Raw genomic sequence first — 72,089 nt, 5'->3', positions numbered from 1 at the left:
AGAGATCACTTGGATGTCACACTCTATCAGACAGCTATTGGTTGCCTCATTTATATATGCATTACGAGGCCGAACATTCAGTTTGCAGTCTCACAGGTAAGCAGGTTTATGCATAGCCCAGGGTCTCAGCATTGGAAGGCAGTTAAACGTATCTTTCGCTACTTGAGTGGCACCATACATCTTGGGTTGTTTTATCCCAAGGGGGGATCGTTGCCGTCAGATTTGCATGCTTTTTCGGACTTAGATTGGGCTGGTTGCTATGACACAAGAGTGTCCACAAGTGGTTTTTGTTTCATGCTCGGTACCTCATGCATATCTTGGTTGAGCAAGAAGCAACCTACTGTGGCCACTTCTACTTGTGCAGCTGAGTACAGGGCAGCATTCACAGCTATGGTTGAGTGTGTGTGGCTCAGACGGCTTATGGCTGACTTGGGTGTTGGACAGGAGTCTGCCACCTCTATCTACACTGACAGTCAGAGCGCATTGGCAGTTGCGAGAAACCCAGTTTTTCATGCTCGTACAAAGCACATTGAGGTGCATTATCACTATGTTAGGGAGAGACTCTCAGCAGGAGAGATTAGATTGGTCTATGTGCCAACACAGGAAAACCTCGCCGATCTTTTCACAAAGGCGCTTCCTCGTGAGAAGTTCGAAGTTTTCCGCAAAGCTTTGGGCTTGCTCCCCTTTGTGGACTGATCTACTTCAGACATGGCACTTCCCTATACATGAGTGTCAGCTCTCATTCACACCATCACTCCCAGGTGGGATTTGTTGCCATATATATAGGCAGTGATGTGTGTGAACACACTTAGGACTGTCGAGGCACTTATTCCCTCTTTAGGAGGTTTTTTCCCCCTGGCTTGTATATTACACCCATCATTCTAGGGCTAACTTATCTTTGTACATTGACACAATCTAATACACTTCGTGTTGTGTGCATTCCTTCTTCTTCTTCTCCAAGCTTTGTGTGCTTTCCTACAACCCTAATTCTAACATGGGCAACTATGCAGATCATCTTGTTCTCTCTCTATAGGGCAATTTCCCACGTAGTAGTGTTTCAGTGTTTTAACTGGGCACTACTCTTTAAGAAGAAAAGCGTCTAGGCAACTCTTTAGATCATCTTGTTCTCTCTCTAGAGGAGGGTGATTTCTTATTCAATGCAGCATTCAACATTCAACGTAGTAGCGTTTTAATGTTTCAACTAGGGACTACACTTTCTTATGAGTCCTCTATCGTAGAGCAACGTTTCAGCTAACGTTACCTTGAGCGGCATGAGTCGTAGACACTTCATCGTTTTTTAAAAGTAGCTTAGCCCCACTAGTTAGCGTAGTTAAAAAAAGAAAAAGATAACAAGCAACAACAACATACCATTGTAGTGTCCAGTGCAGAGTATCGATCAAAGGATCGATTTAGCAAGTTTGAAGTTGCTTGTGTAGATCATCATCTAAAAAAGTGATGGCTTCATCATTTACTATTAGCACAACAATTGTTTTCCTACAACATTTTTTCTTTCTTTTCTTGCATCTCATAAAGCACAATGCTTTCTTGGAGAACATGGTAGAACTCTTGCAGCTCTCATCAGTAGAGAAATAAAAAGGGAGGAATGTGCTTCATCACCTTGGCTCAGCCAAAGGCTTAGCATGAGTAGCCAGAAGAGAAATAATATTTTTTTACTCAAGCCATAAGGTGAGAGAGAAAAGCTTTTGAGATTTAATCTTTAGGGTTTTTCCCTTTGTCCTCTTCACACCTTTGGTCCAAACCACATTACTCCTTATCCACAACACATTTATTTGGACCTTAGGTATATTTCACACGTAGCCTACATCATTGGGATTTTGTTAGGTTTGTACAAACTCGAGCACACTTTTTGGGTTTTTTTTGTGAGTTTGTACACATGCCTTGGTCTTGTTCGCGTGCCTTGAGTGTGTTAGTTGGCGTTCACGTGCGACGTGCATGTCATGGGTTTTATTCACATGCCTTCAGCTTCCTTGGGTGATTTTTCACACATGCGAGTTGTGCCACATATGTTGATGCATTATTTAGTCTTGTTTACACGTGATGTGCATTTCACGCACTGTTACCCTTGATAAACGCACTTTTTTTTTTGCATTTCTCGTGTTTGCTCACACTGTTTATGCTTTGTTAGCTCTCATTCACGCGCGTTAGCACATTATGGGTTTGTGTCACATTTTTAGGATTTTGTGAGTTTGTTTACTCACCTTTGACTTTATTAGTGGTTCTTCACACACAAACATGGGCTGCTCCTATTACTTTTATCCTTCATTTGATTGCCATGGTGCAGATTCACATCATTTTAACAACATTTCTAATTGTGATGGTAATGGCTCTACGATTGCTATCGTGATCTGCCTTCTCATATCATGTGTTGGATATCTTTTACCACACTTGCACATGCCTTTGGCATTTTGAGGCTTAGACCTCTACATCTTCACTCATCGACATCTTGCTAATCAAGAGGCAATATATTCATACCAGTATTGGATGCTCGAGCTTCACAGTTTGATGCCTAGCCATTTTTTGGCATTTGTTTAATGAGGAGGAGATATGTGCCAAATGGTGTAGGTGGTCTAGGCACACACGATGGTTTCATCACTTCATCGCTTGGTTACATCGGCATAGATGGTTCAGTCTTGTTTACTGGGATGATTCTTCTTTTGGTGACTTGATTGAGTTTCCCACAGTCTCGCTTCATCGTCATTATTTTTTTGATAAGGACGTGGACTACACAGACACATATACTTCTGAGGATGATGATGATGTTCGTGATGTGGTTATAGATGATTATATGGGTGATGATGATCATGGTGATCATTCATGGAATATATTTTGTGAGTTATGGCATGACAAGATTGGATCCTTGGAGGAGAGGTATCGAGCATGCTTGCACTTTGGTCGTTATCATAGTGGTGTTCGCATGGGTCCATGACATCGACTAGCCACAATCATCTCATTGATTCTCATTTACTTACACCGACTCATTCGTTATATTATAATGGGGATGATGTTGTATTGTACACACACACACATAATAAAATTGATGTATCACACACACATGCACATGATCATAGTGATATACGCGCACATGATGCAATTGAGACATATGCACATGATGATGATGTATGTGATAGTGATGTGTGTGAGTGAGATCATGCGGGCATGATCTCGAGGGTAGAGATGGCAGCAAGCATACAGAGCATTGACACTTCTATGCCTACTATCTTTCCTACCAATCATGTGGACACTCTAGTTGATCGTGGTGGTGACACTAGACGATAGTGTGCATTTGATTAATGATGTATCTATTAGAACACTTGAGGTTCGTGATACTCTCTACGTATGGGTGACAAAGACACCTGTGAGCATAAACCTAAGTTCCTAGTGCTAGATGCATCCTGCAGGCTATTCTTCTAGGATATCTATTTGTGGAGATATCACTGATATAACCACTAATCTTAGTATTCATAGCATTCTTGGTAGCATTCGTGTGGATAGAGTTTTTGTATTTGAGTAGTCAGGATAGTGCATGAGAGTACTGATGATTTTTTCTTATGTTAGATCTCGTAGGAGAGGTAGGATTATGCATATGGATCTAGAGAGCTTTATATTTGATTTTGACATTTTCTTAGGTGTTGATGGAGATAGACCTTACCTACGAGGATGACCTTAGTGATATTGGAGATTTTGGGGATACTGATTTTATGGAGATTCTTTCATGTATAGATATTATGCCAATATTCAGTGATGATTATGCTTATGGTGATCTTGTTGATCGTCTTTGCTTTGGAGGACCACACATATGCATAAGTTTCACACATGAGGGCATGTTACATATTTTGGATCGTGCCTATACACACGTTCATGCAATCATCCTAGATGATTCGAGCTATGCTAGAGTGGATGATGTCATTGATTCATTTGAGTTCCTGCATGATGCCGAGTTTGAGACGTGTTTCTTTGGTGTCCATGATTGTCTATACGACCCTAGTTTCTTTGGAGCTAGGACATTCATCTTCGGGTGCATCATATGCCACTTAATAGTTGATTACATGGCATACCATTCTGATGCACTTGTGACATCTCTTGGCCTTGATCTACATGGGCCATTGGACATTCCAGTTAGGATTTTTGCTTCCATTTGGTAAATACCCTGGATGTCAATTCCATGTTTTAGTCACAAGGATGGGTTTATGAGCTATCCCTCACGCTTGAGCTTTCCTTTTGACCTAGGAGCTATTGTCACATTGGATTTGAGGGTTCATGATGTATACTTCATTTATCCATTTGACCCAAGAGGATTCATACCTAGCCTAGTTTCATCGACATTGACTTCTTGCATTACACTTTTGATGCTAGGATGTATTCAGCTACTTTAATCATTGATAATGGTCTCTCACACTTTCCCTTTGATCTACGTGGGATATTTCTTAGCTTCATCATCGATGGGAGGCCCTCATCTTTTCCATTTGACCCTGGGGGTCATACTCTTCATGTTATGGTATTTGGGACTTCCATGACAGTGCCTTATGATCATGATTTTTGTCTTTCATAGATAACATTTCGTATATGTTGATTTTTTCATGACCACCCTTTGATTTCGAGGACGAAATCTTTATAAGAGGGGATGGTTTGTAATGAAGCAACAACTTCAAATTAGATTTAGTACCTTGGTCATGGACTACTATTATACCTTTTGATATCTTTTAACATCTTTTGATATTGGTCATCTTGACTCTTGGCGTCTCTTGGCTTTCATACCTTGGTTTTCATCCTCTTGGTGGGAGGTTAACTCACTTAGGCATCATGTCCATGATATGAGATTATCCCTTAATTTTGTATTAATCCATGATGATTATTCCTAGTCTCAGCTTTATGATAACTCCATTTCAATTTGGTACCATAATAGGACATTAAAAAGACCTTTCTGCTGTTTAATATGATAAAAAGACTTTATCCAATGTGGATCAACATTTGGGATTCCTTCTACATAACTAAGGAACTATATAAAATAATAAAGTTTACAAAAAATAAAAATTTAAAGTCGTCCTCATACTACTTGTATACAAGAGGATGTCATCATATATCTTTTGTCCTTGTAATTATATTTATATATCTTATAGGAAAACATAAAATATATAGGGACACACATTAGTTTCTTATGAATCCTCAATAATGTACTAAACAATACTTCACATGTCAGATTCTTATGACTCCTCAATAATGTACTTAACATTATTTCACAATCTTTGAGTTGATGAAAGCTTTGATTAAATCAATGATAAACTAAAGAGGGTTCCATACAAAAAATATGAGCTTAGAGTCAGTAAAAGCTATAGAGTTGATAAAAGCTTTAGATGAATCGATGATGAATTAAAGAGGGATCCATATAATAAATCTCAGCTTAGAGTGAACAAAAGCTATAGAGTCCCATGAAAAACTTAACATTAGTATTGGTGGATGGATCAAATGTTTTGTACTATAATCTCTATTTTTTTAATGTCAACTATAAGTGTTAGATCTAGCAAGGACATAATATCAGTGTTGAGGTTAGAGGTTATGGAAAATTAGGACTTTGCTCTTCACATATTTCATCATCCTACATATGCGATTCGAGGTTGTTATAACTCTCTATTCACAACAATTAGGTAGTAAGAAGATTTGGAGATGGGTTGGTGGAAGGGCCAAAACACATCTTACATTTAGGATCACAAAGTAGGAGATGATTTTGGTGCAAGCATTTGTGGAATGTGCAAATCTCCCCACCCCCTAAGGTCCAAATACATTTTTTATCATTATTAAATATTGGTTTCATTTTGAAACATAGCCTTTGACATTCTAATAGTGGTTTCAATATTAGATCATAAGGAAAAGGTAAAAGAAAAATGAAAGTGTAAATTTAAAGGTAACAATTGTATAGATATATAAGTATACATATAATATAGTTTGTTGATTTTGGTAGAAATAGAGATTTGTTTTCTACCATATGATATTGTTTGTTGCTTAAAAGATGTCCTAGACCTTGTTACATTTTTTGAAGTTAAAAGCATCACCTTGAAAGTATAGTGCAAAGCTCAAAAGAACTTCTCTTTAGGAGGTTATTACATTGAATATTTAGTGGCTCCTTGTTTTCTTTTATATCTTGGTTTGTGAATCTCTTTAGTAGGTTAGAACATTGAATGTTTAGTGGTTCTTATTTCCTTTTATATCTTGGTATGTGAATCATTTGAAGCTTCTTTCTTTTTTCTTAGACATGTCATATCATGAACTACAAGAAAATGCTTTAGAAACCCAAAAAAAAATTCTAATTAACAAATGCTAATTGGTAAAAGCAGATGCCAACATACGACATAGATTATCGAGGATCGACAAAAATGACAAATGATCGTTCCATATTACAAAAGCATTAATGACAACTTGTCCAATGTAATTACATGGGAGATGGTAAATTTTCCATGATATAAAAGGGAGCCACATTACTTCTCACCCACACCCGTGTGTTTTTGTTTTGTATTATGAGACATATAACACAATTTCGACATACGACTTAAATGGGGAGGACATGATACATACATAATTTGTTGCTTAGATACATGAACAATGCACGTGTGATGCACATTCCTATGTTGCATAATTGTTTAATTTAAGAGAGAGGGCATAATATTTTAGAGAGAGAGAGAGAGACGTGTGTTTTCTTTACTATCCACACCTCTTCACATTCCCTTTATGTTTTTGTATAGTCTTTAAAAAAAAAAAAAAAAACCTTGGTGTTCAATTGAAGTGTTCTTTAGTCAAGGTAAAGTTGACTAGGCCTGTATTGCATGATGCTAATCTATCATCCACCTCAACACATACATGTAGATTAGTAAGAAGTACTCTAGTTTGAGTCAATGATATGTAGGCTTAGAGTACCTAGCTCAAATTGAAAGATCCCTCCCCCCTCCATGCAACGAAATCAGGGATGCTAGCAGCGGAAGTAGCACTTTCTTGTGCAGGGTAGAGCCTCTCACTCGAGGCCTCGCCCACCACATGGATATCTGGACAAGAGACTAATGTTAAAATTACAGCAATGTGATGAGCTATGGTGGATCAAATGCTAGAATCAACATCATTAATAAAGTGATTAGATGATAATTAAGACGTGATTAGTGAGTAATTAACTAATAACTTAATGTAGGCATGGATAATCAAAAACCAGTAAATTCTCATTAGGCCAATGCCTCAATTTATAGAGTTTACATCCAAGCATCTAATCCCACTGATTTCTCCTTGATTCACTCTACCTCTTTTGCTTAATTCTCTCCACCTCTCCCAGAATATCTCCACACCTCCTAAATCTTCTCATGCTACCCTTTATTCTCTCCCAGTAGATTCTTCTCACCTTTTCATAGGTTCTCTCACATTTACAAATTCTCTTTTACAGCCTCTTGCCAAGGGCTTGTTCCCGTACACACCCTATTCACTTGTATATTTCAACACCTCCCCTCAAGTGAATACTCCTAGCACACCTAGACCCTATACCAAGTTTCCCTCTTACTTGATAGTCTGTGACTAGTGCCTAGCACACCTCCCCTCAAGTGAACTTAGCACACCTGGACCCTATACCAAGTTTCTCTCTTACTTGGACGACCAGTGCCTCAAGTCCCTAAACTCATAGTCCTTAACACTCTCTCTCTCTCTATGTGTCCAAGGCTACTACAAGTGCCCGCGACCTTGACTAAAGTGCTCACACATACATCTACCATGTGGCCTACATCATTGGTGGCTCAGAGGTGGTTTTACTCTGTTGTTTGGGGTAGGTTACATTGGGTTGTGGGATCTCTCTCTCTCTCTCTGAGATTTTCACATGGCTCCTCACTTCTTGGAGCCTTACATCTTGTCTTGTCTTCAGTCTTCTTGTCATGGTAGCTTCTCTTCACGCGTTCATGTCTTCCTCTTCTTTCAGTCTTCTTGTTGTGGTAGCTTCTCTTCTCGTGTCAATGTCTTCCTTTAATGCTTCCTCTCTAGATCTTCTTCTCGGTGTGGATCCTCTTCTTCGAAAGAGATGTTCTTCTTCTTTCATGGCTAGGAACAAGCTCATGGTGGCTGGGGCCATGAGCTTGCCCGTCAGTTCTTGCTCCATATGAGCAACATGTTTAAACGTTTTGTTGACAGTTCTTTTGGGCTTTTGATGTTTATCTTGTGTCATTATGCAATGCAAACCCAAATCTATGTGGGAGGTCTTACCTCTTGCCTTATTCTGGACAAGGGCAGTGTCTGATCCCATTTTTACAGTGATGTAGTGTGCCCAATACATAATGCATATAGCATTCATTCTTATGCACATTCCCAAATGCAACTCTGGCTGTGAATAATCTTGAATTTGAGTGTGATTTGCAGGCATTAACCAAGGGTTAAATGCAAAATGATGATTACCACAAATTTATCAGCATAAAATCACCAGAAATTACATTAAATCAAGGGTAACCAATTTGTACGGAATGGTTGAAGTTTCAAACCATCTCCAAATTGCAATCTAAAGCTATAGGGATCTGTATCAGATACCTAATGGTTAATTTGAACCCTCAATTACACCAAAATACAGTGATTAGCACTGATTAATCATTGATTAGTAAATTAATCCTCTGTTTTGTGTGCAAAAAACAGAGTATACGAAGAGCCCAGATCTGAGGCCTTAGAGTTCAAATGAGCTCAAATTCTTTCAAGGCCATCAATAGCAATTAGTCTAGTAGAGGATTAAGCCAAGAAACACAAGATTTGACCAAACATTGAATGGTTAATCTCTGTTTTACCAAAGTCACCTGCAGATTTGATGAAGAGCTTGGATCTCACTGTAGACTTGATCAAATCAAATTCTGACTTCACCAGCTTGTAGAGCATGCTTAAAAACCCCCAGGGCAAAGAGGAATTAGACCCATTTGATATGTGGAAGAGAAGATCTCAGTTTTGCTCCCAGAAACAAGCGCTTGAGAAAATCGCGATTTCTCCTGAATGCGCTGACGGTTTGCTGCGCTGATTCGAAGGGCTGGAGCACCAGTGAAGTGGCTATGTTGGGCTAGAAGCAATGGGGCTAATTTGATGTGTGCAAGGAGATAGAGCTCCTCCACCAGCTAGGAGTATAGAAGGCTTCTTGAAAATAACTAAAAATTTGATTATTTTCTAATTATCTACTAATCCTAATTAACTAGATAATGGGCTCATAAACTTGATGGATTCTAGGCTTGGCTCTGATACCATGTTAAAATTACAGCAATGTGATGAGCTATGGTGGATCAAATGCTAGAATCAACATCATTAACAAAGTGATTAGATGATAATTAAGACGTGATTAGTGGGTAATTAACTAATAGCTTAATGTAGACATGGATAATCAAAAACCAACAAATTCTCATTAGGCCAATGCCTCAATTTATAGAGTCTACATCCAGGCATCTAATCCCACTGATTTCTCCTTGATTCACTCCACCTCTTTTGCTTGATTCTCTCCACCTCTCCCAGAATATCTCCACACCTCCTAAATCTTCTCATGCTACCCTTTATTCTCTCCCAGTAGATTCTTCTCACCTTTTCACAAGTTCTCTCACATTTACAGATTCTCTTTTACAGCCTCTTGCCAAGGGCGTGTTCCCGCACACACCCTATTCACTTGTATATTTCAACAACTAACCCCTCGGTTCTTCCAAAACCGAACCCGAAAAAACTTCCCTCGCCCAGCAAGCACAGGCGATTCCTCCAAGATAGTTTTATTCTAACGTAGTCAAGAGTCTTAACTAACCAAACTGATCTGACGGAACCCGTAAGTCACATGATTAGATCAAGGAAAAGACTTGCACTTAGATCATAGAGACCAACACTTTTTTCCTCATCGAGAGGCACAACCATTGATTCTTATCCATAGAACAAAGACTATCCAGGATTTACTTCATCTATCGTACCATAACAGAATTTAGTCTCATTTTAGGGATCCATCAGTCCAGCCTACCAGTCCCATGGGTTAGCCAACCACCCAACCACTATAGTGATAGGATCCATTTAGGAATTCGGTTATGTTTTGCCCTGGGTACTAGGGAAAAGAGTTCCCAGGCCCCTAGCCAGCGCTTCAAGCAAAGTTCAAGATAGTCACATCACTTACACACCCAATATGAAATTGCCTTTTTTCACAGATTCAGTTGTCTTTAAAACAATCTTTTAATGAAACCATAGTATCACTGATCATAATCCTCCAAAATATCCGGTTGAATTCTAATTTCCAATCATTTCTTCATCGGTGTACTTATGGCACCATTGGCAACCAGAACATTCACCACCTATCCACTCATGGGCCTTTTCAATAGTTCCTTGCTCATAGTACCCGAAAATATATTTACTTATAAAAATCCAGATGGACTCTCCATTGAAGATCAGCAAGATCAACCAATAAATCCATATAAAAGAGCCATGGACTCATCCATTGAAGACCACCAAGGCCATTCAACTAGATCCATGCCCAAGTTTAGAAAACAACTCTAACTTCTTGTTCCATTTTCTTTCTCGATGCACGTGTGGGTATCTTTGGCGACCGAGAGCCCGAGCACCGTATGGTCAGCACCCTCTAGGCTCCTTCGCACGTCACCTAGCGCTTCACCCATAGGCTGCTTCCTTAGTCCCTCATCCACTGTACCAGAAGCTCACCATTTAAATCGGAACCGAGGCTGATCAAGACCTCGGCTGACCTTGCTATGCAAGATGTCCTCCGTTGGCTCTCCGTCAGTTGTTGCAACTTTATCACTTAGGTTTCCAAGACCTCATTCACAAGATGGTTAAAACGCTTCCCTAGCATTCTTGACATAAAACAATCATTTAAAAACAGGTCATAAATATAGTTTTTAACGAACTCTCATCTTTCCACATTGTTCCATATCATTTCTCGTTATTCCACATTCTTCTACATCAATTCACATTGCTTAATCCACATCCAATCATATGTATTCTCATCGTCCTTCATCCATTCTCATCTAGTCACATCATATTACATCTCATCACATCTATCGTCATCACATCTCATCCATTCACATCTACCCATATCTATATCATATCACATCACATCCATTCACATTGCATCTCTTCCATTCACATCTATCTTGATTCACATCACATCCATTTCACATCACATCTCATCCATTCACATCTATCTCGATTCACATCACATCACATCTTATACATTTATATCTATCCTGATTCACATCACATCACATCTCATCCATTCACATTTATCCATATCCATATCACATCACATCACATCCATTCACATTGCATCTCATCCATTCACATCTATCCCGATTCACATCACATCACATCCATTCACATCGCATCTCATCCATTCACATCTATTTACATCACATCACACATCATCCGTTCACATTTCATCACATCCATTCACATCCATCTCATTCATTCACATCTATTTACATCACATCACATTCACATCCATTCACATCCATTCACATCTATTTACATCACATCACATGTCATCATTCACATCTCATCACATCCATTCACATCCATCTCATTCATTACATCCACATCACATCACATACATCCCATCCACATTACATCACGTCCACATCTCATTCTCATCCATTTACATCACATCACTTCCTTTCACATATCATCACATCTCAATCTCATCTTATCACATTCACATCCACATTCATTTACACACATCACATCCCATACACATCTTTTCACATCCACATCCACATCCATTTACATCACATCACATCCCATCCACATCTCTTCACATCCACATCCATTTACATCACATCACATCCCATCCACATCTCTTCACATCCACACCTATTTACATCACATTCACATCTTATCACATCCACTCACATCCTATCACATTGCATTCACATCTTATCACATCGTATTCTCATCTTATTCACATCTATTCATATTTAGTAACATTTTCTACTTTCGATACCAATGGGACTTTTTCTAAATTTTTGCCAATTGCTTGGCCTAGTTAAAGGTACTTTTTCTCAATGGATATTTTCATATTCTTTCTCAAATTTCTCAAGTGAAATATATTCAGTATTCTTCTTTTGAGTAAAAGATTCATGGGATTTACAAAAATCAATTCTACCCATATTTCCCAATAATGCTCAAAATTTCACTTTTGATAAGTACTCATAATTTGAATTATGCTAAAAATTTATCTTTTTTCATTTAATTTCTTGGATCTCAAATATCATGGGAATTTCTCTTTTTGCACTTAAATGATTGAATTCCAATTGTCATGGGAATTCCTCTTTTATCATTTAAATTTTCTCATACATAAAATAAATTTATCTAAAATTCTTCTTTAAATTCAAATAAAAATATCCATTAATTCAAATATGCCAAGAATTCCACTTTTACCATTTAAATGATTTAATTCCAAATGTCATGGGAATTCCTCTTTTTGCATAAAAGTAAAATTACCGAAAATTTCTCTTTTCTTTAATTAATTAATTATGCATAAATACTAAAAATTAGTTTTCCATGAATGTGATGAAAATCATTCTTTTAGCATAGGATGATTAATCCTAGAATATGGTAGGAAGTCCACTTTTCACATTATGCATAAAAATGAGTTATGTATTAATTTCTAAAATTTCTAAATTTTTTGCCATACGCTACTATTACTGATAATTTTTAATATTTCTAAAATGAATAAGACTTTGTAATACGCTGCTATTACTGATAATTTTTAATATTTCTAAAATGAATAAGACTTTGTAATACAATTATGATAAAATAACTATCCTTAGACTTAAATCCAATTAATAGAATTAAATCATAAGTTTACCATAATTTTATTAGCATAAAAGCATAAAAAGCCATTTTCTTAACCTCTAGCTTAACTAGCATAGAGTTTGATTTTTGAATTGAGAATTTATCAATGAGAAGCATCCATTTGATAAAGAATTAGTCATAGGAATGACTATTCTTTTGGGGAGAGAGAGATATACATAAAAAGCATCCTAATTAAGCATAAAAATTAATTTTTTATGATTAAACATTAGATGTCTTATAGAAAGCTTGATTTGCATTGAAAATAATTAATTTAAAACTTCTCAAGCTTGAGAGGGGTTGAGAAGTAAATCTTTTGAGAATATTAATGAAAACCATGAAATTACTTCTTACCTCTTGATTTGGCTTGCTTCTTTATCTTAGAAGAAAGCTCCCAACTAATCAATTGGTTTAGTATGTTGAGAAGAAAGCTCCAAGGATTGTTGAAGAGAGAGAGAGAAGCTCCAATCTCTCCAAAAGTAGAGGATTTTTAAGGGATAATAGAAAATATTATTATTTTAATGTAATACTAGCATGGTATAATTCACAGATGAGAATACAAAAGAATGAGGGTCTATTTATAGGGGAGGGAGACCACTAACTGAGTCCAACTAAGTTCTAGAATTTTCCAGCTTCAGTTTAGCTGAATTTGGACAAGATTTGGACCAGTTTAGCTCCCATTTTGATCCAGTCTGATCCAGGAGAGGGGAGAGATAAAAATATCACAATTTTTTTGAATTAAAAACTCATCCACGTGTGTGAATTAGTGCCTACCTCAAGAGTCTCCCCCTCCTTACCAAGGTGTTAAAAATTCATAATTTCTCCAAAATTATTGGAATTAGGGTTGCAGGAAAGCACACAAAGCTTGGAGAAGAAGAAGCAAGAATGCACACAACACAAAGTGTATTAGATTGTGTCAATGTACAAAGAATAAGTTAGCCCTAGAATGATGGGCGTATATACAAGCCGGGGGAAAAAACCTCCTAAAGAGGGAAAAAGTGCCCCGGCAGTCCTAAGTATGTTCACATAAATCACTGCCTATATATATGGCAACAAATCCCCCCTGGGAGTGATGGTGTGAACGAGAGCTGGCACTCATGTATAGGGAAGTGCCATGCCCGAAGTAGATCAATCCACAAAGGGGAGCAAGCCCAAAGCTTTGCAGAAAGCTTTGAACTTCTCACGAGGAAGCGCCTTTGTGAAAAGATCGGCGAGGTTGTCTTGTGTTGGCACATAGGCCAAGCTGATCTCTCCTACTGAGAGTCTCTCCCTAACATAGTGATAATGCACCTCAATGTGCTTTGTGCGAGCATGAAAAACTGGGTTTCTCGCAACTGCCAATGCGCTCTGACTATCAGTGAAGATAGAGGTGGCAGACTCCTGTCCAATACCCAAGTCAGCCACCATAAGCCGTTTGAGCCACACACACTCAATCGTAGCTGTGAAAGCTACCCTGTACTCAGCTTCACAACTCGAAGTGGCCACAGTAGGTTGCTTCTTACTCAACCAAGATATGCATGAGCTACCGAGCATGAAACAAAAACCACTTGTGGACACTCTTGTGTCATATAGCAACCAGCCCACTCTGAGTCCGAAAAAGCATGCAAATCTGGCGGCAACGATCCCCCCTTGGGATAAAACAACCCAAGATGTATGGTGCCACTCAAGTAGCGAAATATGCATTTAACTGCCTTCCAATGCTGAGACCTTGGGCTATGCATAAACCTGCTCACCTGTGAGACTGCAAATTGAATGTCCGGCCTCGTAACTGCCTTCCAATGCTGAGACCTTGGGCTATGCATAAACCTGCTCACCTGTGAGACTGCAAATTGAATGTCCGGCCTCGTAATGCATACATAAATGAGGCAACCAACAGCTGTCTGATAGAGTGTGATATCCAAGTGATCTCCAGCATCATGAAGACTCAACTTCAAACCTATCTCCATTGGAGTAGCAATAGGTTTGCAGTCTTCAAGGCCAAATCTTCGCAACAATGTCTCAATATACTTTGTTTGACACAAAGCAATACCTCCATCACACTGCTTAAACTGTATTCCCAAATAATGATGCAAATGCCCCAAATCTGACATCTCAAAAGAGGCATTCAAATCAGCCTTAAAATCAGCAATATGACTCTCATTTGGTCCTGTGAGGAGCATGTCATCGACATAGAGAGCAATGATTAGATGTACATCATCCACATGTTTAACATCCAAAGTGCCTTTTGTTGGACTATTCTGAAAACCATGTGCAGTCAAATATGCATGTATCTTTTCATACCAAGCTCGTGGAGCTTGCTTTAAACCATATAAAGCCTTTTTCAACCTGCACACTTTGTTTTCCTGCCCTCTTTGAACAAAACCAGGAGGCTGCGATACATACACCTCCTCATGCAAATCTCCATTCAAGAACGTAGTCTTTATGTCCAACTGATGTACATTCCAACCATTATGAGCTGCCAATGCACAAAGGCTACGAATGGTAGTCATACGACAAGTGGGAGCAAAGGTCTCATCAAAATTAATGCCTTTTTCTTGAGCATAACCCTTTGCAACAAGTCTAGCTTTATAGCGATCAACACTACCATCTGGCTTTCGTTTCAACTTAAAAACCCACTTACATCCAATGGCCTTTTTACCAATAGGCAAATCACACAAAGACCATGTACCATTCTTCATTATAGCATCATATTCACTTTGCATTGCAGCCAACCAATTTTCTGATTTTTGTGCCTCATCAAATGAAAGAGGTTCTTCCTCTTCACATATACTAGACACAGCCAAAGCATAACAATCTGATGCATAAGAGGCATGCTGAAAACCTGAACGAGTACGACTAGACACAGCTGCATCAATTTTACTATCACGCAAGGTTTGCACCAGCCATTTAGGCATACCTCTAGCCTGCTCATTTTCAGCCCTATCCTCATAGATTACATCCTGTAAATCTGCATCAGAAATAGGCTGATCTATGATGTCGTTTGAAATCTGCATAGGCTGAATATTTGCCTCATTAAGACTTACATTTGAATTCCCACCTGTAAACAGAGGCAACAGCGTATCAAATACATCCCGTGAGCTCACACCTGTCTCTTTGGTACATGATAACAAAGGATGTACAGCATCTTCCACAAAAACAACATCTCGACTAATCAAGATACGCTTTGATTGTGGATGATACAATCTGTAACCCTTGCTCTCAGCACTGTAACCAACAAAAATGCATTTGACAGCCTTATCATCCAATTTTTTGCATTGTTGCATAGGCAATAAGGCATAGACTAAGCAACCAAAGACACGCAAGTGACCAATAGAAGGCTTCCTGCCATGCCAAGCTTTGTATGGAGTAATAGACTACAAGGCCTTGGTAGAACACCTGTTGAGTACATATGCAGCACACATGACAGCCTCAAGCCAAAATGCATATGGCAAAGCTTGGCTCTTAACCATACATCGTGCCATCTCCATAAGTGACCTGTTTTTTCTCTCAGCAACACCATTTTGTTGAGGATTAAAGGCCTTGGCGAAATCCTTCGCCATCTGCACTGCTTCGGCCATGGAAACTGGCTTGGCATTCTTCACTAGCACATTCAAGGGTTCGTTTAGTCCCCGATGAACCTGAGGAGAAGAGCAAATGCTCGGTGATACATTTCAATAGCTCTGCTTCCCTAGGTTAACTCTAAGAATTTATTCATCTTGGTTTCCAAAAAGCCGGGAGGATAGCATCTCTTTCTTAGGTAAATCTTGAGATCACCCCATGTCTGGGTGTTCCGATCCAGACGGTTTGTCTCGCAGTGGTTTCTCCATGCCACTCTAGCTGTTTCTACTATCTTCAGTCTTGCAAGAACCATTTTACTCTTCTCATTGTACCCAGTGACATCGAAGTATTCTTCCATTGTTTTGATCCACTTCTCTACAACCTCGCCCAAGTTTTCCCCTTCACCCTTGAAAGGTCCAGGATGCGATCTATGAAGAGTTTTACGAACATTTGAGTCGAGCTCTTCCTCTCGAGTTGGGGGTTAACATTCCTACCACGACAACCTCGATCCATGATTCTATCAATACGAAAATTCTTGTTAAGTCCCTTAATTTAGATTTCAAATCCGACTTTAGATCATCGAACTAATTCTGGGGTTCTTTAGATGGGTCGGGCCCCTAGAGAATCATGAGATAAAGATCCCTTCTAACAGAAGAACATACATAACTCATTATTAGAGAATAATTTATTCATAATCTTAATACAGTAATGGTCCATCAGATCGAAAACTCTATCTGATCATTCCTCCACGAGAATTTTAGTTATGCAAGTTTTCAATTTATCATCCCTTAATTAGATCCACTGGGTCAAGGGTTAACAGCAACAATCTGTCAGCATAGTGATTTGCTGAAGTCATAATCATCATTCCAGTTACCAATATCATCACTGGGATTTGTCCCATTCATCCTCATCGTGGCTTTGTATCTTCCCTCGATGTTTGTACATTATTGTCTCCTAAGAGGTATCACTCTTATTATTTCTCTTGAAGTTAGATAGATCATAGAACTTAGAAGATTGAAGTATATGCTCATTGCTTACTTTTTGTTTTTCCACTTGCAACTTTGAACTCATGTACAGAGTTCAAGATATTAGGGAGATATGGAACCAATGCTGGGATTGGTTTTAGGCCAATCCACGCAGTTGCATACATTTTGCATCCTCTTTGGATAAGTGCGGAGCAGTACTTGAGTGAAGAGTTAGAGGGAGGATGGAGCTCTTACATTTCTAGGCTAGTTGGCGGTGATGTGCAACTTATGAGAAAGCTCGAGGATGAGCTTCTCATATATCGGAACAGTAGCCATATGTTTGGATGGCCAACAACACAACTGTAACTATTTGGCCCTGCTAGCTCTATTTCACATAATGAAATCCATGCTCGGACACCAGACAGGTAGAAGAAGACATGGGAAAAGGGACCATAAGGTTTGATTAAGAAAAAGCACCATTCTTGGTCAAAAAGCAAGAAAAAGCAAAAAGTCAAATAGGGTTAACCGCGAGCCAAGGGCACCATTGGAAAGAGGAGACTGAGCCATACTAAAAAGCTAAAAGGTGCTTTCTCAAAAAGCGACTCTAAAGCCAAAAAGCAAGCCCTTAAAAGCTAAAAAAGCAAAGCACCAAAAGTTGAGTAATATTTTATTAATAAAAGTAAAAAGAGAAAAGCAAAGCTTAAAAAGGCAAAGCAAAAGCATGAAGGCTGTCACTTTCAACCAAAATTCAAGAATCATCATCCTTCAATCGGAATCCAAATCAACTCATCATCAATTCTCAACCAGAATTCTAAAATCATATCAACCAGCATTCGAATTCATCCTCTGGATAGCATTTTTGCTTATAACTTCAAGGTCTTAGATTTACTCGTATATATTGTCACTAAAGAGCTGCAGATATACCCACGGTATATACGAGTAGTCAAATCACGGTCCTTGGAGTTATAAGGTAAATACTATCATATCTAGGCCTCAAGCAAGTCAAGGATTCCATACAATTATGGTACTTCCATCTGAAGACCTAATTACCAATTTATGAATTTTTATTTTGAATATCAATTTGTATGAATTCCATCACAATTACAATCTTTTACTGGTACTTCATAAATTCTTGACACTTCTTACTTTAGCCAATTTGCTTTGATACCAACTGAAAGATCCCTGTCCCCTCCACACAACGAAATCAGGGGGGCTAGCAGCGGAAGTAGCACTTCTTGCGCAGGGCAGAGCCTCTCACTTGGGGCCTCGCCCACCACCACGGATATCCGGACAAGAGACTAATCCCTCGGTTCTTCCAAAACCAAAACCAGAAAAACTTCCTTCGCCTAAAAAGCACGGGTGATTCCTCCAGGATAGTTTTATTCTAACGTAGTCAAGAGCATTAACAAACCAAACAGATCCGACCGAACCCGTAAGTCATATGATCAGATCAAGGAAAAGACTTGCACTTGGATCATAGAGACCAACGCTTTTTTCCTCATCGAGAGGCACAACCGTTGATTCTTTTCCATAGAACAAAGACTATCCGAGATTTACTTCATCTATCGTACCATAACAGAATTGAGTCTCATTTTAGGGATCCATCAATCTAGCCTAACCCCATCTAGTCCCATGGGTTAGCCAACTACCCAAAAATGGTAGTGATAGGATCCATTTAGGAATTTGGTTATGTTTTGTCCCAGGTACCAGGGAAAAGAGTTCTCATGCCCCCTAGCCGACACTTCAAGCAAAGTTCAAGATAGTCACACCACTTACACACCCAATATGAAATTGACTTTTTCACAGATTTAGCTATCTTTAAAATATTCTTTTAATGAAACCATAGTATCACTGATCATAATCCTCCAAAATATCCAGTTGAATTTTGATTTCCAATCATTTCTTCATCGATGTACCTATGGCACCATTAGCAACCAGAACGCTCACCACCTGTCCACTCTCAGGGGCCTTTTCAATAGTTCCTAGCTCATAGTACCTGGAAATATATTCACTTATAAAAATCCAAATGGACTCTCCGTTGAAGATTAGCAAGATCAACCAACATATCCATATAAAAGAGCCATGGACTCATCCGTTGAGGACTAGCAAGGCTAATCAACCAGATCCATGCTTGAGTTCAGAAAATTACTCTAACTTCTTGTTCCATTTTCTTCCTCGACACACGTGTGGGTATCTTTGATGACTCAAAGCCCAAGCACCGTGTGGTCAGCACCCTCTAGGCTCCTTTGCAGAGGTCACCTAGCGGTTCACTCATAGGCCGCTTCCTTGGTCCCTCATCCACCGTGCCGGAAGCTCACCATTTAAATTGAACTGAGGTTGGTCAAGACCTCGGTTGACCTTGCTACATGAGACGGCCTTCGTTGACTCTCCGTGAGCTGTTGTAACTTTATCTCTTTAGTCTCCACCACCACGACCTCATTCGCAAGATGGTCAAAATGCTTCCCCAGCATTCTTGACATAAAATAGTCATTTAAAAATAGGTCATAAATATAGTTTCTAACGAACTCTCATCTTTCCACATTGTTCTACATCATTTCTCGTTATTCCACATTCTTCTACATCAATTCACATTGTTCCACATCATTTCTCGTTATTCCACATTCTTCTACATCAATTCACATTGCTTAATCCATATCCAATCATATGTATTCGCATCGTTCTTCATCCATTCTCATCTAGTCACATCATATTACATCTCATCACATCTATCCTCATCACATCTCATCCATTCACATCTACCCATATCCATATCACATTACATCACATCCATTCACATTGCATCTCATCCATTCACATTGCATCTTATCCATTCACATCTATCCCGATTTATTATCTTCACACCTCAAGCAACATAGTGCATACTAACAAGCAATATGCTATAGATTTTATACAAGATGCAATATGTATAGACACCTCTCCCTTCACAAGCTTAATAAAACCCAAAACCCTGAACACACCTTCTATGGCAAACCAATAAACACCTACACACTACTTTTGACATAAAAAACAGTTACTAGAAAACTCCCAACATAGTTTGCCCACCCCAAGCTTGCTAGATCATTCATGATCAGCAATTGGAGTAAACAAAATCTATAAATCCAGTGTTGAGTCTTCCGCTTCTTAAAATGAAGTCACTACATTAGTACCATCATTCATAATCATCTCATCTTTAATTATTGTCATCAATCTAGCAAAATACATTTTCAGTCTCTATAGCCATTCACACGAGATTGATGTGGGGTACCATCAAGATCTACTAGTTGATATGTGCCATTAGGAAATTTGTGCATCACCAAGAAAGGGCCTTCCCACTTGCTTGAAATTTCTTCTAAAAGGTATGATCAAGTTTACTATTTTACCTTATAACCATCACTCTCTTTGATTCCCTTATCTTTGACTTTGGCATTTACTTTCTCTTGATTAACTTGCAATACTTGTCATAATGTTCCAAAGCTAGTGACTTGTCGAATTGCAATTGTTGTAAATACAAAAGTATTTCCCGAAGGCTATCAATTGGCTTTTCACTAAGCTTAGACATAAGCTTTAAGGTTGGAATTTCCACTTCAATAGAGGTAATAAAGCCTCTTTGCCAAAAACCAAATGGAAGGGAGAGAATTTAGTACCCGACTTCATTGTTGTCCTATATGCCCATAAAGCACAAGGTAGCTCCAAATCCCAAGTCTTCACATGAATTTGACACATCTTTGTAAGGATCTTGATTAATTTTCCATCAAATCTCTCGTTCATTCCATTACATTGAGGATAATAATGAGTAGTGTACCTGTGACATATTTTCAACTTCTTGCATAGATAGGCAACTATTTCTCCTCTGAAACCTGGACCCTTATCTGAAAGTAACTCCAATGGTGTGACATACTTACAACATATTTCCTTATAAACAAATTTACTTACATCCTTCCTTGCAATCTGTTTCATAGTTTTTGCCTCAGCCCACCTAGATAGGTAGTCAACTGCGGTAAGAATGTAACATTTTCTTCTTCTTGTCATAGAAGGTAATGGACCCATTGCATCAATACCCCATTTTTCAAACACATCATAAGCCAAGATAGTGTTGCAAAGCTTTGATTTCAGCACCCTATTAGCCATGCTTTAACATTGTAGGCATGATTTACACCAATGATGTAAATCTTTCTAGATGCTTGGCCAAAGTGATTTTTGCAGCAAAGTGTCAACCACATGAACCTTCATGATTTTCTTCTAATATCCTATAAATCTCCTCTTTCCAAGGTATTCTTCTCAACACCAAATCATCCCCTCTCATAAACAAAACATCACCATGAAGAACATACTTACCAGCTTGCTCGCATGAAAGCATTCTTCTTTGAAGGTTCCAATTCTGTAGGTATCATGCTTGTTTGTAAAAAATCAATCTCTTTGATCAAAGTTTCCCTTCCAGAATATAAAGGTGAATAAGCCCTCACAATAAATAATTGTTCAACCAAAGCTTGAGCAGCAGCATGTGCTTCTTCATTTTCACTTCTATCAATATGCCTAAAACTCCAAGTTTCAAATTCTTTCAACAACTTCTTAACTTCAAAGCACATATTCTTTAATTTAGGATTTTTACTTTGCCACACCCTAGTACTTGTTTTACCACCAAAAGAGCATCACCTCTTATTCTTACCTGCCGAATTCCAAGCTGTAGACAAGCATGTAACCCCTCTTCAAGAGCAACATATTCGGCTTCATTGTTGCTTTGGGCCATTAGCTTCACACCTCTTTTGCTTACCAAAGTAACTTGTGGATCATAAATGACAACACCTCCAAAAGACTCACCATGAGTTTTCCTATAAGAACCATCAAAGAACATTAAGAAAGCATTATCTATATCAGGTGCTTCTACATGTTACTTTTTCACCATATTCTCTTTGATAAGAAGAGGACTCCCCATATAGGTAAGTAAATCAGCTAATGTAGCCCATGTGCTCTCTTCAACAACAAGAAAAGAAAACTAAAATTCTTATAGTTCCATAATCCATCTCATCCACCTCTTTGACAAGCTTGAACTATTGATCAATTGTTGGCAAAAGAGTAGCTAGTGAGAAAAGTGAAAGGTTTAGGCAAAAGATAATGCCTAAATCTTCTACATGCATACAACACACTCACCATAACCACTTCCACTTTTGAATAACTCCTCTCTGCTTCTGTTTTCACCCTACTGGCATAATAAATAGGCCTCATGTAGTAGTGAGAATCTTTGCCTTCTTGTAAAAGCATGGCACCTATAGCATCTTCACCCACAGAAGGATTCACATAGAATTCCTTATTCCAATTAGGAGCTTGCATAGAAGGTAGTGCACCAATAAGCTCTTTCACCATTTGGAATACTCCTTCACACTTAAGAGTCCACTCTAAGGGGTCATATTTAGCTGCTTGCTGTAAAGGATAAAGAGGCTGAGAAGATAAAGAGATAAACCTTGACATATACTTCACCTTTTAGATAAAAGTAGCCTATATCCTCAGGTGATGGTAGAAGTATCAAAGCCTTTTTCACTTTATCTGGATCAACTTCAATCCCGTTTTTAGAGACCATATGCCCCCAAATCTTCACTCTAGGTTGAGCAAGATGACACTTCTTCAGGTTTAATTGGCCTCCACATTCATCGTACCTTCTAAAAGCCATATCCAATTTTGAAAAATGCTGAAGCCTGGAGCTATAAAGGCAAAAGTCATCAATAAAATCCTTAACAAACATCCCAAGGAAGGGAGAAAGGACCCAATTAGCCCGTCTCTAATACCAAGCACAACCATTAGAGAGCCCAAAAGGAAGGACAAAATAATAAAAACAACCCCATGGTGTGACAAAAGTGGTCTTTCTCTGATCTTCAGGAGCTATGGAAAGTTGAAAGTAACTTGAAAAGCCATCACAAACGCTATACCTCTCATATCCTACAATAGAATCCAAAATGTCATCCAGCAAAGGCAAGGGATAATGATCTCTTTTTATAGCTACATTTAATGGCTTGAAGTCCACACAAACTCTCCATTTGCCATCCTTTTTAGGTGATACAACCACTGGACTAACCCATTCAGCTGTATTAACTGCATGAATGAAACCAACTTTGAGTAGCTTATCTACCTCCTCCCTTAATGCATCCAACTGTACTTGGCTCATTCTCCTTAACTTTTGACACATGGGTTGAGCTCCTTCCTTAAGATCAATATGAATATCATCACCTTTAAACCCTCTAATTTCCTCATAAGAAGTAATAAACAAATTAGGGAACTGCTCAAGCATATGTAGATACTCACTTCTTTCAGTGCTAGTCAATTCTATACTCAACATATTTTGAATCAACTCCTTCTTTACATTTGTCTCTACTTTGGACTGCATGAGCTCTTCAATTTGTTCATATGGACCTGACACATCTTCAACTTCAAAAGCTTGAACCGTCTTCTCCCTCCCATCATTAACCTCTTCAAAGAACAAAGTAGAGACCTCACCATCACTAGCGCTCCTAGAGTCTGAATCGTATTCCTCATCTTGTGTTTCTTCTTCTTCTTTGGAATCTTCTTTAGAATCCGCTTCTTCATCATCTTCAGCAGACAAAGGTTGCCCGCTTGCCATGTCAAACCTCTTCTTATCTCCTTTCTAGTTATAGAGGGTAATAGTACCACATCCCCAATTCTGAATTGCCTTGGTTGCTTGTAGCCATGGTCTTCCAAGTATAAGAGGAAACGCACCAATACCTGCAAGCATAACATGACAATTAACAAGCATTTTAACACTGAATACTTCCACTTCAAAGTCCTTTATAACTCCCAAACACTTCACTCTGGATTGATTGGCCAATCTAATCCTGAAACATGATGAGTGTTTTGTGATGTCTACCCCCAACTTGGTCACACAATCTTGAGTGACAACACACACCTCTGCACCCCCATCAATATAAGCCTCACCAATACTTCGCTTCTTATGCCAAGCATCAACTGTAGGACATATGTTAGGCAACTCATTTAATGCTAACACTGTCACTGAACCTCTACTGGGCTCCCTTCTCATTAGATTCAATACACTCTTCCATTCTCTTAAGCTTGAGACATATTTCCATGAGTTGGCCAAAAGTTATGTCAGCCTTCCTACTCATTAAATTAGTCCTTAAACTGTAATTTTGTTGTCCCTCTCCCAATGGAAGATCTGTTGCATTGTAATATCGCCTAGGTTTCCTCTTCTTCTTCTCTTTAGCACTATCCCCTTCATCTAACTTCTCTTTCTTTCTACTAGGGTGCATCATTACTAACATGCTCTCTTGTATCCCTCTTACCCATAGGAATCATCAAGGCATCCGAATTAGCCCCAGCTTCCTCTAGATGAATCACACTCACAACCTTGGTTTTCCCTTTCTCCGAGACCACTAGATTCTGGATCCCCCTTGATCTCAATTGCATAATCCCAAGTTCGATTTGGTAAATGAAGGCAAAGGAAACATATCACCACCCATTGTCCTTAGTTTATCACATTGAGGGCTCTTGTGACCCCATTCCCCACAATTGTAGCACTAAAACATCTCCCCTCTTCCATTCATGCCTCTACCTCTACCACCTAATGCTGTCCCAGAATTGCCATAACCACGACCATAGCCATAACCTTGGCCTCTTCCACCACCCACCATATTTATACTAAGATTTTTCATCAAGCCAATCTCTTTACGAAGATCATCAGCTCCCCCTAATGCTACATTACCTATTCCTTGAGAAACATGTTCACCATGCCCTAGTAATGCCTCTTTGGTAAGCAATCTTGGTTTTTTCATTACCTGCACCTCCACCTTGGGTTCTATAGCTATTCCAAGCTGATTCAGGTGCTGTATCTTCCATTCCTTGTTTTTAGCCACCTCAACTGCCTCTTTAAAGCTTAAGCTTCCTTGTTTCAAATCTTGATGGTTGTGAGCACTCCTTCCTGTTAAAACCCTAAGATCTCTCTAGATAATTGTTATACATAAACATGCATAAATTAGGCATAAACTCATCCACCCAACCACCCCCAAGCCCAAGGGATGCACACATGAATTATAATGAAATACATCATACCTTTACCTTGATGTCCCATACCATTAAGAGGTATAACTCCAATCCAATAGCATGTAGCTATAGTGTGAAATGGTAGGTGAGTAGATATGATCCTCTACACAAGAGACCATAGAGCTATAGTGTGAAATGGTAACTCCAATCCAATAGCATGTAGCTATAGTGTGAAATGGTAGGTGAGTAGATATGATCCTCTACACAAGAGACCATAGCCTAAACCTCCAAGCCTCCAAGCCTCCTTGAGTGTGTCCCATGTCCCTATTATATAGGAGGGCCCTCAAGTGACTCTTGGCTCTCCATTTCCCATGTGTGACCCTTGGATGCCTGACCCTAACCTTAACCCTTAAGGTTAGTCCTAACCCATGCTCCACTAGAGCTTGTTCCCATGATCCCATGCTCCCATGCTCACAAGCCTAATGTGGGTTAGCCTCCTAGTATATGCACACACTACTATCTTAGTAACCAGTACAGTTGAGGTTCTAGGAAGAATGACTCCTTTCTTTATAGGGCTGATGCTTCTCGTTCCCGAGCTAGACTAGTTAGGAACCATATCGGGAGAGGATGCCTTTGTACTTAGTCTTTCTAGTAGACAATCTCTCCCTTGCTAGACAGTTTGACGAGTCTTTGACTCTCACTTCTCAGTTTGATGATAATATTTCTAATGACGTCTATAAAACTCCTTTGAGTAGTTGTAGAGCTTTGTAATAATGGAAGCGGGCCATCGTATATAAGGCTTGTACATATGAAGAGAACGTGTTTTGGGCACCCTATAAGTGTTGGCGATCGGACAAAGCGCACATGGGATATAAGTGACTTATGAGACGGTGTGGAAGGACACTTTTTGCAATACAATCTAGAATCAATCTTAAGCTCGGGAAATCCTTTATTCTTGCTTGCCTTGTCATTTTCTTGTTTCTTGCATGCTTCCATGTCTGTATGTTCTTGGCGATGGAGTCTTATATAGAGCTTTCTTGCCTGGATGTGTGGGTGCTTGAGTGCGTGTTTATGCATGAGGTGTGCTTGCTTGCTTGATTCTTTTCGAGAGAGAGAGAGAACAGAAAGAAAGAAAGATAAAACAGAAAGAAAACATAAACATAGCTATCTCACTGGGGTGATACAAAATTGTCCATTGAAACTCATCGTGGAATACTAAGAACATAGAAACATGAGAGCAACATCAGCTCCGAGAGAGAGAGAGAGAGAGAGAGAGAGAGAGAGAGAGAGAGAGAGAGAGAGAGAGAGAGAGAGAGAGAGATTGCTAGCTTCGCTTTGTTGTGTGATTAGATTACGATTGGATCATGGAGGTCCAAGCATTGGATTAGTAGAGCTTGAGGGTTTGACAACCCTGAGGTCTTTATTCCTGCGCAATGCACTAACGAGTTAGTACTTCATGGTGTTGAGATACTTGTTATGAGAATATAACGTCTTTATACAAAAGGCACCATTATCAGAGAGAGTAGAACTAGTGCTAGAGTGGAATTGGGACATTATGTCACCCATTGTTTGTTTTTTCTTGTCCATGAGTTGTAAAACTTATGGTAGGGTGATTGTGTGTTGAGATTGGTGTTTTGTGTGGGTAGATTAAGCTTTTTTGAACCCATAACCCTTTTCTTGTGTTTTTGTTGATTTTGCTTCATTAGGGAAGATGGATGGTTGAGTTGAGCTCCCCCCTTGCAAGATTGAGGTTAGCAATCTCTCTTATTAAGCTTTCCATTGACATTATGAGTATTATATTAGGTTAATTAAGCTAATTAAGCTCAATTATATCTATCTATCTATATATTTGTCTATACATACTTACACACATATATTAATTTTGTTTTTGTAAGAAAGGGTGTATGCACTTTTGTTACTCTCATTAATGGATTTTTAACATATGACCTTGGAGAGAGAGAGAGAGAGAGAGAGAGAGAGAGAGAGAGAGGGTATTCATTATTTTATTAAATGTTTAGGGTGATGACTATTTTTTGTGGGCTATGGCTAATTTTTAATGTATTTATTGACCTTAGAGAGAGAGAGAGAATATTCCTTGTTTTATAATGGGATGGAAGAGCTCATTATACAAACCAACCATTTATTAACACACCCAAATACTATCATAATGTCTATAGAAGCCAAAAATCTTAAACCTTAGTTCAACCTATGAAGAAAAGTGAATGAGATGTATCCTCACCAACTTGCAACATTCTTAAGCAAATTCCCTCCTTGGCACTGCAACCAAAATTAATTTACATTTTGACCTTCACTTTGAGGCTTCAAAACAATGTATATATATGTATATACACATTCCCATATTTAAGCTACACACCCATTAGTTAATTAATGAGTCTACCTTGGAAACTAAGGTTCGCTCTCTGCTGATCACATCAAAGAGGTCATTGTCTCTATTGTCATCAAACGTAAGCAAATGTCCTCTCTCTCATATGTAATCCAAGATCGCAGTCTCTCTATTACGTCGCAGCACATACGTTCTCTCTCTCTCTCTCTCTCTAAACCCTGGCTTGAAAGATGTGAGGCAAAGCTTTCTCTCATCGGAAACCTCCAAAAGCTGAAGCATCTAGTTCCAAAAATTTAAGGTGCACTCCCACAAACTGCAGTCCCGCCAAACCTCCAAAAGCTAAAGCATCGAGTTTAAAAAATTCAAGGTACAGTCCCACCAAACTAATTTAATGTAAAAAAACGTGGTCACCCTAAATCATCTCACTCTTTGCTATTAATTAATTAAGCAAGATGGAAACAAAACAATGGTTGTAACCCAGAAAAAAAAAAGATGTCGCAATAGGAGGAAATAACATGCATGTAAGAAATCCTAAAAAACACGACTGTTTTTGTAGGAATATTTTTTTTTGGAAGGAATAAAAAAGCATTACCAGCTCTATTTTTGACTGCACGGAGGCTACGAACGGTATAGGCACCTTCCGAAGGTGTCTCAATTCGAGGACTTGCTCTGGGAACAGTGGAAGTGGAAGGTTGTGCTTCATGAGACAGAGCAATGGTGAAGTAGATGGAGCACCATGCTCATGAGAACGAACCAACAAAGAAGAAGATGGACAGCAATCAACCTTCACGATCTTAGTAATATCATGAAAAGCTTTCCTCCTTGGTGGCATCACAACCACAGGAAACAAATGGTATTGAATTGAATTGACAACACTGAGCAACGTGCATTAAATACTGCAGAGAGCGAATTATCCAAAGACACGCTAAGGATTCCAGAAGCATGGTGAACATGGCAGCCCATACTGCACAGACCCAATCAAGCAGAGACACGAAAAACATTCCAGAAGAAAATATACTAGTGGTCAACACGAACGAGGACATGCATGTTGGCAGATGAGGCAAATCTCAGACGAGAACATCCAAGAAGCAGTGACGAACATCCAAGAAGCAGGCACTCGAGGAAGATCCAAGAAGCATCAAGCGGCAGCCATCCAGAAGCACGCCACCACCATAACTTCACGAGGAACATGCAAAAAAAAAAAGAAGGGAAAAAGGCCGGCATATTTCAGCTTGGGGTAGATATGACACGTGGTTATCATACCTTAGTCAGAAATATGAATTAATAAATTAATAAAAGCAACCACCATATGACACGTGGTAATCATACCTTAGTTAGAAATATGAATTAATTTTTTTAAAATAAAAGCAAGCACCAGAAACGTTTGGGGCACCATCTGACACGTGGTGATCAGAAATATGAATTAATTAAAAAATAAATAAAAGCAACCACCAAAAACGTTTGGGGTCATCTCATGGTGGGTGAGTTTGTGGTTGCGAAATGGCTTTTCTGGCGATGCTTGGAGACGTTCAGCTGGTCCGCCGGCTATGCAAGTACCCAGCTTCTTCGCCACTGGCCCACTCCAATCGCTTCTCCTCGCATGCTGGTAAAGTCCATCACACGGTCGCGCAGCAGGAGGACCTCATCGCGTGGGTCCAGCAGCATGGAGGACACGTGCACCCGTCCCTGCGCTTGGTGCCGAGCAGCAGTGGCCTGGGTCTGGTATCCATGCGCCCTGTTCCGTCGGGATCCCCCCTTATCAGCCTCCCTCCCAACTTACCCCTCGCTTTCCCCTCCCCCGAATACGTCCGCCCTAACACCCCTGACGAGGCCCTCCTTCACTTGGGTCAGCTAGTGCCTGGTAAGCTACCCTTCAGCTCTAGCTCATGCAGGTGTGGATTCTGAAAGTTTTATGCGACTTTGACATGAAAAACTTCATTCAAGGGATGCAACTTGGCCAGGTCCAACCTGCTTTTTCCTCGTCATATGTGGCTCCTGCCCAGTGTTTTGGGCAACGTTTTGGGAAGCCATGCCGACCAAAAGTTGTGCACAGGCCAGGTGTCTTGTTGGCTATGCCTGATGCGAGATGCTGGAAAAGAAAAATTTGCAGATATCTAGGCGAACTAACCACAATGTCACTCTGCATTCTTTATTCTATGCATGCTATCCCTACAGTCAGTCAACACACATAGGCTGCAGATTTGCTCATCAGCCCTTCCAATCCTCCCAGTACAACAAAAATGAAGGCTCCCGAGTCCTAAACCATGAGATAGTGGAACAAAACCCAAAACAACTTATTTATAGTTAAATACGGGGCTGCTCGGCTTGTAGCCTGTAGGACTGGTCCAACTGTACACGACCTGCTTTTTCCGATCGTGTCCACATGTGTGGCCCACCTACAAGGCACCTGGCCTGTCTGGCGGCTGGCCAGCCTCTGTCCACACCACACCTGAAGCGCCCACTTCTGGTTGGTGTCAATCTGCTCGGCCATGCCTTTTAAGTGGGTCACAAATTGTGTTCAACGTAAAGTCGCTTCACGAAATTGAATTTTAACCCATGGGGCTTGTTAGCCACTTCATTTGAATGAAGAGCTGCAAGCTACTAATATTGACATTCAAAAGATGTATAGTGAATGCCACATCAAATCTTTTTGTGAAGGCAGAAGATTTGTCATGATTCTTGAATTGGAATGCCTTAGAGCTGCAGACCAGCACGTATATGTCTTAACATGTTGTCTTCGTTCAAGTGTAGATATCTGTTTTGTCCCCCCAGAGTTGATCTGTCTCTTTGTCACATGAAAGTCCCAAAGTTTCTGCCGTACTGCTACTTTGAGGGTACCCACAATCGGGTGTTTTCTATCCTGACACAATGGCCAAAAGGTTGCGTTGTGAAAATAACGGTTTTGAGGGTTGATTTGCGCCGACTTCAACCATAATCATGGATATTAGCTAAAAGTTAACATTGATGCATACAATAGGTACTTCTTATTTTACATACTATACTTGTTTTTAGATGTATTGAGCCATTGCTACGAGCAACAGGGAGAAAAATAAACTGGGTATGGGTGGAAAGGATTTGGCAGAAGAATTATGGGCATTGAAGCTTGGCTTGAAATTGTTGATGGAGAGGGCGCAAACGGGCTCATTCTGGTGGCCTTACATAAGCAACTTGCCACAGCGATTCAATATCCCGTTTTTCTTCACAGGAGATGAAATTGCAAATCTGCAGTATGTCCCTGTGATGTATCAGGTTGCACTTGCTATCCTTTTACTTGAGTACGGCATGTTGGACCTACAACATAATGTTCACTTCATTTCAATATTGGTGTTCCTGATGAGCTGCAGGTAAAGAAAAGGTGCAGGGCTTTATTAGATCTTGCCAAGGTTGTGGAAACTGTTCTATCAAAGCTGTCTGCTGCTCAGCAACCTTTTGGTGGACAAGAAGTCAATGCTAGTTCTTTGGGTTGGGCTATGGCTGCAGTTTCGAGCAGAGCATTCCAAGTGCACAACTGTGAAGATTCTTTTAAAGAGCTTTGTGGCAAGCACAGAGTGATATTACCTTTGATTGATATGTGTAACCACAGTTTCACTCCAAATGCTCGTATTATTCAGAAGGAAGAGAAATCAGGGGCATCATTTGTCGTAAGTACATGAAACTCTCTGGAAGCAATGCGTAGCTCTTTGTACTTCAAGTAAATAGAATCTTTTAGTTATCTGCATTTGTTTAATTAAATGATTGCATTTGGACTTTAAAAGGTGGAGACATATCTGTCACGTTGCCAGTTGGCAAGTCCTCATCCTGCTTTTTTCAATGTCTCATCAGCACTTTTATAAATACCCCTATTAAAAGGGCTAAAATCTCCTTTAAATGATTCTAATTTTCAACTCATTCTTCTAGTTAATTCAAGGTTAAGTGCATACATATACATATATGTATTTGTATATGCGCATGTGCATATATATAAACAAAACACACACACAATATCTATGTGCATATATATATATATATATATATATATATATATATATATATATATATATATATATATATATATGCACATAGATATTGTGTGTGTGTTTTGTTTATATATATGTGACACACATGCACCATACACAGACACACACGCATAGGTGTCAAGGTTCAAACTTACCCCTCCTTGTGGGTAGTTATTTGGGCAACGTCAGATGACACCTTTTGTAGTAAAAACAACGAAAGTCTGAAAACACATTTCAATAAGTTACGTCTAATCTCTATATTATTATGTGAGCAAATGCTCCAATGTACAAAAAGATTAATTGTTCCATGCTATGACTGTAAAACTAAGGAAAAGGTGGTACGATGATTGCGCCGCCTCTGCGAGACGAGTTGTGTCGTTGCCTTAGTTGATTCAATTGCATTACCGAGTATGAAATTTGGTTGAATATAAGGGTACTTGCTCAAGCGATCGGGTTTCCGTTGGTGGTCATCGTCAACCACCCATGGTCTGTGCAAAAGTGGGTGGTCATCGTCAACCACCCATGGTCTGTGCAAAAGTGGGTATATAACATGTGGAAAAGATGGGCCCGCAGGACACAGACTATTTGGAGCCGTTCTATCACGAAAAGTTGCTTGCTCTTGCGACCAGAAGTTTCTCCAAGTGTTGGGCTTGTGCACAGGCGGAGCCTTGGGCTTGTACGATCCGGTGGCAAGCTGACTGTTGGTAACGCAGCGGTTTGTTCTCTATTATTTTACTTGTATTCATCTTTGTACCTGGAAGAATCAGGTGCAGACCAATGGTGAACCCTGAGCACCCACAAGTTTGTAACTATAGCAAACTCCTTTTTAGTAATCTAATCTTAAAAGGGGGGGTCAGCCCTTCTTTCGGCCCCTAGTGTGGATGCAGTAGCAGTAGCAGACTCTTTTGATGACAAAGCAGAGCAATTGGCTAATGGAATTCAAGAAGAGTATACTTTTTTGGTCACATGCACTAGTGACACACCAAGTGCTTCAGGGAATGATATGTCTTGCATTGCATCCGAGAGACAGGATGTATCATGGTATTTTGATATTGGTGCTTCAAGCCAGATCACTTCATGCAAAGATGTATTTTAGCACTCGGTTTATACTTCTAATGGTCGCACTACTGTATCATGTGCAGATCATACCACTTATCTAGTAAAGGGAATTGGCAATGTCATACTTGTTGCAGCCAATGGTACAAATATATGTATGACAAAGGTGTTCTATGTTCTAGGGATAAAGAAAAATCTGCTTTCCGTCTTAGCCATAAATGACTAAGGTTTAAAGGTTGAATTTGAAAATGGAAAGTGTTTGGTGAAAGACCCATCAAAGGGTTATGCAATAGTCACTTCCGGAACACACGATACAATGGCTGTATAAGCTGGACAGCTATTACAAGTGTACTCATGATGCACTTATAGTGGTTGCCCATACTCCTGCTATGCATGATGCAGAGCTTTGGCATGCTCGTTTTGGGCATGTAAATTTTCAGAGTTTGATGCTTTTGAAGAAGCATCATATGATTGATAATATGCCGCCTCTTGAGTCTCCAACAAGACATGCATGTGAGGGGTGTATTTTGGGAAAGATGCATTGAAAACCATTCCCGAGGGATGGAGGAGCTGAAAGTAAATTAGAGCTCATACTTAGTGATGTATGTGGTCCAATGCGGACACCATCCATAGGGGGGACATCTTTATTTCGTCACATTCATTGATGACTACTCTAGGTTTGCTTGGGTTTACCCCTTGAAAGTGAAAGCATAGGTGTTTACATGCTTTCGACACTTTTTAGCAATGGCTGAAAATATGTGTGGATGTAAAGTCCAAACACCTTGCTCAGATAGAGGTGGAGAATACATGTCAAATGCATTCAAGGATTATATGCTTCAAAAGGGCATCAAACACCAATGTGTGTCTTATACACTACAACAAAATGGTGTAGCTGAGAGGAAAAATAGATCTCTCATGGAGATGGCAAGATGCATGGTGAAAGCACAGAAGTTGCCTCACAATTTTTGGATGGAAGCTATAATGTGTGCAACTCACGTGTTGAATAGGTGTCCAACAAAAGCTTTGAAAACCATAACACCATTTGAGGCTTGGTAGATGATAAAGCAATAAAATGCATTTTTGTGGGCTACATCAATGAGAGCAAAGGAAGTAGCCTTTATAATCTAGCAACACGTCGGATTTTTGTGAGTAGAGATGGGTATTTGCTGAAAATTCAGTTCAGCCCATGTACAGCTTGTATAAAAGTCATGATACAGGCATACAGAACATGTTTGATAGGCTATTACACATTGCAATTAGGGGGGATTCAGATCAGCCAACCCCTACACAAGAAAATCCTCATGTAGAGCATGTGGAACAGCCAGCAATTCAGCCTCCTTCTATGGAAGAAGTCGAAGATCTTTTTACGGAAGAGCAAATAGCCATAGACACAGCCAAGTCGGTGCCAAGATGGTTGTTGAAAACTTTGCAAGATAGCAAACTTACAGCTCCGCTAACAGGTAGAACAAGTGCTAGTTCCAGCCATGCATTGAATATGCATCATGGGGAGTTTGCATTAGCCATGGGTGGTCTCTTTGATTCAGAAGAGCCTTCTTCTTATGAAGAAACACAGGAGAATGAGCACAGGGTGCAAGCCATGCAGGATGAAATCTCTTCTATTATGAAGAACAATACTTAGGATTTTGTGGACTAAGGCAAGAATGTCATTGGAAAAAAGTGGGTGTACAAAGTCAAAAGGAAGTGTGATGGTACAGTTGACAGGTACAAAGCAAGACTTGTGGCTAAAGGCTATTCTCAAAAAAAGGGAATAGATTATGAGGAGACTTTTGCTCCTACTTCAAGGATGACTACAATCCGATCAGTGATTGCTTTGTCTGCACATAAAGGATGGCGAGGCATTAATTGGATATCAAAACTGCATTCTTGAATGGGAATTTACAAGAGGAAGTATACGTAAATCAGTCCATTGGTATTGTAGTTCCTGGTGAGGAACATAAAGTTGTTAGAAGTCATCTTCTGTCTAGATTTATACACCTGGGCCTTTGTTGTGGGTGTGCCCGCCCTTATGAGGTGTTTTATCATTTTTCCCCACACTTCGTATTTTTCCCCTATTTTTTTCATTTTTTCTGTGGCTTGGGAGGCAGTCTAGTAGTGGCAGGTGGACCTAGAGCCTGGCCGACTGCATCTGGGACATGGCCGACTGCACTATATGAGTCGTGGGACTCCTCTGCTGTTGGCCGACCTATTGTGATGCTGGCCGACTGTATTTATCAGTCGTGGAGGATTTCTGTGTCCAGTCGGCTGCCCTACAGTAGGCCGACTGCTGCTGTAGGGCACCCGACTGCTGATGTGGGGGCATATATATAGGCCCCCAGTCCCATACCACTATTTGTATCATTTCTCAGGATCTTCTTGTGTATATAGAGCAAAGTTACACGCCTACATCTCTCTCTCTCTTGTGCTGTTTTTCTGCCTGCGTTTTTGCTCTTGTGTTCCCAGATTTGGTCTTGCTGGACAGCCACTTGCAGGTTTTAGTTCTTCTTTGTTCCCACCCACCCACCCTTTTCAGAGTACATCCCCGCTATGGCAGATTTGTCTGAGATGGCCGAGAGACATGTGAAGATCCCGACACTCCCCACGTTCCCGGTGGACCGTCGGTTGGACGGGAGCAACTACGGCATATGGAAGGTGATGATGGAATCTGTTCTGGAGTCTTACGACCTCAACGATTTCGTCGTTGTTGGTGTTCCACGGCCGGAAGTAGAGGAAGGGGAGTTATCGTCAACCCGAAAGGACCAGGAGGCTCAGACAGAGATGTGGGATCGTGTCAACGCCAGGGTCTGTTCGTTTATTTTCCTCAACTGCACACCATAGGTAATCAATCATGTAAAGCACATGACGTTGGCCAGAGGTATATGGCAGCATTTGGCCTCACTTTACAACAGGGTATCGCCCATGAAGAGGATTTCCTTGGAAGTACAGATGCGGGTTATGAGCCCTGCAAAGTCGTTGACGATGCGAGAGCATATTAACAAGCTGCAGGCTCTTCAGCAGGAAGTTCTTCAGGTTGGGAAGGAGATATCGTCAGAGGACATGGCCATCACGTTGCTGTCACATTTGCCCTCTTCGTACTCAGCATTTTACTCGTCTTTGATTACCAGTGGCAGGCTCAGCACCATCACGTGGGAGGAGCTTGTGCCCATGGTCCTGGACCAGGAGGAACGATTCACGAACCCTCCTCAAGGTGGAGGTTCGGAGGCCTTTACTGGCCAACGGTCGAAAGGCCGTAACTCGGGCAAAGGGAAGGCTTCATCGGAGAAGTCTTCTGAGAAGAAGTCCGACGCTGACCGCAAGAAACTGAAGGCAGAGAGGACCTGTAATGATTGTGGCGAGAAAGGCCACTATTGGAGGCAGTGTCCCAAGCGGAAGACCGAGAAGGGTGAAGATTCCTCAGCAGCAATCATGAAGACTCCGGCTCTTGTGCACCTGGAGGTGATGGACACCGGTGCTTCATTTTCTTCAGGCAGGGAGGAGATTGGAGGACTCTCCGCAATGGATACTCGGGAGTGGATTCTCGATAGTGGTGCTTCCAGGCACATGACTCCTTCCTGTTCCGGTTTACAGGATCTCTGCAGGCTTTCTGGTCATATTCTTACTGGGGATATGTCCACTATCCCAGTTCACAGTGAGGGCAGGATGGAGATAGTTCCCGATGGTAGAGGGGGGAAGCATTCCTCCCAGGTGTTATATGTTTCGGCACTTGGTTTTCATCTGTTGTCAGTGCATCAGGTTTGCAAGACTGGCGTACGGGTGGAGTTTGATGAGTATTTTGTTGCTCTTCGGGACAAAGCAACAGGCCAAGTGGTTTGGGAAGGCGGAGTGGAGAATGGAGTTTACAGGCTTTCAGCACTCTCTCCCCTAGGTCCTCAGGGTTGTGATGAGTGGCAGTCCGGTAATGGCTACTCAAGTGCGGATACGCTGCAGGTGCGGGCTTTCCGAGACCAGGTGGTGGATAGCTTGCCAGTAGATGGCAGCGATTGGCAGGAACTTTCCAGTACTGAGGTTGGTAGTTCTTGTGTTCGTGAGTCAGAGGAAGCTGAATGGGTCACCTATGCTTTGATGTCTCGTCGTGTTCGGGACATAGAACCTCCAGTAGATGAGGATGTTCTTTCCACGGGGACCTTTCAGAAAGCCAGGCAGGTGACAAGTGCTTACTTGTAGGTGGAGGTGGTTTCTCCAGGCTTTGTGGTTCCGGATTCAGAGGGGGTGGGTGACAGGTTTCATCAGGTTTCCAGGACTTGTTTGTGCACCGTAACAGGTGGTGATCCTTGTGAGCAGTGTGATGTCTCTGTGACTCAGAAGCTGTATGGTTCATGGATCTGGTTGATGGACACTAGATTGGACGGGAGCTTCCTGATGAGGCAGTTGAGCTCATGGTTGCAGATGTCTCTTTGGGAGGCAGGATTGCGTTTCCTGTGGTTTCTGCGGCATGCGAAGGATCATGGACTCTTGTACACAGGAGGGGGATTGCTGGATGGAGTCCGACTCTGCGGTTGGAGTGACTCGGTTTGGGGAGGAGATCTGGACACGAGGGGATCTACTTATGGCCCAGGAGCAGTTTTATGGAGCAGGAGGAGGTTACATTGCAGGTTTGGATTTCCACTTGGAGGAACCCATGGTCATCCAGAGGCACTTTGTTCGTGAACAGATCGTTGCTGATGACATCTTGCTGGAGTTCTGTTTGATGGAGGACAGTACGGTGGACCTCTTCACGAAGTCGCTCTCTCAGGATTTGCTCAGGCGGCACCCCAGCTCCCAGTGGTTGGTTTCACAACCAAGAGCTGAGAGGGGGTGTTAGAAGCATCTCTTGTCTAGATTTATACACCAGGGCCTTTGTTGTGGGTGTGCCCGCCCTTATGAGGTGTTTTATTATTTTTCCCCACACTCCGTATTTTTCCCCTATTTTTCCCATTTTTTTTGTGGCTTGGGAGGCAGTCTAGTAGTGGCAGGTGGACCCAGAGCCTGGCCGATTGCATCTGGGACATGGCCGACTGCACTGTATGAGTCGTGGGACTCCTTTGCTGCTGGCCGACCTATTGTGATGCTGGCCGACTGTATTTATCAGTCGTGGAGGATTTCTGTGATGCTGGCCGACTGTATTTATCAGTCGTGGAGGATTTTTGTGTCCAGTCGGCTGCCCTCCAGCAGGCCGACTGCTGATGTGGGGGCATATATATAGGCCCCCAGCCCCATACCACTATTTATATCATTTCTCAGGATCTTCTTGTGTATATAGAGCAGAGTTACATGCCTACATCTCTCTCTCTCTTGTGCTGTTTTTCTGCCTGCGTTTTTGCTCGTGTTCCCAGATTTGGTCATCATCTCGGCTGCATATTCTGACAAAAGTAACTAGCCAAAGTTATGTGAATAGTCCAACTGAAAGCATATTGTATGTGAAGAAAACTGGTGCCGATATTCTCATAGTCATCTTGTATGTAGATGACATGCATATAATAGGGACTAGCACAGAACAAATTTCAGATTTCAAGGCTGATTTGAAAGCTGAATTTGATATGTTAGATTTGGGGCCTTTACACTACTATCTTGGCATACAGTTTATGCATAGAGATGATGGCATTGTTATACATCAAACTAAGTATATAAAAAGTTTTCTAAAAAGGTTTCACATGGAAGAATGTAAGCCAATTTCTACTCCAGTAGAACTTGGTGTACGGCTTACTATGCATGATATTGGTGAGCCTTCTGAGATTGGCATTTACAGCCAAGCAGTGGAATGCCTCATTTATAGCCAGGCAGTGGGATGCCTCATTTACTTGTGTAACACGAGGCTTAACATATCTTTTGGGGTGTCTTTGTTGAGTAAATTCATGCACAGCCCAGACGCAAAGCATTGGCTAGCAGTCAAACACATTTTCCGTTATCTTCAGGGTACCCTGGATCTTGGTTTACTCTATCCTAGGGGGGCAGCTTACAACTTTGTGCATATAGTGATTCAGATTGGGCTGGTGATTATGATACTAGGCAATCCACTAGTGGGAATTGTTTTTTTCTTGGCAGTTCATGCAGGTGACCTACACCCATGTCTACTCCATGCCATGAGTAGCCCCTCTCTTGCAAAAATACTACCACTTATTTGGAGTGATAGTCCGAAAACAAGGTAAATTTTTAAAAAAAGGACATTATTTCTACTAAACCCATCATTTTGAAGGGTGACCCAGCTCATCAAAAATCATCCTTGCTTCCTAGACACATTCACCTAGGGGGGAGAGGGAGAGATCGATCATAATAATTGTACTCCACGGTGAGTGTCATGACCCTGTGAAAGTGGAACAGCACAAGTGTGGGCATGGTGGTTGGTGAGTAAAATAAATATTTAATGATTCACATTTGGGTCCCTGGACAAATAGAAATATGGTGGACATCTTCAAATGTGAAGGGGGACCAAAAACATTAATATTTTTAATGTTTTAACCTTGGGTGGCCCCTAGGCATAAGTGGCCCTTAGGAACTTTAATGAATATTAAAAAAAGGGGCCTAGGATATTATTGGAAGGGGGGCAACTCCACTTTTGGGAGTTACACGCCTCTCTCTCTCTCTCTCTCTCTCTCTCTCTCTCTCTCTCTCTCTCGCTTTTGGAAAAGCGTGCAAACTACGTGCGTGGAGGAGAAGAGAACCTCTGTCGACTGGCTGCATAGAGGTGGTGGTTGCTGCTTTGTGCTGCGTACTGAACAGGCTGTACAGACCTGGTGACTGCAGGCCATACAGAGCAGGTGGCGGCTGGTTGCAGGCGGTGCTGGCGACAGGGTACGGACAGCAGGTGGCTGCAGGTTCAGGCGGAAGCAATACAGACAATATTGTACGGACAAAGCAGGCGGCTACAGTTCCGTACAGCCAGTGCAGGCGGCGTTTGCTGTTTGTATGATAGCAGGTACAGGCTGCTGCGCATTGTTTGGCTCATGCGACGCAGGCGACCAGGGTACTGACAAACAGGCGGCTACAGGTCCAGGTGACTACAAGTATAGTCCTGTACGGACTGGTATAGCCGGGTACTACAAACCTGTACAGACAGGTACAGGCGGCTTCCGTACTGTTCAGGTGGTGCTTTATCAAAGTATAGTGGGTGCATCACTCAGGCGGCTGCAAAGAGAAAAGTACAGACAGTCTATTGCAAGTACAGACTGGTACGGTCAGTCTCTCTGGTGCAGAACCATGCATTGAATTGGTAAGCTCTGAACTTGTCAATCTTTCTTTCTTTCCACTGGCTTATGTCTGTTGTTGCAGAGTTGTGTCATCTGTGTTGTGAGAGGAGGGGTATGGCAGTTTGAAGGGTGGAAACAGAGATTGGACAGTGGATGTATATTTGAACTGAGTTGAGACCATGTTCATGGAACAGCCAGATGTACGCTCAAGGCTGCCCTGCTGAATTGTCTTGGTTGAATAGAGGGAAGCATAGTGTGTTGCTTTTGTGGGACACAGATCTGTGTGTGTGAATCCTCTGTGCTAAGAGGTCTTGAGGGCTGCCAGATTCGACATGCAGGTTTACTTTCCTGGACTGGCTTTGTTGTACTTAGTTATACATTTCATTGAATTTGAATAAAGAAATACCGAAAGGGGCGCCAAGCTTTGGGGCCAACAAGTGTCGATTTCCTTTCAGTTTTGGGGCATTCTAGCTCCTGTTAATTTTGTTATTTATTTGGACTACATGTGGAAGGGTGACTGCTAGTCTACCGCACTTTGGTTTCTACCAGAGGCCGGTTTCAGTGAGATGAGTCTTGTGCGTGTGTGTGTGTTCTATTTGATTCTATCCATTGGTCGGTGGATGATAAGTCGAAGAAAAATTCAGCATTGTATCCATGTTATCAAACAATGCCCTTTTCCTCACATTCAAGCTTGAAGCTCCATAGTTTGTAAGTGTAAAAAAAAAAAACCGTATTTTACCTTACGGTATCCCAAAATTTCATATCGTACCAAAAATTCTCATACGGTATCGTATTATTTTATCGTACCATGACAACTATGGTACTAGAATTTGTATCGCTATCCTATGTCGTGTCTTTGCCTTTTCTTTGAGATGAAGCCTTGCCCTTGGTCTTGTTCTTCTTCTTGAACAAACAATCTTTGGACAGATGGCCTCTTGTTCTGCAAGTAAAGTAGCGACTCCGACCTTTCTTCCGAACTGAGGAAAGTGCTTGGTCAGAACTGTTGACTGACACCTTCAATTTACACTGTGAGATGAGAACGGACTCCTCCTTCAAAAGTAGGGAGCTAAAATCATCAAAATCCAATTGAGTGGATGTGACCTGGCACCGCAAGGATCGAGAAATCACATCATAGTCCGGAGGAAGCTTGGTGAGGACACGAGCAGCTAGCTGAGAAGAGGACAAAGCAGCACCCATAGCCAGTAACTTGTCACCATTTGGCCACCCAATTGGTCCACCCGTGCTTTCTTATCATGTGTGTACATTGGACTGGTGTCCATGGCAATTGTATATGCTGGGGATTGATGCCACTCATGTGATATTGTGGACTTGGCTTTTCGTTGGGACTTGTGCCTCCGTGTACATGCCTGGAAATGCTTGGTGGATTGGTGTTCTATTGGGTCTGGTATCTCGTGTACTTGCCTGGAGCATGTCTATTTTGGTATAGTCTCATGAACGGGGATTGTCCATACCAATGTTGCATTGCATAGCATCTTTATGTGCTTGCTTGCAATTGAAATTGCATGTTGTTTTCATGCTTGCTTGACCAATGTGTAGTTCCGGGTAAGGGGACGCCCGCCGTGTGTGTGAAACTGTCTGCTGACATGGTTATGTAGCATGTGACATGTGATAAGTATTGGTCATAAACCTGGCCTTAGGAGTTAGCACTAATTTATAAGTGAGTGTGTACACACTTCATTAAGTTTTGGGCGACCAAAACTCACTTATAAATTATGACCAGCCCGGTGTTCACACACTGATGTCGAGGTGAAACATAACCCAATGTCCACCGCCCAGACCTTATCCCCTTTGTACAAAGGGAGTAACCAGCCATGTGTCCACTCTAGCTTGCTCCACAAAGCACCTGCCTGCCACCTACACTGGACAACTCACCACCTTACTCTTCCTCCTCTCTCTAGAGATGGGTGCCTCCTTCATGAGGGTTGTTGGGCTGCATTTCTGCACATTCTCCTTCCCAACTCCATTTCCAAGCTTGCTAAGGTGTTTTTCAAGCTTCCAATAGTGTTTCCGGATGCTAATCACTCTCCTACACACTCCCAATGATTGAAATTCAGCAAAACAGCTCTCTTTATTGTTGTAATTTTTGGCCTTTTTCTGAAAACCCTAATTTTAGCCCTCCTTTCTCAAGTTGAACCATAGGGGAAGCTTTTCCAAGGTTCCCTTCATCCTCTTGAAGACTTTTGTTGTGCGAAGAAATGCGATAAATCGAAGATCTCAACACTCCAAGGACTTCCGTCGCGAAGACTTCCACTGTCATCAACTGCACTTGCATTTGGTAAACTTTTATGCTTAAATATGGAAGCAAGTAGCAGGAGGGAGGAACTGGATTACAAGATCACATACCCTGTGTAGTGTTCTCTTGTCCTACGTGCTCTCTTGCAGATTGTTGCTACCATGTGTTGGTGGAACATAGAGAGCAGATGGTAGGGAACATACTTGAGAGGGTAGTGTGGATTGCAAGTCTACATCGACAACCACTTGTTTGCAATACTGTATTCATATGCATTGGTATGGAAATCTGGTCAGAAATGCCCATGACACTATGTACTTGATTCTCCCAAGATCAATATACTTTATTTGAGGGAGGGGTTGACCGTTCCGGCTCATTGTGTGCCTCTTGTCAATTCAGCAATTTACTTCTTGTATTTGAGCAAGTGTCCATTTAATCTTAGTGTATTTAAGTGTATTGATTAGCATTGTGTTCTGGTCATGGATAACCTTGGCCTTCATGAGAAAAGACTGCATGGAATTGTTTTCAGGAAATAACAAGCTGTAGAGTTACCTCTGCAAGGTAACTGTCCTCATTGATGAATCTCGTGCAAAGAGATCCCCCAATTTTGACCACACCTGATGAGCACTGGTGAGAGTTTGCACTGCCGGTGAGACCTCCTTTGTGATGGTCCGCACAAGCACATAATGCGTCTTTGAGTCCCAATTCTCTCAGTCTTGTAATTCAACATCAAATTCATCCTCCTGATCTTGAGTCCACCTCCTAGAGTTTTGAGGACGCTCGGGCTTTCTTTCAGTGCCCTGAACAATGTCCCACACACCCTTGTGGATGAACCAGATCCGCATTTGAAGCTTCCAATGAGCATAGTTGGGTCCTTTCAACTTGTCATCCTTGTTTGTACAGGGGGGAACCATATCCACACCAGCAAAGAACAAATCTCAGCTCTCAAACACTTCTCACAAGTGCTTTCCAACGAAACAAGGCACCAGGAACAAGCAGCCCCCTCTCAAAGCTGAGAGAGGAGGAGGTTGGACAGCAGCAAAACAGTCTAAGAAACCACCGGGAACTTCCTACCAGAAGGGCAAGGACTTGTGGAGGAAGAAGGAAATGTACAACCACTTGTCTGGCAACTCCACATGCAAAAGAACTCACCAAATCTGATGCCGGAGCAGAATTTGCAGCCAAAACTCCAACGCTTGCCTCTGTAGAAGAAAACGTAGCCAGAAAACTAGGCCGGCTTGCCTCTCTAGGAGAAAGCGCAGCCAACAAACTGGCCAGCAGCAAGAAGGGCTTGCTGGACCAGAAAACGCAGCAATGTGTGAAAACACAGCCACTGTTTGGGAATGATCTTCAGCCAGGAGGAGATAGGGCAGAAAACGTAAGGCAAATATGTGACTGTGGGCAGATTTGCAGAGCTTGGAGCAGCCTGGACCTAAGCGTATGATACCATGAAGGAGAGAGCATAGGCGGAAGCATAAACAATAAACATATGAGAGAGTGCAAAGGAGATTGAGAGAGTTGGACAAGATCACCTTTTATAACAGCAGTAAAGCTTTACAATGGCAATGGCCAGCAACTAAGTGTTGAACTATGTGCAAGGGAAGTGGATGTCACATGCACTTTGCACTGTAGTGCATGGTGACAAGCTGACTCATCATCATCAATGCAACATTTGTACAGTATTAGTTCCATTCAGGATGATATTTGTCGTATGCCGTGACCCCATTGTATATCCCCAGTCCAAGCACAAGCTACGTAGGTCATTCTCAGCCATAGTCAGTTAGTCAGTCAATGTAAGTCCCTTAACCCACTTAAAGAGACGCATTCATGCATATACAATCAGTAGAAACCTTAGGATTTGCATCAGAAATCATCTTGCAGATTGCACATCATTCATGCATAGCATCTAGACCATTGCAGGAACCCCAGATAGCATCCAGTATTTATCTAGGATTTTTTTGGTATTTTTTCCATTATTTTCAGCATTTTTCACAGCATTTATACATTATTTATGGACATGAGCAGTCGGCCAGCTCTGTAGCCAGCCGACTGGTTCATTCAGCCCATATAAATACAGCCCTTGCATAATCATTCCATCATTCATCATATCCAGCAAGAGAGCAATCAAACGCTTGTTATCCTCAGCCTCAGGAGCATAAGCCACCTCTCTTCAGCGCTTGTCTCCTACAGCCCTAGGCGCCTCAAACGCATGAGCATTCAGCCATCTACATCAGTAAAATGCATCCGTACAGCATTCAGTCTTGCGTTTTCTGCATCCATATAGTTTTCAGCATTCATCCATTCATCGTTTTGCTCCAGCCACTTGGTGAAGGTAAAACGCAACATTCATACTCATTTACAGCATTCATATACAGTCCCAAACAGCCCCTCTCTCAGCCCTAGCTTTGCATCCCTCCCTCATACCATTGGGAAGAGTGCATAGGCTCGAGATTGGACATCTTTGATGCTTCTACAGCAGTGCACAGCTCAACCCAACACTTGGTCTTCAGAGGTCTTGTGTTTGGCTTATCGTCAGTCACACTGTCAGTCTCTTTAAAGATAATAAAGCAAATAATATCTCGGTAACGGGATAGGGGGCCCTTCAGTGGGTAATTCGGGACCCCATACAGTGTACAGTTCTCATCTCTCTCTCATATCTCTCTAAAGTTTGAAGTATTAAAGGGGATTGCTAAACTCGCGAAACTCAGGATACAGAAGACGATGTGAGCATTTGTGTGACAGGGTCCTCCAATACGAAGACTTCCGTTGCATGTTTTGCGAGACTGAGAGTGTTAGAGACTGTAAAAGGCCTCAAAAATTCAACACTGCACACACATCTCTATGCAAAGAAGCATACGAATTTCAATGAGTGTTGCCATGATGCTATGGATTCCATAGATAACTTCAAATTCCAAGATGGTACTGGCCCTGAGGTGCAACCTAGAGATCAGTGGGCCAATGACCAAAGTTTGGGGTCTAGCACACTAGTAAATCCAGACCAGATAGCTAACCTAGTACTAAGGAGATTGGGACAAACCTATCGCCCACCCATGCAGCCACAACAACAGCAGCAGCGAATGAGGAGTGTACTACCTACAGGTCCTCATCTTTGTGGAGCATGTGGCGGTAACTGAAACCGATCCCGTCAAGTGGGAAAGACTCAGTTGGACACCTACACGTTTAATAGCACAACTTTAAAACCACAAATATGAAATGGACAACTTAAAACAACTTGAAATTTAAATGAACAGAAATGGAAAGATGGACACCAGCACTGGGGCCGGAACGGGCCGACCCCCCCCTCAATATATGATATATTTATTGGGAGTATTTAAAGAATACAATGCTCCATGGGTTCTGAGAACCAGATAATGTCCATGTACATATGAAAACAGTACTAAACAAATAGCTCGAATTTCGATGTAGAAGCTCGAAGCAGATTGACCACTAGTGTGGTCCAATCGCTACGGTCCTGTGCTTTCACTGGACTCCGCGGAGAGCACCACACTGGTGTTCCGAGACCACGCACAGACAGGCGCTCTCGTACTAACGCCTGGCTCTCCCGATCTCAGCACCTTTGGACCGAGGTTCGCCCATATAGCTTGGACAACCCGGCACCGAACGGGTGTAGGCCGAGCGGGACGAATCTTTTACGAGATTTAAACATTAAATGCTTTACTCAAATCTGAAAATCACTTACTTGTAGTTGGTTGATAAAAGACCAAGACTTGTGGAATGATGAAGTCTTCCAGATGATGAAGAAACAGTTGCCTCGTGGTGAACCACCAAGACAAGAGTCACCGCAAGAGATCACAGCCACCTGCTGTGAAAGAAGGAGAGGCTTGTGTAGTTGCCAACCGAAGATAGCCTCCCACTGTAAGCTCAGCCGCCTGAGAGAGAAAAGAAAGGGCAGTTTGCTGGTGAAAACACGCAGCCTGCAAGACCAGAGGATTCGCCTGTAGAGGGCAGCGTATGCTGTATGGAGATGGCCGCCTGCAGCAATGCTTATGTGTGAAGCGCACCACAAATCAATGCTAGCCGCCTGTAGAAGTGGAGGCGCAGCCAACAGCAGAGGAAAAACAGAGATGCGCCTGAAGTGGGGGCAGCCGCCTGGGAGAGGAGCAGTAGGCGCAGCAGTACAGGGAAAAGTTGGCAGCCGCCTGCTGTAGATTCAGTCGCCAGCAGAGATGGGGAAAAGCATGCGCCTGGTTGCTGTAGGAGCAGAGGCGTAGGTGACGACTTCTTGGTCTTCACGTGGAAGGAGAACCGGGTGATGAACCAACGCCAGGAAGAAGCGTTTTGATCTTTACGCTTGAAGGGGTAAACTTTTTTAATAAAATTAATGTGGAGTTTAACTCCACGCTTGCATGAGGGTGGGGGAGTTTGGGTAGGTGCCTTTGCCCACCCCCACACTCACTTAAATGGGGCTCCCCACCTTGGCCCCAAAGTGGGTGCCCAAAGTGGTGCCCACATTTAAATGAATGTGAACACTTCACCTTATAAATCAAAGGGTTAGAGATAAAATATTAAAACATATACCATATACTTACCACCTGTTCACATGCACTGAAACTCGTCAGAATACCGAGCACACTTCACGACTCACTGGCAGGCGTCCCCGCTCAGTAAGTAACACGTCAGGCAGGCAAACACACGAATACATGTCATGCGAAAACAGTTTCAAACATGCAAAATATGTGTGCATGTGCAAAAAGTAACATGGACATATCTCCCGTTCATGGAACATGTACAAAATATCTGTCGGCACAAAACTGGCTCGACATAAAACATAAAAATCCTGGTCTTCCTATGGAGTGACAATCCCATAGGTAAGACGCAGTTCCAGGCACGAGTTTCCCTAGGTGTGACAGTCCCATAGGTAAAACACGGCACGAATACTGGCTCTTCCATGGCGTGACAGTCCCATGGATCGAACACAGTCCAGGTCATACACGGGTGGCACTGATCTGGCTCCCGTCCATACGACACCATCCTGCTAACACACGGGTGGCACCAGTCTGGCTCCCGTCCATGTCAGCAAAATACTGGCCTCTTCACATGAGACACCGGCCTGGCCTCAGGTGAACGAGACGCAAAAATGTGGGAATGGACCAAATGGTCGGCCAATTGGTGACATTCCCCCGGGCTTCTAAAGAGTTGACCTCAACTTAAAAGCCTCAAGATATGCCTGCAACAATTGCGGATAATCTGCAAAATAATCCTCATTTACCCATTTGGCATCAATAGGCAAATAATTTTTAAACTTCACAAGGTATCTCCTGGAAAGCTTTCCTGCAGGTAGCTTTCTCTCCTTGTGAAAAACAATCTGTTCTGGCTGGAGGATCTCCTCAAGCTCTTCAATCTCTGGCGGATCTTCTGTGACAGGCTCATCAGGATCTGGCCCCACATATCTCCGAAATAGACTCACATGAAAAGCATTGTGAATCTTCCAATGACTAGGTAAAGCAAGCCTGTATGACACTTCATTGATCTTATGAATCACCTTGAAGGGTCCATAATAGCGAGGAGAAAGCTTAGGATATGATCCTTCTCGTCCTGGCCTCTTCCGAAGCCGAGCCTTCTCAAATTTCAGCAATACCCAATCACCTTCTTTGACTTCCATGTCCCTTCTATGCTTGTCAGCAGCCTTTTTATGCTTATCCTGAGATCTTGCAATGGCTGTCCGCACCTGACCAAAGGCAACATCCAAGTCACGAACATATTCATCAGCTGCAAAAATCTCATCCTTGGTACGAAGGATGGGTGGCAAGACCACTCTGCCATAAATAACCTCAAACGGAGCCTTTCCTGTGGAAGCATGGATTGTATTGTTGTAAGCAAACTCAACAAGTGGAAGATACTTCTCCCATGCACTCTTCTGATCTGCCACATAACACTTCAATAAATCCAACACTGCTGAATTCGCAGCTTCACTTTGGCCATCCGTTTGGGGATGATAAGCTGATGAAAACTCAAGCTTAGTACCCATATTATCAAACAAAGCCCTCCAAAATAGGCTTGTTGTCCTGGGATCTCTGTCCCCAACAATGGATTTAGGCATACCATGATGCTTGAAAATATTAGCAAGAAAAAGCTTTACCATATGATCAGCTTTAATGGTTTTCTTGACGGGCAAGAAGTGAGCTTGCTTGCTAAACCTGTCCACAATAGTCCAAATAGCATCATTCCCATGCTGGGATCTAGGCAAATCCATAATAAAATCCATCGTGATACTTTCCCAAGGTTGCGAGGGAATAGGCAATGGCTGAAGCAAACCTAGAGGCTTTTGCCTGTCAAATTTCACCTTTTGGCAAGTAATACATGCACGCACATAAGCCTCAATGTCTTTACGCATGCTTGGCCAAAAGAAATACCTCTGAATCATGCGAGTAGTAGGCATAATACCTCTATGACCAGCATAAGGTGGAGCGTGACATTCGTCCATAACCTTTGGACGCAAATCCTTCACCACACATAGGCAATTATCCTTCATGAGATAACCCTCATTGATAACATAAGAGGCATGTGAATGACCAGCCATCAAATCAGTCCATATATGGCAAAAATCAGCATCCAAATGATACAAATCTCTCATAGCAGATAGATCTCCATGAGAGGCCACTGAGACTGCAGCAATATAAGGCCTCCTAGATAGTGCATCGGCCACCACATTTTTCTTTCCTGGAGTATGCACAATCTGAAAATGAAACATGGAAAGAAAATTTGCCATTCTCATCTGCTTCTCTGAAAGCTTAGTTTGAGATAGAAAGTATCTCAAGCTTTGATGATCTGTCTTGACTACAAATTCAGCCCCAAGAAGGTAGTGTTTCCAAATCTTTAAGGCGTGAATTACAGCCAAGAGCTCTTTCTCATAGATATCCATATGAAGCTCAGCATCATGCAAACGACGGCTCTCGTATGCAACTGCATGCCCTTCTTGATTTAGGACAGCTCCTATGCAATCACCACAAGCATCACATTCAACCACGAATGACTTGTGCAAGTCAGGAACAATCAATACTGGACCACATATGATCGCATGCTTGAGCTGCAAGAAAGCATCCTGTTCCTTTGAAGTCCATTTGAAAACAGTTTTCTTCTTCGTGAGATCATGTAGAGGAGTGGCAATCATAGCAAAATGCCTTATGAAACGCCTGTAATACGAACATAATCCCAGAAAACTACGTACTTGATGTACGTTTTGCAATTCGGGCCAATTCCGAATAGTCTCTATCTTTGCAGGATCCATTGTAACTCCATTCTTGGATACAATATGTCCCAGATAATGAATCTCTGAAAGGAAAAACTCACTTTTCTTGGCATTGACGAAAAGTTTATGCTTCCGCAACTCTTCGAACACTGTGACCAAATGAGTTCTGTGTTCCTGCTCATTCTTGGAGAAAACCAAGATATCATCAAAGAAGACTCCTGTAAACTTGCGATGGGATCGGAATATCCTATCCATCATACGATTAAAAGTAGCAGGAGCATTGGTGAGACCAAAAGGCATTACCAAGAATTCATATAATCCGAAGGCTGTCCTGAATGCAGTCTTATGGACATCTTGTGGCACCACTCGGATCTGGTGATAACCACTCTTCAAATCAAGTCTGCTAAAGCAAGCTGAGCCATCAAGCTTATCCAAGATATCATCAATACGTGGAATAGGAAATCTGTTCTTGATGGTAAGCTTGTTCAAAGCTCTATAGTCTACACACATACGGAATGATCCGTCCTTCTTTTGAACAAGAAGCACAGGAGAGCAGTAAGGTGAGGAACTGGGCTGAACCAAACCTTTCTCTAAAAGCTCGTTAACCTGCTTCATAATTTCTTCTTGTTGTGCAACACTTACTCGGTATGCGGGTTTGTTAGGTGGAGAACTACCTGGCACAAGATCTATGCAATGATCTTCGGGCCTTTGGGGAGGTAATTCACCTGGCAATGAGTCAGCAAAACAGTCTTTGAATGCATTAAGAAAATTCAGCCTATCATTAGACATAGCATCCACATTTTGATGATTTGGCACAAGACTATCACGCACAAAAACCAAGTACGCTGAAAGACTCTTTTTCATTGCTTTATTAATTTGGATGTGTGATACAACTGGGATAGAATCCCCTTCTTTGCCAGCATCAATAAAGTGCATGCGGCCTTTATGCATAAAAGAAATCATATTAGACTTGTAGTCTTTGCGGGGCTCAAGCCTATGATGCCACGGCTTGCCCAACAATACGTCACATCCATTCAGTGGAGCAACTAGGAAATGCTCATTGTCAAGGTAGCCCTGTATATGAATGCGCAACTTCCCAATCAAAGGGGTAACCTGCACCTCTTTGCCAATAAATGCAGCTTCGGCTTCAATCTGAGGTCCCATGCTTTCAACCTCAATTCCCAATGCAGCTGCCATTTGCATAGAGATGAAATTGTCAGTTGCACAGTCATCAAACATGAAGAGTGCGGGCTGATCCTTAACTTGCCCCCATGCCTTGCAAACCATTCTCTCTTTAGCATCATGACCTGTATTACCTTGCACATCAGGAACTGCATGAACATTTGCTTTGGTGTTCTTGTCCTCGTGCTTTGGTTTGCGATCTGGGCATTGCCGGAACATGTGGTCTTTGCTACCACAAGAAAAGCATTTTCCATCCTTAGCATATTGCTCTCTTTGCTCCGGGGTTAATCCAAATTTGTTCTTTCTTGGGCCCTGTTCTTTATTTTCAGCTTTACCACCCTTGTAGGACTCCCGAAAGTTCTTTTTAGGTGGCTGTCCACCCTTTTGCTGATTTGGGGCAGCCTTGTCCTTTGCCTTGGAACCTCCTTGATCCTGCTTGATCTTGAGCACCAATTGCTCTGTAGCAAGGGCAGAAGCTGTGAGTTGCTGCAACGTATGTTTTGGGTGCAATTCAATACCCGATCTATAAGCAGGTTGCAATCCAGAACGAAACTTCCTCTTTCTTTCCTCCTCAGAGATTAGCATGAAGGGAGTCACTTCCAGCAATACTTTCCAAAATTTGTTAACATACTGTTGCACACTCTCATTGTCTTTTTGTTCCAGCCTATCCCACTTTTGAGTGAGAGTTTGCTCTGCATTGGGTGGCAGGAACTGAGCATAAAATCTTTCTTTGAATTCCTTCCAAGTAGAGATGGGATCCTTGGTGATCTTTTCGGTGATCCACCAATGGGCAGCAGTGCCTTTCAGAAACATGCTAGCATGGCGCACCTTCGACTTTTCTGTAAAGTCTTCATCGCTAAAAGCAATGTCGAACTGTGCCACAAACGCTAACACCTTAGAAGCATCGTGTTCACCATGAAAGACATCAAATTTGACAGATTTATCACCTGCTTTGAACTCCTTGAGCTTCCTGGCATGAGGCTCATGGTCCTCTCTTTTTCTTTTCCCCTTATCCAACGGGGTAGCCCTATCTGCATGGGCTCCATGGGCCGTCAAAGAAGCTTCATGGGGCACGGTGGCATGTGCTCCACGAACTCGAAGCTCAGATGCATGTGACTTACCTGCATATGGCATAGTCTCTCCATGAGACAACTCAGAAGGCAAAATTTTCCTGGAAGCAGACCTGTCACCATGAGATACATATCTTGCATGCATGTGACTTTCGTGCCCTCCATGAGCACTGGCATACATAAATCTGTCAGGCTTAGTGCCTTGGGGAGAGGATGCATGACGAGAGGTGACAGTCACCTCTTCCTTTTGCATAAAAGATTTCAGCCTCTGGGATGCGGGATCTCCATGCTTCAAACGAGGTGGATTTCTGAAAATCAGCTCTCCGTCATCCCCCTCTTTGATATCACCTTTGCGAAGGAGATAGGCAAGTGCCAACTCCCTTGGTTTCTTGCCCACTTCACGAGCCATAGATTCAAAGGTTACATCAACCATAGCATCAGCCTTCCTGGCTTCAATAGCACTTTGCAGATGAGGATCTTCATGCAAAAACTTCAATTCTTGCTCTTGAGCCTGCAAAAGTTTTCTCATATGTTCCATTTCAGCCCTCATAGCATCAGGGTCTTGTTCAAGCATAACTGTCTTTCCTGGAGACAGTTGACCTTTGGATTCACTATCCATAACCCTTTCAAGGGGCTTGTGTCTACCTTGCAGGGCATCAGACCCACGAGAAGCACTAGAGGGACCCCTCGAATTTGGTACTTCCAAAGGGTTGCCTTGGCTGTCCATTGTGTTCAAAGTTTGCTAAAAGCGGGATGTCCAATACACAGGTTCATTTCCCCACTAGAAAGAGGGAAACAACCGTGCTCTGATACCAATGAAACCGATCCCGTCAAGTGGGAAAGACTCAGTTGGACACCTACACGTTTAATAGCACAACTTTAAAACCACAAATATGAAATGGACAACTTAAAACAACTTGAAATTTAAATGAACAGAAATGGAAAGATGGACACCAGCACTGGGGCCGGAACGGGCCGACCCCCCCCTCAATATATGATATATTTATTGGGAGTATTTAAAGAATACAATGCTCCATGGGTTCTGAGAACCAGATAATGTCCATGTACATATGAAAACAGTACTAAACAAATAGCTCGAATTTCGATGTAGAAGCTCGAAGCAGATTGACCACTAGTGTGGTCCAATCGCTACGGTCCTGTGCTTTCACTGGACTCCGCGGAGAGCACCACACTGGTGTTCCGAGACCACGCACAGACAGGCGCTCTCGTACTAACGCCTGGCTCTCCCGATCTCAGCACCTTTGGACCGAGGTTCGCCCATATAGCTTGGACAACCCGGCACCGAACGGGTGTAGGCCGAGCGGGACGAATCTTTTACGAGATTTAAACATTAAATGCTTTACTCAAATCTGAAAATCACTTACTTGTAGTTGGTTGATAAAAGACCAAGACTTGTGGAATGATGAAGTCTTCCAGATGATGAAGAAACAGTTGCCTCGTGGTGAACCACCAAGACAAGAGTCACCGCAAGAGATCACAGCCACCTGCTGTGAAAGAAGGAGAGGCTTGTGTAGTTGCCAACCGAAGATAGCCTCCCACTGTAAGCTCAGCCGCCTGAGAGAGAAAAGAAAGGGCAGTTTGCTGGTGAAAACACGCAGCCTGCAAGACCAGAGGATTCGCCTGTAGAGGGCAGCGTATGCTGTATGGAGATGGCCGCCTGCAGCAATGCTTATGTGTGAAGCGCACCACAAATCAATGCTAGCCGCCTGTAGAAGTGGAGGCGCAGCCAACAGCAGAGGAAAAACAGAGATGCGCCTGAAGTGGGGGCAGCCGCCTGGGAGAGGAGCAGTAGGCGCAGCAGTACAGGGAAAAGTTGGCAGCCGCCTGCTGTAGATTCAGTCGCCAGCAGAGATGGGGAAAAGCATGCGCCTGGTTGCTGTAGGAGCAGAGGCGTAGGTGACGACTTCTTGGTCTTCACGTGGAAGGAGAACCGGGTGATGAACCAACGCCAGGAAGAAGCGTTTTGATCTTTACGCTTGAAGGGGTAAACTTTTTTAATAAAATTAATGTGGAGTTTAACTCCACGCTTGCATGAGGGTGGGGGAGTTTGGGTAGGTGCCTTTGCCCACCCCCACACTCACTTAAATGGGGCTCCCCACCTTGGCCCCAAAGTGGGTGCCCAAAGTGGTGCCCACATTTAAATGAATGTGAACACTTCACCTTATAAATCAAAGGGTTAGAGATAAAATATTAAAACATATACCATATACTTACCACCTGTTCACATGCACTGAAACTCGTCAGAATACCGAGCACACTTCACGACTCACTGGCAGGCGTCCCCGCTCAGTAAGTAACACGTCAGGCAGGCAAACACACGAATACATGTCATGCGAAAACAGTTTCAAACATGCAAAATATGTGTGCATGTGCAAAAAGTAACATGGACATATCTCCCGTTCATGGAACATGTACAAAATATCTGTCGGCACAAAACTGGCTCGACATAAAACATAAAAATCCTGGTCTTCCTATGGAGTGACAATCCCATAGGTAAGACGCAGTTCCAGGCACGAGTTTCCCTAGGTGTGACAGTCCCATAGGTAAAACACGGCACGAATACTAGCTCTTCCATGGCGTGACAGTCCCATGGATCGAACACAGTCCAGGTCATACACGGGTGGCACTGATCTGGCTCCCGTCCATACGACACCATCCTGCTAACACACGGGTGGCACCAGTCTGGCTCCCGTCCATGTCAGCAAAATACTGGCCTCTTCACATGAGACACCGGCCTGGCCTCAGGTGAACGAGACGCAAAAATGTGGGAATGGACCAAATGGTCGGCCAATTGGTGACAGTAACCATAAAACCAAAGAATGTAATACCTTTTCTCCTCTAGTCACAAACCAACCCACAAAGAAGTGGTGCCAGGCGTGTGCTTGGAATTATACCCACACCACACAAGAAATGTACTCGCATTGCAAGAATGAGACAAAGAGCGTGAGCAGCAAAGGGGTGCAGTGGCTCCACAAATGCATCAACAGTATACTAATTTTGAACGTAAGCCACCGATGGCACAAGAGCAAGCACGATTTGGTATCAGATTCAACTTGTCCACACACACCGTATCCTAGCGTGAGGGCATCCTTGGATGGTCAGATTGCGTTCCGGCACGACCACCGACTTCAGCGTCATGTCTACATAGGAGAGTACTCATCAGTCGGAAGAAGTCTCCCCCGAAGGAGACCTTGCTCTTCCGTCTACCGCAGACACCATAGCTCTTCTTAGAGCTCAGAACCAACTGCTCATGGAGCGTCTCGACCTCTTGGAGGCAGCAGCTGCACGTCCTCCTCCGCCTCTAGCAGCACCCAACTACATCTCCCTCTTCTTTCAGATGGAATAACAAAGGAGAGAAGATGAGGCCCGAAGAAGAGAAGAAAAAGCAGAAGCAAAAGCTAGAAAGCAACAAGAAAAAGCAGAAAGACGGGACTATGAGGAAGCCCAACGTAGGATCGATGAAGATCGACGTCAGGCTGAACTCGCCGCTCGGGAGCACCAACGAGAGCTCGATCGAGAACGTATGTTACTCGAGCACCAAAGGAAAAAGGAGGCCATCTATCTTAGATACCAGCACCTCTCTTCAGCATCCCCAGCCTTAGGTACCACTAGCCAGTAGTCCGCAACATCAACTACCATCATTCGAAGCCAACCTAATTTCAGTAAGTATGATGGTAAGTGTGATCATTTAGTAGTAAATTAGTTTATTCATCAATTTACTGCTCATTTTCCATTAGCCAGGATCTCAGATCCTTAGGATAGAGTCTACGTAGCGGCTCCCCATCTCAATGGTGAGGCAATCACTTGGTGGCAGCATTGGTCTAATCTTTATACATACCAGACCACAGGCGTCACAGCTTTTAGCTGGGATACCTTTGTCCATGACCTGAAGACCAGATTCCTCCCGCCCCAGTACATGACCGGTCTGGTAGATGAGTTCTATGGACTCAGACAGAACGGATCCCCAGTGCTTCAGTTTTCCGGAAAGGTTATTACTTTAGCATAGCAGGTAGGGTTATCTGCGCAGGCCAAGATGGAGCAATTCATTCGTGGATTGGATCCTAACATTCGGTGCATAGTTCATAACTTTGAACCCAGTACATATGACCGGGCTTTGACTCTCGCTCAGAATGAAGAAATGAAGATGAACGAAGGCAAGCCCAAGGAATCATCTCAGTCCAGTACCAAACCCCTGCAACAGCAATCCATTGCACAGCCAGGGAAAGGTAATGCATCTTCTAAAGATGCTAAGAAGGACGGCAGTAATAGCTCCAGTTCAGGGGGTAAGAAAGATAAAGAATCTAAGCCTAAGAAAACCCCCGATGAAAAGGCTAAAGCAGACATTACTGGAGGTTATCTTCTTCCAAAAAGCAAAAGAAGTATCAATCAAAAAATAGATGTTTTTTCTATCACATCATAAGCGGAACAAGCCGCTAAAGCCCCTTCTGCCACAGTTGCCACAGCCTCCCTAGCTCCTCCAGCCCCGCCTACTACCACTAATGTGGTTCAACTTTTACGTTTTATGCATCCTATGCCATCAATGGTATTTGATCCTAAGCAGGAGGGTGAGAGCGATGCTGCATAGAAAAGCCTCATCCAAGCTTATGGCTTTGCCAAGGGCCGACAGTTTGTAGTCCTGTTCGATATGGGTAGTTCTGAAGACGCCATCCCTCCCCAGTTGGCTAACAAAATGAACTGCACATTAGTCCCATATCATCTGGATGTGGACGGGTTTACACTTGGTCTTCGCACCCACATTTCCCAAAAGGCACAGCAATTTACCTTTGAAGTTCAAAAGGCCTCATTTCAACGAGATTTCAGTGTCTCACCTCTGTTGGGGTGTGACATGATCTTAGGAATTCGGTGGTTCCGTCAGTATGAGCCTATTCCCGATTGGGGGCATGACACTTTTACTATCTGTAAAGGTTTTCCTGAGCCTGTCATGATTCGTGGGGATAGAAGCATTCTTGGCATCCCATTGATTTCGCATCTCCAAGCCAGACGAGCTATCCGCAAGGGAGCAGAAGGAGCACTACTTCATGTTCGTGCTCAAACAGCCTCTTTCTCACTGGTAGCATCCATTTCATTTTCAGTCCCTCAGTTAGTAGACCTCCTGTCCAGACATCAGGACATTATGCTTAGGGACGATCTCCCGCTCAATCTCCCACCCTCTCGCCTTGAGGACCATCATATTGATTCGGTCCTTGGATCAGATCCTCCTAGTAGGTTTCCCTATCGTCTTTCCAAGACTTTAGAGGGCGAGTTAGAAAAGCAGTTATCTGAGCTTCTCCGAGCCGGATTTATTTGGCCTTCTTCCTCACCATTTGCTGCACCTATCCTATTTGTCCAAAAGAAGGACAAGTCTGCACGCCTTTGTGTAGACTACAGGGCATTAAACAAACTCACCATCAAGAATAAGTTTCCTATGCCAAGGATAGAGTACATTTTGGAGCGTTTAGAGGGTGCTAAATTTTTCACCAAGATCGGCCTCAAGAGTGGTTATCATCAGGTCCGCATTTTCGAAGCTGACATTCCAAAAATAGCTTTTTGGACAGAGCGTGGTCACTACGAGTTCGTAGTCATGCCGTTTGGGCTTACAAATGCACCCGTAACCTTCAATAAGATGATGTCTAGGATTTTCGCAGTCCACATTGGAAAGTGTGTTTTCATATTCCTTGATGACATACTAGTCTTCTCAGCCACTGCAGAGCAACATGAGAAAGATATGGAGAAAGTCTTGCAACTTTTGCGAGATAATGAGCTCTACATAAACGCCAAAAACTCTGTCTTTGGTGTTAAGGAAGTTCAATATTTGGGCTCAATCATCGGTTTCGATGGAATTAGGTTGGATTCATCAAAGGTTAAGGAAATCTTAGATTGGGACATTCCTAAGACCGCCCAAGAAATCCGCTCATTCGTAGGTCTTTGTCAGGCCTACAGTACCCATGTCCATTTGTTTTCCAACCTTGCAGCACCTCTTATCGACTTGCTCAAGGGGGTGAAGACTCGCAAGCAGAAAATCTCGATTATAGGTAAGGCATTTGATGCATTCCGTGCACTCCAGAAAGCTGCCTCGGAAGCCCATGTATTAAAGTTAGCATCTTGGGATGAACCTTTCGAGATCATTACTGATGCAAGCAATGTAACCATAGGTGGAGTTCTGCAGAGCAGGACAATAGACCCGTGGCATACTACAGTAGAAAGTTCGATATCGCCGAAAAGAATTATTCGGTATATGACAAAGAGCTTTTGGGTGTGATCACAACGCTCAAACATTGGAAGCCTTTTCTTTATGGACAGGTCTTCACAGTAAAAACAGACCACCAAGCACTTCAGTGGCTTCAAACTATGCCAAGTGCCCAGTGGAGTGATCGACATGCTAGGTGGAGTCAACTCTTCCAACAGTTTGGAGGAATGATTGAATATATCTCTGGTAAGCATAACCCAGTAGCAGATGCTCTTAATTGAAAGACCAGTATCCAAGCAATCCATGAATCTACGATTCTTGAAATCACAGGGAAGGACTTAGATAGTATGAAAGACCAATATGTCGACTCCCTTGAGTTTAGTACTCAGTATAGTTTGGCCCTCAATTCTGAGCCGAGTCATTATTCAATCCAGAATAGTTGGTTGTTCTTCATGAACCGCCTCTGTGTCATTCGGGAAAAGCGTTCCGCTCTTCTCCATGATGCCCATGACTCCTTAGTTGGAGGACATAGGGGTATCAACAGTACCCTTGAGAAATTAGAACGGTTCTTTTATTGGCCAAAGATGAGGCGTGATGTCTATTCACATGTTCAAGTTTGTAAGATTTGTCAAAAAGTAAAGGTTCCACATACAAAGAAGGTTGGTTTACTTCAACCTTTGCCTATCCTCGACGGACCTTTCATCGACATATCTATGGACTTTGTAGGGCCTCTACCAGCATCCACCAGATCCTATAACACTCAGTGTTACATCATTGTGGATCGCTTTAGTAAATTTTGCATGCTCATCTCATGCAAGCATACGGCCACAACCGAGGGTGTAGCCCGTATATTTCTCAAACATTGGTACCCAGTTTGTGGTTTGCCAAGTACCATTACATCATATAGAGATTCCAAGTTTACCTTGCATTTTTGGAGGGCATTATTTGAAAACTTCGGAACTAAGTTGCAGTTGTCTAGTGCATTCCATCCACAGACACATGGCCAAACATAAATTTATAACCAGTTGGCCTTTGATGTTCTCAAGTCATGCTGTCATGACTAGCAGTCCAAATGGGAACGTTATCTTCCATTGGTCCAAGCTATCTTGAACGACACTCATTCGTCCGGTGTCGGACGGACTCCATATGAAGCAGCCTTTGGTCACCGTTTCTCTTCTTTCTTGACGAGATTGGTGTCTCCATCTTTATAGGCTAATAAAACCATGGAAGCATTTTCCAAGATCATTGAGTTAGTCAAGGACCGCTTGACCAAAGCAAAGGAAGCATATAGCAAACAGGCAAATAAGTCTAGACGAGATGTCCACTTCAAGGAAGGGGATTGGGTCTATCTGCGTATCATGAAACAAAGATTGAAACAAGTGGGCAAACGCTGTCCCAAGCTTTCATTCCATAGTTTGGACCTTTCCCAATAGTTAAGAAGTTAAGTGATGTCTCCATGAAGTTAACGTTGCAATGCATGATGTTTTCCATGTTTCTTAGCTAAAACCATATGTAGAAGGGTTCAGAGGCAAAGGCAAAATCCACTTTACCGCTTGACACGATAGCTAGTTCCAACGTAGTTGGGGATTGCGGCTTCAACGACTTCCTAGATTATGATGATCTGGGCTCAGATGATGTCCACCTCTCTCAAGTTTGGGTTTACTCATGAGTTTCAAACTGGCGAGATGTATTTGTATTGTATATTGTATTCTAAATTTAACAGGCAATTGACTTGATCCTGAGATATCCTTTCTTTTGTTGCTCTAAATGTGTGCTCTTTTATGCAAATTTGAGAAAGTCTAGCTGTTGAGTTTGTAATTACTGGTTTTGGTTTAGTAATTTAATTAACCGAGTCCATGAGCCCATTCCCGTTTCCCATTTCTAGTGACTATGGTCTGGAGTAGTTTTCTAAAGCATGTAGTATTTTAATTAACCAAGTCTATGTGCCTATTCCTGTTTTCTATTTCTAGTGACTATGGTCTGGAGTAGTTTTCTAAAGCATGTAGAAACCTTTGACTTTTGCTTCAAAGGATACACCCAAGTATGTTTGGAGTAGTCATTAATGAAGGTCACAAAATAGAGGTAACCCTTGATAGATGGTGTCCTCATAAAACCACATACATCACTATGTATAAGCTGTAATTTCTGGACAGCCCTTACTCATCCATATTTGGGAAATGATTCCGGTTGCATTTTCCTAAAATGCATCCCTCTTGTACATGTTTGATTTGGGGCTGCAACTCTGACACCATATCGTGCCTTCGAAGTAGCAAATTGCCAAAATTCGAGTGCTCAAAGTGGGCATGCTATAGTTCCACGTCACTCATAGCTTGTGTGGCAGTAACAAAACATGCATCCTCTTATAAACCATCCAGCCTATAAAGGCCATGACATAATGTACATGAGGCAGCGATGGTATCACCATCACTCTGATCATGAAATGTTCATTTGTTGTCCACACATCTAACAACTGGGCCTACGCTACCAATAGCAAAGATTGACAACAAGTTCTTTTTAAGGCTTGGCACAAACAAGACTTTTGAGAGAGTGATTGTCCCACCATTTGCAAAAGTGAGCGCAACCTTTTCAACTCCTTTCACCAGATAGTTGTTTGCCCTTGTGACATGTCATAGTACCTCCTTGAGGGGCAGACTCAAGAGAGGAAAACAAACCGCGTTGAGAAGTTATGTGCTTGCTAGCATCACTGTCAAAGTATCATACATGTGAGTGCCATTGACATGTATACATCATGTAAAGAAGGATTGTAACTACATTGCACATTAAAAGCCCAATCATCATGTGCATAGTTCATGGATTCCTTCTTCTCAGCACTAGGTGCTGATGCATTAGCCACATGCATGCTTGAGCATAGTTCATGGATTCCTTCTTCTCAGCACCAGGTGCTGATGCATTAGCCACATGCATACCTGATTCTTTCTTCTCCTTCTCATTTGCAAGGCGCTTCTTGCATTCATTATTGTAATGACCTGGTTTCAGATAGTAATTGCATTTCCCTTCTTCTTGGGCTTCTCACTGTCATCCTTGTCACCATCTTTACGAGAAGAGGGGGCTGAACCACCCTTTGGCTTTATAGCCACTAGTACCAGATGCTTTGCCTCTATTCTTGCCTTGGGCAGCAAAGGCCTGATCCCCAATCCTCATGCAAGACCTAACACCCTAGATTGCTCCTCTTACAAGAGAGTAAGGACACTTTAACTTGTCAAAAGAGAATGTGTTGGGATTGCCCTTCATCAATAACCTGAGTGTGGTGGCAAAACTTCAAGTGAGGTAATGCATTGATAGAGCTGTCCTGTATGATCTCATCAATGCTGGCCAGGTGCTCATGAAGGTGGTCTTTAACCTTCATCAAGTAGGTATTAATTGCTGACACATCACTAGTTGTGCTATTTTTGCATACGCTTTATTTCTGTGTTGTTGGATCTAAGGAACATGAATACAGCATTGTGTGCACTTAAAGTAGACTTTACTGTTCAATCCTTTTACGAGTGTGGAAATCTGACAGCTAAAAATTCGCGCACTATACATACTATTGTTTTATTTGTTGCCAGGATCCTTTTACAAGTGTGGTATTCCTTCACTTGGTTTACTTGTTTTCCTTGCTTGCAGGTAGTGGCAGAGCATAATCTACAGGCAGGAACAAACATTCTTTTGAGTTATGGGTCTTTAAGCAATGATTTGCTGTTACTAGACTATGGGTTTGTGGTGCCTCAAAATCCACACGACTATGTTGAGCTGAGATATGACAAACTACTGTTAGACGCAGCTAGAGTGTCTGCAAGATTGCATGCAGAAAGTTTTGCTCGACCTACACAATGGCAATATTCGATCCTTGAACAACTGAACCTTGAAGGTGTTGGAGCTTCCCTTCAGGTGTATTGAATGTTAGCTTTTCTGACCTTCAAAGTCTTCACAGGAAGTCCTTTCTTTGTGTTGGCTAAGCTCATCCTTTTCCAATGGTAATACTGATTGTTATTGGTCGATATCTTGTGAAGGTCAAGGTTGGAGGTCCAAAGCTTATTGATGGCCGTCTTTTGGCAGCCTTGAGGGTACTATATGCACACAATTTGGATTCAGTGCTGAACAAAGATATAAGCTTGCTACAAGCATGGGGCCAGGCTCCTCTAGGGAGCGTAATCGAAAGCAAGGTTTTGAAAACGCTAGTAGCAATGTGTGCCCTTCTACTTGGTCACTTTCCCACTACGATTGCAGAAGATGAGGCGACTTTGGCAAACAAGGAGTTGAATGAAGCAGGAAGGCTTGTCTTGGAATATCGGATTGCCAAAAAAAAGTTACTGGTCGATTGCATGCAAGGCATCACACAAAAACTGAATCATCTAGAAAATACGGGAAGTAGGGGCTGAAAAAGTTGGCTTGATGATTGTGGGGTTGAGGGCTGAAAATTCATCGTCCTAGGCTGTATCTCCAGAATTTATTTTCTACGATGGTTGCATGGAGACGTTGAACGTTAGGTCTTTTGTAGGCCAATTTGAAGTTGCTAATTTTCTTTCGGCAAGAAAAATCATTCCTATGGCCATTGCTTGTATAAAGGTTTTCGAGTTAGGATCATTGAGTAGCTGTTTGAGCAATATATGCCTACATCATTGTAAAATGCACACTCTAGTGATCGACTTTCCAGCTACAAGCGATTACAGTAAATGAAGGGCTTATCACAGGCCTCTTCTGTTTGGGCAGGGTATAAAAGTATGAGCTTACTTTTTTTCTCTTTTTTCTTTTTTTGTGTACACGTGCATGGGGCATGCAAGAGAGAGAGAGAGAGAGAGAGAGAGAGAGAGGAGAGTACTAGTAGTTTTAATATTATAGCCAAGCCAACAACCATATATGATTCGGGGATAGTCAATGAACGAGAAATGATGATAATCAAGATCCTTCCAGCTTAATGAGATTATTTTTGTAATTTAGTGGTACGGATGAATCATAGGGGGGAGTTCTCAGAAATACATTCATTGACCAACTAGAATTACTCGCTAGAGCTAATTTTTGTAATCTAGTGGTACGGATGAATCATAGGGGGGCGTTCTTAGAAATACACTCGTTGACCAGCTAAAATTACTCACTAGAGCTTTTGATTGTTTGAAATGGGCCAAGTTACACAACCTACTTTGGGTGGGGCTTTGCAAATATAGTTGTAGAAAGCTAGTTTTTCACAGATCTTGGAGCAAGCCTCGAGGGTGGACTTAGATTTTGGGATCATGTCGAGATTGGGAAGTTGATATGTAAATAACCATTACGCGAGAGCGAGAGCAAGAGCGAGAGCGGAGAGTGTATGAAACTAAAAATAAGTAACAGGATACTACGAACATGAAAAATAAATAAACATCTTCCAAATAAAATGGGCCTATGCATGGACACAAAAAGAGAGCCAAAGCTCATTCTTCTCGTGGATGGTGCAATGTCCACTTGTTGTGGTGGTACATCTCTACGCCATCTAAGGATGTCTTGTATTTGGCGGGTGAAGTCTAGGTCTTTGGGGGCAAGGATGTTGGGCTCATTGGAAAGATTGTGCCTTCTTATGTGACTTGCAAGTTCCAGGTGCGTGGTACTAGAGGGTTGTGGGTTTAGGTGCATTGTCTTTGCTCTCTCTCTCTCTCTCTCTCTCTCTCTCTCTCCCCCCTCTTGATAAGTATGCGTGGTGGGTGTTGTGATTGCTTAATGGGAACCAAAAAAGTATGTCATGAAGGTTTGAGAGGTGTCAGCTCATCATGTCTCATTGAGTGTCACCTCACGGGTCTTTTGATGGACGGCAAAGCTGTTGGAGTGCAGACAAAGGGAGCAACACATATGCAACAAGCAAGTAGAGATAGAGGAGAACAACACTGAAAGTAGATTGATGAGAATGAGTGAAGTGACATGATAAAGTTATCTACTCACCCACTCATAAGAGTGTACTCACGCTCCAAGAAAAAAACCTTTTGAGGAAAAAAGTGTCCCAGTCTATTATTAGTCTACGTGATCAATCCTTGAATGTAAATAAGCCTAAAACTTTGTAAAAAGCTTCGAACTTCTTTGTCTTTGTGAACATGTTTGTCACATTGTCATGTAAAGACATAAGTTAGGCTAATCTTTCCTGCAATGAGCCTCTCCTTCACATAATAATAATGCACGCGAATTTTCTTTGTACAAGCATGAAATACTAGGTTTCTCGTAGCAACCAATGCACTTTCACTGTCAATGAAGATAGAGGTGGGAGACTACTGTCTAACACCAAGATTTGCTAAAAGATGTCTAAGCCATATACACTCCACAGTCATCGGTAAAAGCTGCATTGTACTCAGCTTTAGAGCTCGAAGTGGCCATGGTCAGTTACTTCTTGTTGAGACACGAATCACCAAGTTGAAAGCAAAAGCCACTAGTGGACACTCACTTGTCGTAGCTTCCAGCCCTATCAAAATCACTGAAAGCATGCAACTAAACATGAGCTTCTCTTAGTCCAATCGGAATCACTGAAGCGTGCAACTAAATATCACCTCCCTTAGCATAGAATAGCCCAAGGAAATGAGAGTCATGTAAGTATTGGAATACTCGCTTGGAAGTTTGCCACAATGCTTACTCTCGAGATTATGCATAAACTTGCTCAACTAGATCCCAACCTAAGTGTTTTGTCTCGTATTGCATAGTAGATGAGGCACCACCCAAGTTGCTGATAAAGTGATGCATCAAATGGTTCACTTACATCTTGGAGAGGTTGAACCTAGTACTTTTCTCTATTGGTGTGTAGCAAAGGCTTACAGTCTTCTAGGCTAAACCATGTAAGCAATCTTTATAATTTTCTGTAAATGTGGATAGCACTCTCAGTTAGGAGTTATTCCTCTTGAATCCCCTTAATCCAATCACTATAAACTCCATAATTGATGCCATAGTGCAAGCCCACATCCTTAACGATGCATCCACTACCACATTGTCCTTGCCTGGTGTATATGTTATCTCAAAATCATAACTTTGAAGAGTGACTAGTGCTTGGGAGAGAGGTTTGGTTGGGATAAGAAAAAATTTAGACTTTTGAGATATCATGTCGATCACAACAATGCCATCATCCTTACCATCGGGATCAAATGGGAATTCATCATCCCCTCTTTTGATGACTCATCTAGTTTTACTTCATGACAATCTTCACTCTTCAACATCATGAGACTCCTTGGCATCCTCTCCTTCATCCACACGAGAATCATAGTGGCCACAACCTTCTTAGCTTTGCACAGATACCTAAGTGACCACCTCTCTTTACACTTGAAGCATAAGCCTTTGCTTCTCAACTCATCAATCTTTGGGTTATCCATCCTTTGAGTCTTATTAAAGGTTTGAGGAGGTTTCTTGTTGAAGTTTTTCCCTTTCTTTACATCCAACTAAGGGTTGTATTCATGTTGAAAGAAGTAATAGGTGGCTTGTGTGAATCCTTCATAAGTGAGATAGGCTGATATTTCCTATATTTTGGCTCATAAAGCTCTGCCAACCTCATAAGCCTCTTTGAGAGAGTGTGGCCTTTGAGCCAACACATCTGCTTTGATGAAAAAATCCAACCCATGCACAATCTTCTTCATCTTCATCTCTTCATTTAGCCCTTCCACATACATGGATAGCTTCATAAAAGGTTTTATGTACTCTCTTATCACCATGCCCTTTTGAGAAAGCTCATACCATTGTTCATGGTATCTATCAAGTACCAAAGGTGAGATGAAGGTCAAGTTCATCTCTCCTTTCAAATTCTCCCATGAGTGTGGTACATTCCTATGTTTAACCATATGTCTCCATCGTTGATGATGAGCATAATCCTCCATGTGTAATGAAGCAAATTTCATTGTCTTGATCATTCTTAGCGTAAAGCTGAAAATAAGTATTTAGCTTGGTAGTCCACTCCTCCAACTCATGTAACGTAGAACCATCACCCTTGAATTTAGCGAGGAACATCTTGTCTTTAATATCCTTGGAAGTGTTTGAAGAGTAAATCTCATGATGTGGCTTGTTCCTTTGTGATTGCATATAGGAGTTAGCAAATTGAGCAAAGTCTTTATACTCCTTCTTGATGAACAAAGGTAATTCCATCCAACTATCATAAGCTTGTGCTCCCAATCATGATCAACCCCATCCTCATTTTCTTCTAGATAAGATGGTACCCTCCTAGCATCCCCTCAGCATGGATTCATAGTATTGAATAAAGCGTGTGGTGGTTTACTATTCACTTGTTGAGAAGTACTGGGATGAAATGAAAAAGGCCTCAAATCTTTTATGCGATGTCTTCTAGCATCCATCATAAACCCCAATGAAGGAGCCTTCATAGAAGCCTCTTGCATAGCTTGTTTACCTCCCTTGTGAGTGACCACCATAATGAGATTCATGTATAGGTTACTTGCCCTTACAAACCCCACCAATTCTACCCTCAATGGCTTCTTCATGGTGTTGATTCACGGATTGGGCCAATTGATCTTCAATAGCTTATATCTTGCTAGTCATAGATTCAAACTTTGAATTCAAGGCATAGTTTTGATGATATCTAATATGTTCATGAGTGGCTTGAAATCAAGTTTATTCACAAGCAATTATAAGAGAGTGTTATTTGAAATGGCTTGTGAACTTTGAGAGGTATGCTTATGGGCACTTCCCACATTAGCATTCTCTTCAACTCCCTTTGAAGTTGGACCCATGGATTGGGAGACATTTTAATGAGTGTTTCCCCTAAGAATTTGTTTTAAATCTCTTCCATTGTATCCATAGGGTTATGTTCCATCAATTACTCCCCTTCCATATCCTCCATTTGCAAATGATAGCTTTCTAGGTCTACCTTTCGGTTTAGCGACCATAATAGGGCTGTTTTGAAAAATCTACGATAGGAGGATGTAGGGTTGTCAGATTTGGATGTTCTATGGATCTATGGGAAGGTGTAAGGATAAGAGATAAGCCTATGATGTCAATTTTGGTTCAATCAACCCTCTATATGCCTCTGTTTTGACTTTTTCTCGCAAGTCAAATAGTGATAGTTTGGTCCGCTTACACTCCAATGCTCCAAATGAGTTAAAACTTGGTGGTTAAGGTAATTGGCTAGTGGAGAACGCAATGGGGGAACAAATTTATAATCCGAGACTTGGTTCAATTTCTGTCTAAATAGAGTATGTAGTAGAGAAACGGGCGTAGCTTCTTAACCCAGAAACCAAACATGGTAGTCGAGGGCTCCATGGGAAGCCTTAATGGTGTGGGAATAACCTCTAATATTTAATTAAGGTTTAGTCCAAAACCACTCAAACTGAATCACACTTTTTTGAAAACTGTCAACTACGCCAAATTATGAATAATCGAGGTAACCAACTTGCAAACCAATGCATATATACATGCCGGCATATCTAAGGCATCACAATGTATCCAAATAGCATCCTTCCAAGGTATTTTGACCAGATTTTAGTAAAATTTTGGCATGACCTTGGTGCATTTATGTGCTAATCTCAATCACTATATCCCATATCAATGTACCCAATAATGCTGACTATGCATCCTTATATAATCTCATTGATTGTCAATTGCATTTCAACTCATTGCCACTTGTATGCATAGAACAATTACCAATTTGATTCGATGTAGCAAGTCAATGAAGAGCTCTTGCTTACCGATCTCACCAAGGTTTAATTTTCGATGGCAAGGGTTGGGGCCATGTCTTGATCACCATGTACCTAATCCCTCTCCTTGTCACTTTTCCAAAAGCACTCATGACAAGCCATGTTCCCCTTGGCCTCTCCACCAATGCCAAGGGTACTCTCTCAAGATTCTAGTGCTTGTTTGGAATGAACTTATATAATTTGATTGAGAATCTAGTAATGTTAAGAGAGTAGAGTATTCAAGGGCTTACAATTCAAAGCATGTACTCATGCTCATGTACATTACAACTTTAGCATGTACTCATACTTTCTTCATCAAAATTCTTTGCTGCGAAACTTGCAAGTCATCCAACCCCATAGAGAAGCAAACAACGCCCTCACCAAGGCATAACAAATACAAAAACTCCCCTTTCAATCCAGTTATTGGCTTCTTTGCATATGTAAGGTAAAAGTGATTAGAAAAAATTATGGGAATGATAAAGAGTACATAGAGGTTCAAGGCAATATGCAAAGGAATGATGAGAATCCCCTATGTGCAAGAATTTTATCCTAAACACTATTTTATCCCAAAACCCTAATGCCTTTGGCCAAATTAATCAAGCAATGCATGATTACGTAGAGGAGGTCAAGGGAAGAAGGATTATGGATTGAAAACTCAAAAAATCCCACCATAAACCCTAATTTTGAAGGCAATTCCCTAAACCATGTTTCGCCCAAGAAACCCTAAAATTATGATCACTATTGTAAATAAATGATATGAGAAGGTAGAGGAGAGATAGGGGAAGAGAACTATCTCCCTCGATGTCAAAAAATCAAGGGAAGAAGGATTATGGATTGAAAACTCAAGAAATCCCACCATAAACCCTAATTTTGAAGGCAATTCCCTAAACCATGTTTCGCCCAAGAAACCCTAAAATTATGATCACTATTGTAAATAAATGATATGAGAGGGTAGAGGAGAGATAGGGGAAGAGAACTATCTCCCTCGATCTCAAAAAATTTAAGTGAAAGCCCTAATTTTGGCAAGAAATCCCAAATTTCCAAAGTAGCTGAGAAACCCTAATTTCTTATCACTCAAGAATGCAGCAACGATGGCATCTATGGGTAGAGGAAAGTGTGAGGAAGAGCAAAGCAATGTCAATTTCATGAAAAGGTGAACTTTGGAAAGAAACCCCCAAATTGAAGAAAAAGTTCAAGAAACCCTAATCTCACGGTTTTAAGAGTCAACCAAAGGCATGACTGGATAGGGAAGAGCCACGAAACAAGAATATGGAGTTAATTTGTGCATAATCCATGCAAAAACCCTAAGTTTTCATGAAATCCTAATTCCCATGAATCTTAAGTAAAATCACCATAGAAGAGTTCTACATTATGAAGAACATGTTACCATGCTTGATGTAGCTTAATATCACCATTTCTATCATTAAAACCTTCAAGAAGGGGGTGGAAAAAATGTGGGCAGCCATGGCTTTTCTAGAAGTGAAAGTATGGCCAAGATGGAGCTATGTGTAGTCCTTGAGTGGCCCAAGCTTTTGCCTAAGGTGGAGCAAGCTTATGTGAGGCCAAATGTGCAAGGGAAGCCATGGGAGCTCAAGCAAGAAGAGGGAGAAGATGAAAAACATGAGAATTCATTTTTCCCCTAATTGTTTCAAAAATTATCGTTAAATTTGGTCCCGGTGCCATAGATTTGGTCCAAAAAGATTAAATAGTCCAAAATCTTCACAAATTCTCGCCGCTGTCAAATGAGCTATGGAACATTAATTTCTACATGTCCCATCACTCTTAGCCCAAAATTTTGAAGATCTATGGAAGTTGCACATGAAAATCCAAGAAAATACAGGAAATGGTATATAGAAATTGGAAAATGACTGAAAATGGCTCAAAAAACACATGATAATGCTCATTTTCTTGCAAATTTCTTCTCCAAAATGCAAATCAAAGTCCCCAAAATCAAATCCAAGAGCTGTGATACCAACTGAAAGAGAGAATCACTAATGCAAGTTAAGGCAAGATTAAGAAGCTAAGAAATGGGATAAATCATCACGTAGATTAGCATGCAATTAGCAAGAATCACACACATAGCACACATAATGCCTAAGTGGTTTAATCTCTCATCATAAGAATGAAAAAAACCTTCTATAAGCCAAAGTGTGGTAGCTCAAGGCTATATGGTTCATTCAAATATCAAAAGATCAAAAGATACAAATGATCAAAAGATACAAATGAGGGTCCATGTGCCCTTTTATACTTGTGCCCAATGGCCATAATCCTAAGCCCAACTATTAACTATTAAAGTTGCTACTTTATTACATTGTCCCAAACTCTACCAAAACTATCTTGTGGGCTTACTTTTGGATCATGTGTGAAAACATCATCATCACAACTGGACACTTTTCATCCTTAAGTCTTGTTGTTTTGGATTTACTACCTAAAATGGAGCCTTGGACATTATAGTTAGCCTTATCAATGTGTCAAACATCCAACTCCTAGTGCTAGGTTCTTGAAAATGGGCCTAGAAGCATTTTCTCTCTAGTCAAGATAATATAGATGCATGCATGGTAATGATAGGACCAAAAAAAGTAATCCCTGGATAGACATATGAAGTAACTATTTCTAGTCTCGTGTCTATAAGAGAAAGAGTGTCTTTGGTTGCCATAGGATATGAGGCATTGAAGAGCATGATCTCGATTTTACTCTCAGTGAGATCTCTCATCTCACAAAAAGTTCAAAGTGCATCTAGATGTCTGTTCAGTCCCTAAACTTGAGATAAGGACTATATCTTTTGTATACAAGAGAAGAAGCACTATTCTTTAGGCTGTCTAGAGAGTGGCCACCTACTTGGGGCCCAAACCTTGCCTGTCTCATTGACTCATCCACATCATCTCTATGGAAAGCGGAGATCTTGTAGGCTGAGAAAATGGCCAAGATCTTGCATTGTGTCAAAGACCTTCTTGAAATCCACAAAGCAACAAAACACATGTTGCTTTCACGCTCTCGCCTCCTTGATGGTAGCCTGTAATGTAAAGATATGGTGCGGGGTTGAATCATTCCTCTTAAATTTTACCTATTTTATGGTCTTAAGTTGGTGCCCCTCCATGCATGACCTAATTTAGGCCTCCAAGAGTGCTCCATAAATATTGGCCACAAATGTATGGCCAATCATGATGGTTCGGTAGTTATATTGAGGTCCAAAGTACCTTGTGGATGGGGGCAATGATGTAGATAGACTAGGATGGGGGCAATGATGTGGGTAGTCTAGGATGGTGGAAACCCCACAAAGAGCCCTATTAAAGATGTGAGCTAAGGTTTTCCAACCATGGGCCAAATGTTCAATGCGAAGATCTTCATGAGAGAGAGAGAGAGACAGACAGAGAGCTACCTTCTTAGCCCTACATGGGCCTTGAGACCGAATCATGAAATTAAATGTCTATGCAAAAGGACTACTCGATGAGATAAAGGCCAGCCCTTTTCTGAAGGGTTCTTTTTTCACACAAATGGTGCTAAGCATCTTTGAGATTGGAAGAGGTTAAACCAAGTCAGCCTCTAAAAACAATGTGTATTATGTCTAACTACTAAAATATCCTTCATCATTGTATGAAATGGTCTTACACTGCGAACGGAATAACCAAACAATGCAAGTCTTCCAATCTATGGATTGATCATATTTTCATCCTTAATCATCTAAACCCCTTGTTTCCCATGGGTACACTTCAAGGTAAATTCTTTTCATTTCTAGTTTAAGTCTCCATATTTCCTAAATAACTTCTTTTAGCCCTTGTTATTGTTTCTCACTTTATAATTGTTTTACTGGAAGTAGCCAAATCCGTTCCCAGTCCTCCTCTATTGAGATCTCTCTTCAACTTACTTGGTTTGGACCTTGCTCTTAGTGCTCTTTTTAGGGCCCTTTTGAGGCCATTGCTTCCAATTCTAAGAAAATTTGTTCTTCACCCAAGAAATACCTAGATCTTCATTGAAATATTTCTTATTTATGTGGAATATTGTCTTCATGTCGCATATGTTTGTTTTGTGTAGCATGTGAAGGTACCACACAGTCTCATGGATTGCCATGTGGGTGTTGTTTGAGGGGTGCATCACACAAAGGCGATAATCCGAGACCTTCACCCCTATCGGGGAAACGTGGGTATACTCCTAGCGTGATTGGTGTGAGCACAAGAAGTGACTCTAAAGTGAAATAGGCAAGGTAGTGCCTAGTGGCTAAGTATGCATGCTGGTACCTAGAGTTTTAGAAGTCTTTTTACCTTAGATGAGTATTTAGCTAGGCTAAATCATATGAGCATTTACCTTAGATGTGTATTTAGCTAGGTTAAATCATATGAATCTATATCTTTCTCATATGATTTAGCTAGGCTAAATCATATATCTTCATCGTAGAAAGTTTGTAATTTGTAGGCTAGTATCGTTGTTTTCAACTTTTTGGATCCCAAGATTGAGATTTTTCCTTGGCCATGTAATAAAAAAATTTGAGGAAATAAAAGACATTGTTTCCTATTATGTAATCATTACTAAGAGTTTCATGTTATGTAATCATTACTAAGAGTTTGAATCAAGATAAGTCTTTTATTTTAAGAATCATGAGGCATAAGCATCAACAAGCTCAAATGTTGTACCCAAAAT

At 41.7% G+C, this 72,089-nt stretch overlaps 1 protein-coding gene across 2 annotated transcripts; it reads left to right on the top strand.

Moving 5' to 3' along the window:
- Nucleotides 1-29,168: 29,168 nt before the first annotated feature.
- Nucleotides 29,169-62,575, top strand: LOC147636653 (Rubisco methyltransferase family protein). 2 transcript variants are annotated; one of them, XM_086800115.1, is made up of 5 exons: nt 29,169-29,542; nt 30,764-30,930; nt 31,026-31,322; nt 61,462-61,725; nt 61,848-62,575. In XM_086800115.1, exons 1-5 carry the CDS (start codon nt 29,182-29,184, stop codon nt 62,214-62,216), a joined length of 1,458 nt encoding a protein of 485 aa, XP_086656241.1. In that variant the 5' UTR covers nt 29,169-29,181; the 3' UTR covers nt 62,217-62,575. The 2 variants fall into 2 exon arrangements, with proteins under 2 accessions (XP_086656241.1, XP_086656242.1); XM_086800116.1 differs by having other exon boundaries at nt 29,404-29,542; nt 30,694-30,930.
- Nucleotides 62,576-72,089: the final 9,514 nt, after the last annotated feature.

This window comes from Cibotium barometz, chromosome 7 (assembly GCF_041138505.1).
Source record: "Cibotium barometz isolate CiBa-2024 chromosome 7, ASM4113850v1, whole genome shotgun sequence".
In the NCBI taxonomy this organism is placed as follows: domain Eukaryota; kingdom Viridiplantae; phylum Streptophyta; class Polypodiopsida; order Cyatheales; family Cibotiaceae; genus Cibotium; species Cibotium barometz.
Note: the sequence above shows the minus strand (reverse complement) of the source record. Positions and strands in the feature narration are given on the sequence as shown.

What these genes read in the sequence shown, in the direction of transcription:
- LOC147636653 (XM_086800115.1), top strand. Translation starts at nt 29,182, where the DNA reads ATGGCTTTTCTGGCGATGCTTGGAGACGTTCAGCTGGTCCGCCGGCTA. An exon ending in CTTGGGTCAGCTAGTGCCTG is followed by an intron (nt 29,543 to 30,763) that starts GTAAGCTACCCT and finishes AGGATTTGGCAG; the next exon opens with AAGAATTATGGGCATTGAAG. An exon ending in GTGTTGGAGCTTCCCTTCAG is followed by an intron (nt 61,726 to 61,847) that starts GTGTATTGAATG and finishes TATCTTGTGAAG; the next exon opens with GTCAAGGTTGGAGGTCCAAA.